The sequence below is a fragment of the Danio aesculapii genome, chromosome 13 (genome assembly GCF_903798145.1).
Source record: "Danio aesculapii chromosome 13, fDanAes4.1, whole genome shotgun sequence".
NCBI classification, from domain to species: Eukaryota; Metazoa; Chordata; class Actinopteri; order Cypriniformes; family Danionidae; genus Danio; species Danio aesculapii.
In genome coordinates this window covers 37477973-37550061 of record NC_079447.1, presented here as the reverse complement: position 1 = coordinate 37550061, position 72089 = coordinate 37477973, and the positions used below count along the sequence as shown (strand labels likewise).

The 72089-nt window shown below is 36.6% G+C and overlaps 1 protein-coding gene across 1 annotated transcript; it reads left to right on the top strand.

Moving 5' to 3' along the window:
* Nucleotides 1-17137: 17137 nt before the first annotated feature.
* vwc2 (von Willebrand factor C domain containing 2) lies at nt 17138-69686 on the top strand. The gene is made up of 4 exons (XM_056470297.1): nt 17138-17376; nt 22008-22758; nt 29288-29417; nt 68739-69686. Exons 2-4 carry the CDS (start codon nt 22111-22113, stop codon nt 68888-68890), a joined length of 930 nt encoding a protein of 309 aa, XP_056326272.1. The 5' UTR covers nt 17138-17376; nt 22008-22110; the 3' UTR covers nt 68891-69686.
* Nucleotides 69687-72089: the final 2403 nt, after the last annotated feature.

Here is a 72089-nt window from a genome sequence, read left to right as displayed (position 1 = left end):
GCTGTGCCATCAGTGTTTATGCACAAACCAGGGGTGTCCAAACTCAGTCCTGGAGGGCCTAGTTTAGCTCCAACTTCCTACAACACACCTTCCTGCAAGTTTCTAGTATACCTAGAAAGAGCTTCATCAGCTTGTTCAGGTGTGTTTAATTGGGGTTGGAACTAAAATATGCAGGACACCGGCCCTTCAGGACCGAGTTTGGACACCCCTGGTTTGTGCATAAACACTGATGGCACTGAGTGTCCAGAAAAGTGCTATATAAATGTATGGAATTATTATTATTATCAAAATTTTTCAAGGAGATACCTGTGTTTAAGTGTTTTAGCAGACTTGCTAATTCTCAACCCCTGTCCACAGGAGGCTTGACAAAATGAAAATTAAAATAGATACATATACTGTACACAACATTGTAATTCTTTATATAAAATTACTGTAGGGCAAAAGCAAACGTGGCATGATCAATCAAACTAATAGTAAACTATTTGTGCAAACACTGTTGTTTTGTTTTTAACCACTTTTTAAGAACACCACTAAAAATGTTTATACTACTTTCTTCAGATTGACCAAAAGAGGTCTTACACTTTGGCACTAGATAGTCACCATTAGCAGTTGCTCGTGTGACTCTGTGAGAGATTTGATGACTACTGATTAGACCTGAAAGAACCATTGGAACATGATTATTTAAACATTTAAAAAACAATTTAAGATAATTAAATTTGATAAAACTATCAAAACTAAAAAGGTTATGCTTACATAAAACTTCACAATGATGTCATCGCATAGGCTTTAAATCCATAATTTTAACTGCTTGTTTATATATCGAGTCAATAGGCTTCAATGTAGTTAAAGAAGTGTGTGACCATGATGTAATGCAATATGTCAGGTGAAAGAATATTAACGTGCATGTATAATTTTTCAGTTTGATATGTTGAAAAAATTCTAATAAAACAAAAAAACAGTTTAGACTTGGCTTAACCTTATATTTTTAACATGACTATCAAATTTTAAATTAATGTCTAGAGTTATGCTCAGTTACAATTCATTCACTTCTTTAATAACTTTATTTTAAATCAGCACCACAAATGTATCCCTTACAGGCCCATTTCTTATGGAGAAGCACATAGAAACCTGAGACAGCTCAAACCATCTTGAAAAATGTTGTAAAGCTTGGGTCAGTTGCTCATCTACCCGGCAAGGTGTTTTAGCAGACAGACAGTTTAACAGACCCTTGAGGTACTCCCATGTTCTTTTCTCAATTTCACTCAATATTCTGAAGCATTTAATGTTCTAAATGTTTGATAAGTCCAACAGCCCTCTGATTGAAAAATGAAAGCAAAAGCAGCACAATCTGGCATTATGTTAGTATTTTACTCTCCAAATTGTTAAAATAGCTGGAGGTAACACCTTTGGCTCACCGAGTACATTTCCATTTGACATCACTCACTGAACACTTAAAATAACGCAGCATTCATTTAGTCCATAATAAATGTTACACTTCAAAAATACTACTTTGTATTTCAATAAGATACATTATTTATGTTCTATCAAGCCATGCAATTCTTGTTACCAGAGGTACCCTTTAGGGATATTTCATGAGTTGCATATATTCTAAAGCGCAGTATTAAAATATCAAGGCCCAGCATGGTGCTCAATGGTTAGCACTTTTCAATAATAAATGTATTATGGCCTAATACTAGCTTTAGCTTATCTAAACCTGGGATCACTAATCTTGGTGTTGGAGGGCCGGTGTCCCTGAAGAGTTTAGCTCTAACTTGCCTAAACACACAGAAGTTTCAAGCGTAGGTGTTTGAATAGAGTTGGAGCTAATCATTGCAGGACACCGGTGCTCCTGGTTTATATCTTGTCTGTGTGCCAGGCCTCAGATTTCTCCCAGTTATTGCTATAAATCTGGCACCTGTTGATGTACTTAATTATCTAACAAACCCTATTTAACTGGGAGCCTAAATTGTGACTGGATTTCCAGTGACAGTTTTCACTGAATTTGCAACATGGTGAGCCATTCTAAAGTGACTGAAACTCTCCAGCTGCAAATTGCCCAGATGAAGGCCATTTAGTCATAGCAAGAGAATTTGGTCATTTCAAATCTGGGATTTCTAGTTTCATCGTTACAGTGTCACATAATAATTTAAGTCTCACAGAGAGGCTGGTCCCTATGCCTAAATCCCCATGAAAGACAAATGCACAAAGGACAAGATAATGTGAAAAATCTTGATAGGCAATCAGTTTAGCTCTGCAGATGGAATTAATCACTAGTTCATCTGAGCACGTTAAAGATCTGGATCTCAGCGCAGTGACCAGACCAAAAATCAAAAGGCTACACTACTTTTTGCTGATGAGCATGTTGTGTGGGAAGAAAACTTGTCCTAAAATAACTTTTGTTCAAAAGGAAATATTGGAAATATGATGTTCATCATATTGGAACAAATGGAAATATGATGTTCATCATCAAACTGAAAAAGTGCGTAAGTATTATTTATATAGCATATTTATCACAACACAGCTGGCCAAAGTGCTAAATATAGACAAGATTGACACAAAGGTAAGAGCATTAAAACAAAAATAAAACAAACTGATAAAAACATAAAAAAAAAAAAATAAAAAAAAAAACTGAACACAAAATGTCCAGTAAAAAGATCAGTGAAAGGTGAGGGTGAAATGTCATGGATTGCGAAACGTTTTCTTTAAGGGCGTAGGTTTGCACTTGACATTGAATCAAAGAACCCCCAGTCCCCACCCCCCGAGAACGAATATCGTTTTATATATATATATATATATATATATATATATATATATGGGTGGTTCTAAAGACCAAAAGTTGGATTATTATTAATATTATGTTTGAAATTTTCTTCTTATTCAAATGACCATATTCTGACTTAGGAAAGTTTTACTGGCCAGTTTGCTATTTGCCTGTAGGCTTCAGTTTTTAATTTAAAACAAGTTTTAATAGATTTCTAAAAACAATTTTATAAAATTTATGATAGATGATAATAAATTTGTATTGTAAAATTAAGACACTTTTATATAATTTTTATTGTATTTTTTTTAATCATTTTTAGAAAACTGTAATTTAAAACGTACAGTTTAAATGCACATTTGTAAATACACACTTAAAGAGCCTCTATTTAGCATTAAAAAGGTCATATTTTGGTTTTAGGGGTTTCCAGCAACATGCTGATGCGTGCAAGGTCAAAAAACTATTTTGTCTATAATTGTCTTATAATATGCATTTATTTTTACCTAATTATCCCAGCGACTCCCATATGAATCGTTCAGCGATTTATTTGTTCCCAAACCCCTTCTTAGCTTGAAGCTAATCTGCGCTGATTGCATAGATGACCCTGTCTATTGTGATTGGTCGACTGTGTTCAGAACGAGACAGAGTTAAATGCCCAGCATGGCTACAGTATGTAGCAGCAGAAAGTATGTGAGAGCCCAATGCAGGAATGCAATAAAGCAATACAGTTAAACACCAGCATATTACTCTACTCTTAACCCTAACCCCAAGTAAAAACAACACGTGTTCAGTATTAATCCACACAGTGGCAAAAGTTGAACTATTTAGAAAATTGACCGCGCCATGTGTGTGAGGAACAGCTGATAGGGGCCATAGCAAAGGCAAACAGCAGAGGATCGCCAGTTCAGAAACGTGTTTAAGTTAGTAAAGGAAGAAGCACGCGTCACATTTTCAACGTAGTTTTGGACGCGATGTGTGAATAGTCCCATACAGATTTAACTTGAGAGATACAGTACAAGCACTGATCTATAATCGATACGTGATTACAAGCCGCACTGTGTGATTACAACTTATAACACACAATTAAACACATATTTTGCAAACTTTACAAAATGAGGCAACAATTTTAATGACACTTACATGTTATGATCCAGAGGAAGAAGAAACTGGTCCATATGAACTGTAAATGTTACTGACAAAGTCCCTGTCAAAGACTGACAAAGTCCCATAGTCTCTGCTGCTCCTTTTATAGTAAACGCCCGGCAAATCCTATGTTGCAGCATAGGTTATTGTATCAATCGTCAGATAAATTATAGGAGCAAACACAGCACGTGGTTGGCTATACTGTGGTGTTGTTGTGAAAATGAACTTTAACCCTTTATTCCCTGCAGGCGAGAATCTCCATCTGTCAGTGATCATCATCTTCGCATCATGATCAGTTATGTGATCCCCTGTGCCTCAGCGTCTGAAGTGAAAGCATGTGCATATTTTACTGGAACTGGAAATACATATTTGGTGATGTACCGTATCGACATCGATGTGATCAAACAAAATATCCGAACCCAACTCAATTCATTTATTCAACTCTGAGTCAAATATTGCGCTAAAGAATCAATAGTTTTAAACAAGGTGCACTTTCAGATTTAACCCTCAGCTGGATGTTTTCATTCACTTTGTGCTGTGTTACACACTGCATGGAAGTTTATTTTCAAAAACCCATAATAGGGGTTCTTTAAAATAGTATGGTATGCAATATGACAAATTGGTTAGAAATATTTTTTGGAACATCAAAAAGTGTGGTTATGATAACCATCCGACAAGATAATCCAGAATTTTTTTTTTCTTAAAATGTCACTAAAATGCAATATTTATACCTCATAATCAAATAGAAAACCAGGCGAATAACTTCAAAAAGTGTTAACACAATACAGTATGTGTGTGTGTGCTGTGTTTATAGTCTATCTGATTAGTCCTGAACAGGGATTTATAGTGCAGTTGAATGTGAGTGATGTCCAGCAGCCTGCAAGAGCAACACTGCTGGTGATCATAACATATGGTTCCATTAAAAATCAGCAACTAGAGGTCTGCATTCCCGACCAGATTTTTTTGCGGCAGGGGAATAAATTTCTGAATAAAATTTAGTAGCGGTTGGTAACTGGTGTAATTTGAACGGGAGCGGGTGATCTAACAATATAGTGCTTCCGTGTCCCGGAGTTATTTCGGAACCGTACATGCAATTTCCTCATTCTTATTGAACACCAATACAGCCAGTGCACATGACTGTTACACATGCTGAATGTGCATCATATGCATAGTGGTCCTTTATGCATAGTGGCTTTACCATGGCAGAGTAAAGTGAAGATTAGGTGTCCTTGAAGGACGTTCAGCTTGCATCAGCAAACAGTCAGTTTATTGTTAGGAAACCCACATCAGGCAAGTCTGAGTCTTTTAAATGTGATAATACCTCAAAGTTTTACCCTTTAGCAGTCAAAGGGGTCACACACCGAATGCGGCGGATTTTAGGATTTTAAATATAGATTTCCTAAGGGTACGCACACCAGTGCTGCAAGTCGGCAGCTGTTCACGGCACCCATCTACGACTCAGGACACAGCGCCATCTGAATAGTTTTATTTGAAATAACATGCAAATGTCTGATGAATGTTACTTTCAACTGTCATGAGCAGTGCATCCGGTGTGCGACCAGTTTTAGAAGATTGGAAACTCATATTTAAGGTGGCACTCATGTCTCATCACGTTTCCATCCGCCTATTTTTATGCACAGTTTGGATATGAGCATAAAAACATATGTGCATAACTGAGTAGAATAAACTTTTTACCCAATAGGAAAAGATGTGCATACACTACAATGCGAACACTTTTACTGAACAAATTCCCGTATGCGCATTAAAAAAGGTCATGTGATTTTGATTTCATGTGATGATAAAAATGTGTGTGAATAGACAAACCAGCAGTCTGAGCACATTTTAAAACATCTGAAATGCTGTTTTGAAGTACATTGAATATACAGAGAGAACGATCATGTGCAGAATAAAACCTGGTGGGAGCCTAAAAAAATCTGTCCGGCGCAGACCTCTACTAGCAATGTTAATAAAATAGTTTCAATTGCACCGTTTCTTAAAAACATTACATAAAACTTTGAAGTTATTTTTAAATAAAAATAAAAAGTAATTTTTTTTAAAGCTATTCTCTGAAATGTTATTTGTGGAATCAAAAAACATCACTCTAATCCCTGAGAAAACACCCTTTTGGAACTTTATTTTCAGACATTGTTAAAATTAATTAAAAAGTTACATATCCTCGTCATTGGATTCCCTTGCACTGAGAATTTTAGGCCCTGAATATGCCTTATGCTTCACCTTTATCATGGATGTTTCACTTTCTAGGGGTCCTCTGACACTTTTTCTTACCCTCGAAGAAAGGCCTTCATGAATATTAATAGTTTGTCTGAACTTTTTTACCCTTTAGCAGAAATGTCCACGGAGACATGAGTTGCTTCTAGACAGCAAACTTTGTCTGGGCAAAATCGGAATGAACTTTTCGTCACACTTGTTTTAGAAAGCGGCTTTTCACAGGTACTTCAGAGACAGGTTTCCCTGCAGGTTGCTCAATCATGCATGTGGTCTGAGTGAACCATTACCACACTGTCACTCACTGCACACAGAGCCCTTGTCCTGTTCTCAGGGAGTCGAAGCCCCATTCAACTTTAATAAAATAACCTCTGCTTTTAGAAAAACACTCTCACACTAAGATATTTTGCAAGGCCTAAAAAATTTGACCTCAATCTCACTGGCTTGAAACACATCTGCATGCTAAATACAGGTTCAGAGTAGGACTGGACTGGATCAATTCTTAATGGGCATGGAAATGTAGAGTCAGAAGTGGACCTCGTCTCTTCTGTATGGAGGGGGTCTGTTGTGAAATGTAGTGTTGTGGACATCTATCCCTGCCTTTTCGTTAATGTTGAATTAATGATTTTCCCCTCTCACCCCATCAAAAGAAGATGATGGAAATGGCTTCGACCCACCCTGAATAATCAATTATATTAATGCAGGCTTGTGCTGGATATGAAGAGCATTTCTTTAAAAGGACGTAATCATCTGGCCTCAAGCACCACTGTCATTCTGTGTGTGTGTGTTTACAAAAGTGTCCCTAGAAACTGGTTAAATCTGGCAGTGAGCTTTTGGAAACATCCAGGGATGTTTCATTTGGATAAAATAAAAAGCAATTTGTAGATAAAATTGTATTTACCAAGAATGTCAAGCGATTTCTCAGGTTAAAGGGTTTGTGGTTATTATTATTACTTTTTTATTAGGGTTGATAATAGATTAAATGTTTTGTGTCCTTTTTGTATGATTACAGTATGTGCATTTAGAAAAAGTAAAGTTAGCCAAATACAGATTCATTTTTATTTCTATAGCGCTTTTACAATGTGATTATGCCAAAGCAGCTTAACATAGAAGACTATAGTAGATTGAAACAGTGTCAGTCCAGTATTCAGAGTTGAAGTTTAGTTTAGTTCAGTGTGGTTTAATTTTCATTGCTGAAAGTCCAAACACTGAAAAGTAAATCCATCAATGCGCACCTCCACAAGTCCCGAACCAAGCAAGCCAGTGGTGACAGCAGCGAGGAACAACTTCACCAATTGACGAAAGTGAAGGAAAAAAAAAAAAAACCTATAGAGAAACCAGGCTCAGTTGAGCACGGCCATTTCTCCCTAGGATAAACTTCCTGTGAGGAGCTGCAGTCTAGGCACCGGAGGCTGGAGAACACTGGACATCCATCATGGAGAAGCTGCAGGTGGTTAGTTGTTAGTTTCTCCAGGCAGCATTTACACTGCATGTCTTAAAGGAATAGTTTGCTTTAAAATTCAAATTGAATTACTATTTACTACACAAGTTTCTTTCTTTATAATATAAACATAGTTTGAAGAAAGCTGGAAACTGGTAGCCATTGACAGGAATAGTAAGCAAAACAAATATGTGGCAGTCAATAATTACCGGTTTTCAGGGGTGAACTTACTCAGTAAGCGAGGTAAGCAGCATTTAGCTTCTTAACCAGTGGTACATTTTTGCAAATTTTTAACATGTATTAGAACCAATGATAATGAAGTCTATTTAAGGAAACCACATTATAATGTTCACAATCAGTATAACAATACTCAGCAACAATGTGTGCGCGTGTGCTGTCTTTATAGTCTTTGTAATTAGTCTTTGAGCAGCTCCTAGCTGTGTGAGTGTAATCAATCATGATTCGGAACAGGTGTGTGTGTGGTGCATGACTGGATCTACAGTCCATGTAACAGAGAATCTGTAGTTCTTTAGCAATCTGCAAGGATTAGATCGCTGGTGATTGTGACAGGAATGTTCCTTACGTTCTGCAAATGCAAATATTAAAATCTAATCACACATATGGCTTAACTGTACACATAGTTTGTGAACTTGTTTTATTTTTATTTGTGAATTTATTGTATTTAATTTTTACATTAAGAAAATAAAGGATCCACTTAAAATATATATTTAACATGTAGTTTATTTAGAAAAAAAGACAAATCTACAGAGAAAAATATATATTAATAGAGTAAGAGAATGTTTCGAGTTTCAGTGCTTGAGCCCCATACATGAAATTGCTTATGGTCCCCAAAGCACTAAGCTTGCCCCTGCTGGTTTTCAACCTGTTTTTAGAATATCATCTTTTGTATTCAAAAGAAGAAAGATTCCCAAGCTGGTTTGTGACATGTGAAAGGTCAGCAATGATCACTGAATTTTTAGTTTTGGGTGAACTTTCCCTTTAACAGACATTGATTTTTATCTTTAGACCAATATGGTTTTTGTCTCACCTGTTTATTGTACATTCACTTCAGACTTCACTGGTAATTGATACATGTGTTTACCTTAACACTGTAATATTATTCTGTTGGTGATTGCTCAAATATCGGCAAAGGTTCACTTGAATTTTTACTTTGTGTGGTTTATTTGATAAGTATAAACTACTTTTGAGAGGATCGTGTGCTTATGATTGAACATGGCTGGTCCAGCATTAGCTAATACACGATCCAACAATCACTCAATTCCTAGCTCACCATAAATTATCAGAATTTCTCACCTCAGTATCTTCCTTTTGAAGACTCCCCCCTTCCACCCCTATTCCTCCTTATTTCTAAAAAGGGCGGCACGACGACCCAGTGGTTAGCACTGTTGCCTTACATCAAGAACATCTCCAGTTCAAGTCCTTACCAGGCCAGCCAACGTTCCTGTGTAGAGTTTACATGTTCTCCCCATGCTTCCCTGATTTCCTCCCACAGTCCAAAGACATGCGACATAGGTGAACTGACCAAAACAAACTGGCACTATAGATGAGCTTTAATCAGCAGTATATTTCCATAGTAATCCATATTTTGTCATTTATAGCAGGAGAGTTCTCAAGATCCACATGAACTCAAACTCCCCTCTCACCCTTCAAATGGGAGGGAGTCCTGGGATCAAGGATCTTTTGAGCTCAGAGCTCTCTTCCGGAACAGCATGCCAAATACTCTTTATTATCAATCATCAGCTAAAGGTGAATTCTTGAGTATACACCAACAAAAAAATAAATAAATAAAAAATGTAGTTTTTATTTTTACAATTAGTACAGATCTATATTCAGGAATTAAATAAATTAGTGTGGTGTTATTATTCTGTTATTTTGGATGAACTGAATTAAATGAATCATTGAGAAAGAGAGAGAGTGAGAGAGATTTTGTGAATTACCTGTGCATGTACAGTACAATATCTCTGTCAAGTAAAGCTGAGTTTAATTAGTAAAACAGTACAGTTATTGCCTTACTGCTGAGAAGTAGCATTTAGTACTCACAGGGCTAAGGTTAAAAGTATGTTTCTATTGCTTTACAATCTCTATCAATATACAAGTGTCCACAGTTTTTCCACTTAATTTTTTCAAGTTTGCTCATACGGACACATCTGCTTCATAACACAACTTCCTTTCTTTTTGTGCCAACTTGTCAACCTTGCACTGTGGTGGCTTGGAATTTCAGGCGGAAATAATTATGCTAAGACACAGGTCAGATTTCCAGATATATCTGATTCAAAATGATAGTTCACCCAAAGATGAAAGTGACCTTATCATTTACACTCCCTCATGGTTTTAAACCTTTATGAGATTCATTCATCTGTTACAAAAGAAGATTTTTTTGAAGATTTCTGGTACCCATTGACCTCTAGTAAGAAAAATACTATGCAACTATTATTTATTTATATGTCACCTTTCACAGACAAGAAGTCACATACAGTAGTACTTTACAGTAAAATAAAACAATGCTTTCCTGCTATCAGCATTTTCTCAGAATTTTTTTTTGTTTTCAACCGAATAAAAAAACTCAAATATGTTGAAACAAGCAAAGGGTGAGTAAATAATGGCAGAATTTTTATCTTTTGGGTTTTTCATGCCAGTGCAAAAAATGAACATTGCAAATTTCACAAACTACAGCTTTTAACCTGTTGCTAGAGGCTTTCTTCTTAATATGACATTTATTCATTCATTTGCCCTTATTTAATAGGGGTCACAGTGGAATGAACCGCCAACTAATCCAGCATATGTTTTACGCAACGGATGCTCTTCCAGCCGCAACCCAGTACTGGAAAACACCCACACACGCTCACATTCACACACACGCTCACATTCACACACACACTCATACACTACGGCCAATTTAGTTCATCCAATTCACCTATACTGCATGTCTTTGGACTAAAGACTATGGGATGCAACAATTACAAAGATTTCACTATTAATCGCACTTTAATTCATCATGGTTAAATAATCGTGAAGGTTTCTCAACACCGCATTTCTGCACAGAACAAAACTGCTTCAACTAAACAAAGTTATGCCGACTTTGCACTAGTTTGAAGCTTGTACAGCGAGGCTAATACACACACACACTGGATTAACTATGGCTCAGGCTATTAACTAAGGGCTGTTCACATGTTGCATTGCGCAAGTTTGTTAATTGTTTTTGTGCGCATATTGAGAGTGTGCGGACACATCCTTTGACTACATTTGTCCTCTTTAAAAGAGAAATACTAAGCTAATTTGCAGCTTAATTTTACATTAGACAAATACTATTGTTTTATTTATTCTTATTTTTATTTATTTATATATTAATTGTTCTGGGCGACACAGTGGTGCAGTAGGTAGTGCTGTCGCCTCACAGCAAGAAAGTCGCCGGTTCGAGCCTCGGCTGGGTCGGTTGGCGTTTCTGTGTGGAGTTTGCATGTTCTCCCTGTGTTCGCGTGGGTTTCCTCCGGGTGCTCCGGTTTCCCATTCCAAAGACATGTGGTACAGGTGAATTGGGTAGGCTAAATTGTCCGTAGTGTATGAGTGTGAGTAAGTGTGTGGATGTTTCCCAGAGATGGGTTGCGGCTGGAAAGGCATCTGCTGCGTAAAACATGTGCTGGATAAGTTGGCAGTTCATTCTGCTGTGGCAACCCCAGATTAATAAAGGGACTAAGCCAAAAAGAAAATGAATAAATGAATGAATGAATTGTTTTGTCGTTTATTTTCAGTGTAAATTATTACTTGTGTTTAAATGCCAAAAACTTTTATTCACTTATTTTTAAGTCCAAAGAGAGAAATGGAGTATTGTTTGTTTTTTATTCTTATTCTGTACTGTATTAATTGGTTACTGAGCCGCAATAAATAACACTTTAAAATATAAGGAGTTTTCATGTGATTTTCTAAACTAGTAGTGTTTTGAAATTAATGAATGCATAGTAATCATGATAACCGTGAAACCGTGATTTTTTCGCAAACTATAATTGTCCAACCAAAATCTATAATTGTTGCAGTCCTACTATAGACAGAATGACAACATTTCATCCAATTTACCTTATTAATATTTGCTAATTGACATTTGGATAAGATTTAGAATTTTTTTGATTGCATTGATTGTGTGAAGTGCTGGAGAGGCTCGTCTTAAAGTAAAATTTGAAATATTGATTAAATTGTTATACTGCACTTTAGAAGGAGATCACCATTTCATATATAATGCAGTATGAGTGTTAATAGAAGAAAAGAGTCATGTGGCAAGCACAGAGAGGATCTGTGTAAGCACGGCTTATCTGTATCCAACAAATACCTGTATTCACAGCTTGAGTACAGCATAAGGAAAAAAACAGGTCATGGTGATTCAGTGACATTACTGCATTAAATGACTATACAGTATATACAAAAACATCGAAAGGAATCTGAAAGTGCAGAATGTCTGCACCATGCCGTTAAAATTACTTATTTAATTGCAATCACTAGGGTGTCATTCTTTTATCATCATTGCCATGTAGTTTCTGGATCAGAATTAAGTGGCAAATCAATATCTAATTTAGCTTCTTAACCAGTAGTAATTTTTTGCAAATTTTTAACATGTATTAGAACCAATAATAATGAAACAAGTCTATTTATTTTGTCATAATACGCAACTCTCTGGAATACTTGATTCCAACCCAGGATTATTGGAAATATTGGAAATATAGGCCTCAGCCTATATTTTTCCAAAACAAAAATGTGTTGCTTTGGGTGCATTTTGTTTCACATTCTAGATTATTAATCCACTAGAGGGACTGTCTACATTATTGTGAATCTGAAATACATTTTGCATTAGCAATTTGTGAATTTAATATCTCTAGACTAGAGCCAAGTAAAGGGCCATGAAACCTGGACTTGGACGTCTTTCTTATGAATTAATGCCGATAACTCAAAGACGTCACGTTGTAAAGGCCGGTACAGACATCCAGTCTCCACACTGGAATTTACACAATGATCGCATCGCTGTGGCGCAGCATAAAAAATTGCTTTTCAAAGCGGAAAAATTAATTTGCTTGAAAACAACCAATTTTCACTTTTTTTGTTAAATATATGTGTCCTAATAGCGTTTTTGGACAGCGTTGGACATGAACTATGTTTACATGGACATCAGTAATCTAATTATTTGCTTCAATCAATATGATTAAGGTGTTCATATAAATTGCTTTTTGAATGCTCCTTTCATGTTCCCATTTTACATGTTACAATACATACACTACCTGACAAACGTTTTAGGAACAACAAATAATAACTTGATTTCTAGTTGATCATTTTGTATCAGAAGTGGCTTATATTATACGCTTATTTTACGAAAAATAAAATATGATCATGTCTTGATTTTTAATGATTTAATTAGGACAGTAAGGTCTGAATTTTCTTATGCCAAAGGCTGGTCACTTAACAGAAATAATGTACAGTATAGAATATAAAGTAATGGTGCAGTGGGAAAAAAATTAATATTGTGTATGGCTTCCATGAGCTTGGAGGATTGCATCCATACATCTCTGCAATGACTCAATTTAATAATTAAGTTACCTGGAATGGCAAAGAAAGTGTTTTTGCAGGACTACCAGAGTTCATCAAGATTCTTTGGATTCATCTTCAATGCCTCCTCCTTTATCTTACCCCAGACATGCTCAATAATGTTCATGTCTGGTGACTGAGCTGGCCAATCCTGGAGCACCTGGACCTTTTTTGCTTTAAGGAACTTTGATGTGGAAGCTGAAGTATGAGACTGAGTGCTATGCTGCTGAATAATTTGCCCTCTCCTGTTGTTTGTAATGTAATAGACAGCACAAATGTCCTGATACCATCCACTCTGCAGATCTCTCGTGTGCCCCCATACTAAATGTAACCCCAAACCATTAGTTTTCCTTCACCAAACTTGGTGGATTTCTCTGAGAATCTTGGATCCATACAGATTCTAATAGGTCTTCTGCAGTATTTGTGATGATTGGGCTGCAGTTCAACAGAAGATTAATCAAAAATGAAATCCCTTCTGCCCCTTTCCCTAATGATCAACTAGAAGTCAAGTTATTATTTTTTGCTCTTACAACTCGGATCAACGACAAGACTTTTGTTAGGTAGTGTAGTTTGATTCCCATCATTACATTGTCATTCAATGGTAGTTTCCTTCAGCATTTTACGCAACAACAGTTCGTGTTCACCATGGCACTATATATGATTTTGGGCATGTTGTTTTTAATTTAACAACAAATTCAACTGCAGTTCATTTCTCACACTGTGCATGCAAACAGACAATGGCATGCAAATTCTCAGGCAACAGGCCACATCAGCCATTTTATTCATTAATTTTTCATCCATGTCCGCACGGAAAACTTGAAGGTACTGGATGAGAGTACGCAGTAAGGACTGGTGGGAGAATTCTCAGCATAGTCATCATTTCCCGCTCACACCAAAATGTGCTCTCTTGTTTGAAGCCATTGTTACTTTTTTGTCATCAAATGTCTGACAACTGCTGTGTATGCATCCTATCGCAAAATAAGTGAGTGAGCTTAAAATATTGTGAGAATATTGTATAGGGCTGAGTATTGTAATTTACGTCAAATCATATCATGTATCATAATAAACCCTATTTCTCTTCTTGATAAAGCAAAACATTGTTTCGCTAGTAAAGTTGTTAATGGGTGAGGATTGCAATAAAAGTAAATTACAGTGACAGATCATAGAGTAAGCATGTGTGAGTCTGATATACTGACACAAACCATGTACTGCTCTTGCAAAACATGTGTGCTCTTGATGCACTGTTTGCACATGCTTATGCATATCTGTATTTGTCACATTTCAGTAAATTCACTTTTCCACATACATTCAGAATATTGAAAGAAATTGTCAAGAGTCTGCAGCTTCATTTAGTTGTACTGAAATGATATGTGCACAATCTGGTGGGATACGTTGACATTCCTTTCAATCGGTATTTCAAAAAGAGCAATGTGTGAGGGCTCAAGCGCAATCACAAAACATGACAGATCCTGTGCATTACAGCTAAATCACAGAAAATTGACCACAAGTCAATGTTGCCTCTGATGAAATCCACCTGGTTTTCAGCAGTTTAGCAGCTTAAAATTATTTGATCACAGACATGAAATCGGGTTAGGTGGTTTGAATAAAAAAATTCCATCTACCAGTGGGTGCTGTTATGATCGATAACGGGACTCCTAGGATTATCTAAATACATGAAGTAATCTATGTTAATGACACAATTTCACATGCTTCAGTAATTTATGTTAATTGATTTTTTTAATATATTATTGTGAAAGTGGGGCAGCACGGTGGCCTAGTGGGTAGTGCTGTTGCCTCACAGCAAGAAGGTCACTGGTTTGATCTTTGGCTGGGTCAGTTGGCATTTCTGTATGGAGTTTGCATGTTCTTTCCATGTTCGCATGGGTTTCCTCTGGGTGCTCTGGTTTCCCTCACAGTCCAAACCCATGCGGTATAGGTTGAATTGGGTAAGCTAAATTGGCCGTAGTGTATGTGTGTGAATGAGAATGTATGGGTGTTTCCCAGTGATGGGTTGCAGCTGGAAGGGCATCCGCTGTGTAAAACATATGCTGAATAAGTTGGCAGTTCATTCCGCTGTAGCGACCCCTGATTAATAAAGGGACTAAGCCGAAAAGAAAATGAATGAATGAATGAATGAATGAATGTGCGAGCAAGGGTTCTGTCTTATGTGCTTGCTTAAAGTTAACTATACTGTCATTTTATTTTTATGAGATTGCTACAAAATGTATTTTAAATGATTTTGAAAGTTGATTTCTTGGGCCAAAAATACAATACAAAAATTAAAATGTTTCAGTTTAAAATGAGAGTTTTCTCACTTTGTTTTTTTTAAAATGTTATAGTGCAATCCCAATGTTTTATTCCTTTCAGAAATGATTTTAATATGCTGATCTGGTGTTATAATTTTTTTTTGTATTTTTGTGAAAACTGTAGTACATTTCCAGCAGCTTTTAGATTTTTTCAATGACCAAACAATTTAGCCTCGCAAACTTTACATTATTTGTCACTTAGAGTCAAGCCAAAACAGTCATAAAATCTTTATTAAACTGCTTATACAGTATGTGACATTTGTGTGTGTGTGTGTGTGTGTGTGTGTGTGTGTGTGTTCTGTTTCTGTTTCTTTAATTAGTTTCCCCTATTGTTAATTAGTTTCAACACCAGTTCAGCTTCAAATTCATTATGCTTGTATTTCAGCCTTGAATTTCCTTCTGTTTCATTCTCTGTTTCGTCATTACTAGAGTAGATGTGTCATGTCTTCTCCTGCAGTCTCTTAAGTATTCTGTCATAGATTTATTAAAAACTGTTTTGTTTACTGTCTCTTTTGATATGTGCTCATTGCAGGCACAGTGCATGACAATATATTAATATGTTTGCTATATTAAGCTTCTCATCCAGTGTGCAAACTTTTTTATGCGTTGCTTTGCTTTTACTAATGTTGAAAGCTGCTATTTTAGGGACTTTTAAAATCAAACTCACCTAATTGAGCATGCTCATTCCAGAGCCCAATCTTCAGATTTTTTTTGATGAATAGAATTTATTTATTTATTATAGAAAAACTGCAATTTGTATCACAATATTAGCTGTTGAACACTATTGATATTTTTAATGTGTACTTGCTGAATGAAAGTCTCCATGGGAACATATTTGAACATACATGACAAGAAATGTTTGTAAAAAATAAATCAGAAAAAAAAAATGCTTAAATATATAAGCCATATGGTTTTCTTTGTAAGTTAATATCAGATTTATACTAAAACTAGTCTAAGCCTAAGAGTTATCTCAAAGTCAACTTTAAGTACAGCTCTACATATATCAACAATGGGTCACACTTTATTTTGATGGTCTGTTTGCTGAATTTAAGTTACATTGCAACTATATGCAACTAATTGTCATTAGATTATAAGTAGACTGTTAGGTTGGGTTAGTGTAAGTGTAGGGTTACATGTACTTGCATAGGGTTACATGTACTTTACATGTACACTTACCTGTACTAATGTCTGTTAAAGGAGCAGTATCAACAGATATTAGGCAGACAGTCTACTAATACTCAAATGGACCATCAAAATAAAGTGGTACCCAACAATGTTGTGTGAAAACTATGATGAAGGTTTAACAAATATCTAAAACCCAAGTGTGTATGTGTGTTGTGATTTCCCTGTTTATGGCAGCAAACAGATACAATCGATACAAAGCATGGCAGAAAAGTTCAATCCTCGCGTGCACTTTCATCAGTTTTATACCTGCACATCCAAATGTTTCTCTGTCCTCAGAATCACACGACGAAGGCAAACGCAGCAATCTGGAGAGCAGACACGCTCATTGCACATCTTACGAACGACCTGAGAATGGATAGTCTGTCAAAACAATGTGAACAAATGATTAATCACAGTGGATTTTTGCTAGTCAAGTAAGAAAATGTGCCACCTGGCGGTCGGAAAGGTGACGCGTTGTTTTCATTAAAGTCCTCAGCATCCATGTGACGTAAGTCTGCCGGTTTTCGCTTTTTTTATCACTGGTGCTGAAGAGTCCACTCCTTTCTTTCAGTTCTCCGGCAAGAGCTGACGAGACATTAGCAGCCTTAGTCGTTAGTGGCTGTATTTCAACTCAATTTCCAATTTCCTGAGCGCAGTTGTAGGGTGATGTGGAGACTGATGAGCGATCCTCGGGATAAACTGTGTGACAACTATCTACACAAAACATCAACCACACCGACGGAAAGATGCAGGTATGAACGTCTGGTCAGCGTTAAAGCCTCTAAATAGCATTATAAAGTTACTGTTAAACGATTATGATTGGTCAGTACAGCTGCATGAGCGGTGCCAAAAACGCACAGAACTGATATTTACGGGCGGGGAGTGAAGTATGATATGGATGAAATAAACTACACTTTTCTGTCCATTAAAAAGGTTTATGCTACGTCAATTAACTTATGTGGGTGGATATTAATAATAGGGCTATAGGTTCACTGATACAGCACAGGCACTGTATTTATCTGCTTTGTGTCGCATCGTTATCAAGCCTCTTTTTCCTCATTCCCAGCTTCCAATCGATTGCATTAGTTCTCAAAGTGATTTGACTCTTTTGATGTGACACTTTCTAACGTTTAACGAGAGGGTGCAGATGTGATTTTGGAGAGGATGTGAATGATGCTGTGAAGCACCTGTGTATTGCATCAACAGGCTCCACAGCCCAGAGAGACTGGAGTTCTGATAAATGCACGTCTTTATTATGCAGTAACGCGAGATTAACAATTATTTGCCATTTTAGTCCGAATTTTTAGTTTGACATTTAAGATTTATTTATTTAATTTTAACATTGGCAGCTTGCCGGCTTAATTTCTTTTTCCATAACTATGCACTTCGTTGTAATACACAGTCAGCTTTTCAACGATTCCTTCCAGTCGTTTGATCGAACGAGCTATGTAAAATAGCGACTGGGACGTTTGACTTTTTGTATCACTCCGCTAGCCTGTCTCCACGGCCTGTCGGACTAATATTAGGCTATGTGTTCTCAAAAGTGGGACAAGAAGCAAATCGTTTGAGACTAAAAGAATTGTATTTTCTTTGTGTTGTTGAACCTGTTGATGGTTTAACCCCAAGGTAAAGGAACGTTTCACTTTTTTTTTTTTTTTTTACTCAGGGTGGACTTTTTACCCTGCTCTTGAACAATAGCCTATATAGCACTGTTTTTGTTCGACTTTGAGTTTCCAGTTTTTTACATTTTCCATTCAAAAGCGTAAAAATGTCACGACTTTGTTTAGCACTAGTCACATGAAAAAGCCTAGTAGTCATTAATATAATAGTTTATTTGAAGAACAAAATGACCATCCAACCACATTTCCATAGTAAAGACAGAACCTGTGCCACTATGAAATCTGGTCACCCTAAACATTGTTTTAAACGTAAAAGTGTTTTTGTGCATTTTTGATGATTACTTGCACAACAACGGTAGATTGGGGACCTGAAAATTCTGTGGATTTAACTGTACTTTTATCGTCCCAGTATAAACTACCAAAATGCGATTTTTGTAAAACCGTGACAGCATAAGTTTTACGTGTTCAGTTTGTAGGCATCTACAGAGCAAGTACTTGACTTTCAGAACATCAATAACAGACTACAAGTAGTATTTATTTGTATTATTACAAAGTGATGTGCTTTCAGGCAGTCTACTGGCCTGACATGTGTAATGCAGGGTTTTTAGTCATTTTCACAGATCAGAGTTAACAGGGATCATTTTTGTATAAGCATTTAAAATATGCAAAGAAAAACCTTTCTCTTGTCAGTACATAGTTTTTCTGTGTTAGCTGTGAGAGAAGGAATAAATGAATTTACAAATTATAGTATTTTTTCTATAATTGTATAATTATGTTTTATAATGATGACAAACATCCCTGGACTAATCTGGTTTAGTTATTGAAGTTGTCACAACATGAATTGTCACCCTAGCTGTTGTTCTACACATCAAGATGGTCTTGATGTATAAAGTATGAAGTTTAATCCATATATTAACAGGTTTTCTTTGGTGACATGCAGAAGTTTTTCAGTCATTTAAGACTCTAAATACACAGAAAAAAATATTCAAAGATGATTCCTTGGATTTACTTTTTTAAAGTTAAGTGGTTGTAAACAATTTATTTGGGTTCAATTGAAACAAATACATTCAGTTGAACATTACTAAATTTAATTAGTTTGTTTAAATTCAACACATATAAATTGTTTGCAACAATTTTGCAATCATCTTTTTTCAGTGTACCAGCCTCTGCAAGCTCACATTCATCTCTCTGTACATTTGAGTGCAGTGCCCAGATCTCAAAATCCAATCAACAACTAATTGATTTAACCAAGTTCCTGTCTCACATTTAGTCTTTTTGATAAGCTCATAGACTATGGAATGTCTATCAGAAAATTTCTGTTGCCACATAATTTTCATGGAATACAAGCACAACTGTGATTTACCTGCAGCCTTGTGATATTCAGCACAACAGCAATCTTACGTGCTATTGCTTAAATATTTTTCCCACCAAGCCCTTCAATCCCTTCTAAAATCTATTTCTCGATTAACCTCTTCATGTCGTTTAACAGATTCAGTTGAAGCGAACTGATTGGGCTTAGGTGGATGGAGAACAGAGGAGTTATTAAAGTGCTTGTGACTCACGTTCCCTTAACGCAATTTTCTTTCGTGTCCATCACCTCTGTGAAAAAGTGCGATTGGATGATTGCTGTCGCTATGTGTGATTACACCCAAAGCAGTCAGCCTTCACACATTTGCAACATAGGATAGTTGTATATCTCTTTAAAAAAGCAGTTTAATTAATTATATATTTACTTTGGTTATCATCTGTTTAAGTGGCAAGGTGATATTCTGTACAATGTAAAATTATAATTGGTTCACCTTGTCAAATTTTATAACAATATTAGAATTCAAATAGGATCATCTTAGGGCTGGGCAATTAATTGAAAAGCAATCGAAATCGACATTCAGACCCTATAATCGATTTAATTTTTCCAGGTCAATTTCTTCAATAACTTTACATACTTTTCCTTACTTCCCGTGTAGAGTCACTGTTAAGGCTAATTTATACTTGAATTAAGGCTAATTTATAATTTATACTTGAGTTGAACGCTGGCACAGCCTTCATTAAAATGTAACTACCTGTACATGTCACATGTTTGCACTACATCAGAGATGTCCAAAGTAAGGCCTGCGGGCCAAAGTTGGCCCATTGTAACTTTTGATTTGGCCCACTATCCCATCTGAGAAGACAGTGAAAAGGTTGGGACGAATGCCTTTAAAAGAGAACTCCATTTCTGATGTAAATGAGATTGTTTTTGTATTTACTGTAATAGGTTCATTATTAAATGTTAAAGAATTATGCTGTATTAGTTCATATAATGCAATATTTTCTAGTTATTTTTAAATATTATTAAATAAATTAGAAAATTATAGAAAATTTAAAATATTTACCTTCTGCCCACTAGCCTCAATCAAGGTTGTTTTTGGAAAATGTTTTGGCACCCCTGCACTACATTAACAATGATTGGAAGCTGTGCCAGAGATGCCTTGAGACGGCATATTTTCCATTACAACAAAATTATTATTTACATTAACATATTAAATTCTGCTTGTTTTGTACTTTTATTATGAAAAACAAAGAAAATAATTTATTTTGTGTCAGAAAGTGCAAGTTATTTATTTCCACTTTTTATAAGAATAAAAGTGTCTGTTGGTTTTAGGCAAAGTGTATTTTAATTTTAGTGGTTCAACGTTGATGTTTAATAAATAATCATAGATAGTAGAAAGTGTGTGTTTCCATCAATCATTTTAAAATCAATAATGCACCCCTCATTCAAACATCTCACAGAATATTTACTGTACAAAACTTGAAAGTGAACTCTTAGGCCAAAAAATACAATAAATAAATAAAATAATCGTTCATTAATCGTAATCGAGTTAGAATGTTCAATTAATCGAGATTTAGATTTTAGGTCAAATCGTCCAGACCTATATCATCTATTTAAAAGTGATTTAGTTGGAACTAAGCCAATCATGCAAAAAAATAGTGCTAAATGACAATTTGTAACTTCAACAATTATTTTATTAGGTTAAGCAGGTTAACAGATTTTGCTTCATGCTCTGCATTTATACTGTTTTTGTTGTCTGCTGGCTACATTATAAGAGCACCACACAAACACCTATGAAATAAAAAGCATTAATTTAATACTTTAGAATAGTCAAAGACCTCAACAGGCATGTGAAACATGGCAGGGCTAAGAATCAGCTAATTGTTCATAATGGAACAAGTCCATCTTGGCAATAAGTTATTAAACATGATAGTAAAATCAACATCAACAGAAAAAGACACACAATGCAATTATAATTATCCATGCTTCAGTGCAGCAAATGCATTTGAACTGCAAAACTATTGCTGGAAACATGAGTGAGAGCAAAAGGAACATTTAAACATGCTTGTAAACCAAGACATTTTCATGTCAGATTTAGTCATCTTTAATCCCCAAATCACTCAGTAGTTGTAAATATTTGAAGATTTTATTTCAGAGATGCTTAAATAGTTCAATAAATAAAAAAAAAAACAAGTGGAAGATTCTGTAAAATATAGCTTGCGTATAAAATTTTCATGAAACACAGGATCCATTTCACAGCCTGAACGATTCACTCGACTGAAGAATCAGTAAAAGGTTTTTAAACGAGCATTGTAGATCACTGTTTCTGGTGTTACACTCCTTAAGAGAATTGATTTTAGGTCAGCTGTTTGCTATCTGCTGTAGGCAGCTTTTTGACTGGCATAATATGGTCCCTGTTCATGGTGCTGAACCCTGCAGTTTGTTTCTCTTACAGATGTGACAACGCTTTTGCTGCAATAGTCTCTACCTGCGATTTGAGGATTGTAATGTGAGTCCAGGTGCAGTCCCATCATTTTATCCTGGAGGCGAGGAGGGAGATGCTTCACTCGGCTGCCATGACAACAGGACTTATCTTTGTTACCTGGCTCTTGTACACGAGTGCACGGGGCAATCCCATTGTGTCGGTGCCAGAAGGTGGGGAGAAAGAGCGTTTGGAGCGTGTTTTGACCCAAACCAAGGAGGGTGCATTGAGTCTAAGTGCAAAGCAGCGCTTGGAAGAGTTAAGTAATCTTGAACTGGAGGGAATTAAGGGTGGGAACAGATCCACTTCTGGTAGGACCAGACCCAACTTGAGCTCCTTGAGAAAAGGGTCCAAACTACAAGGAAAGACCCTTGAAGCATGGAGTGAGCAAGAATCACTTAAGCAAACTGAAGGAGCTCCTACGGAAGAAGCCAACATTTCTCTGGATGCAATTGATGAATATGCTTACCCTGATTATAGGGGTAAGGGCTGCATGGATGAAACAGGCTTTGTGTTCGCCATTGGTGAAAAATTCACCCCAGGACCATCCACCTGCCCATGCTTGTGCACAGATGAAGGTCCTTTGTGTGCACAACCTGAGTGTCCAAAACTTCATCCACGATGCCTGCGTGTCGACACCAGCCAGTGCTGCCCACAGTGCAAAGAGAAGAAAAACTACTGTGAATTTCGAGGAAAAATATACTCATCTCTGGAGGAGTTTAAGGTTAGAGCAGCACAATCGAGTGCTTCATTATCCATATGCCAGCTTTAACTAAGTTTATTTTTCTATTTTATCTGTGTTCAAAATTGTCAGGAGTGCTTAAGTGACCTTTATTTTTACATCAGACTTTGCCATTTAAATCTTTACTCTTATGAATCCCTGCTCATTATTGAGTGGAACTGAATTGCTGTGGTCCAGTGGACTTTTCTGTCCAGTTGAAGAAATATAATGTGTGCGCATCATATCTTGATTATGTATTGATTCCAGCAGACCAAAAAAAAAACAACAACATTTGAAACATTTCATTTTTAATCCTCAGCCCCATCCTTTCCACAGGGAAAAGGTTTGTCACAAGATACATTTGTTTTCTGCATTTTGTGCTCTGAAAGTGTGAAGAGCTCAATTGTTATGCGAAACTAATGGCAACTTATCTTGCTTAGGCTGTTATGTAAGAGAAGAAGACAGCTTTTTTTTTAATTTGAGGCCATATTATAATGCTCCCTAATGTTCGCCTTTAGTGAAAAACGCGTGTCATCAGTTTCAGAGTAAGCAGCAGGTGCACAAATTATTCTTTTTGAACCGCGTCTCTCACCCTTCAGTGCAGCCAGATCCATTAGCTGTTTCTACAGCTTATGCTCTTGATTTAATTTTCATTGGTTCCTTCTGTGTCATTGGAATCCTTATACAAAACACCTGAGCTTTATGGCAAGCACTGAGATTTATTAATGCAGAAGTCAGCATAAGAGCTTTTCACAAAGTGTGCTAATGACCAAGTGCTGAATTTATTGGTTTTGCTCATTCGCACCTAATGCATATTCAAGAGCGCAAAGGTAACAATTAAACCTTTGGCAGAATGAAAAGAGTCCAGTATCATATCTGTTTGGTCCCACAATGCAGGCCTCTCAGGGGGTGAAGGTGCTGAACGAGTTCACCTCAGATGAACTTTTCAATTTTAGAACCCCCTGTGAATTTTTATTTTATTTTCCATTACAATTGGAGGTGACACATTGTCCTCTGTTTTAGTTGTTGAAGATTGTCTCAGGAGATAGTGTGTGCAGAAGGTTCTTTTTTCACTGAAATGCTAATGCAAAAAAGTCTTTTGTATTTTTCGCTTGGAAGCAGAGAAGAAGCAGTGAGCAAAACTGAACAGTTTGTTCATATATACACAGTATGTGATTTCTGGGACATCTGTAGAGTCACATGAATGCTTCAGAAATCCAGCGTGTGACAGTAAGACTCTGAATTTGTCACATGAATACGGTTCGCTTCACATTTTTTGAACGCACATTTCTTCAACTACATAGATTGAAAACCAGTGATTTTTGAAAAAAAAAACGCATTTAATTCAGTTGTCTTTCAACTAGGAATTTACATAAAACACAGCAAAATTATTATTTTTTAAATTTCCGTTAACCATAATGCTGACTACATCTGAACATGCCATCCTTCATTTTGTGATGGAAATAATGGTGAAATAGACATTTGAAACATTTTGGAAGCACAATAACAGATTCTATCTCTTGCTAATATATTGTAAAAAATAGACATGAAAATTCCACCAACCTGAGTGAATATACCAACCTGCATGTGATATTTTCCTGGGTTTGAGAGATTTATTTTACTCATTTATTTCATCCCATTAAAAACAAGATTATATATAAGGCGCCATGGTGGCGCAGTGGGTAGCATGATCGCCTCACAGCAAGAAGGTCGCTGGTTTGAACCCCAGCTGGGTCAGTTGGCAGTTCTGTGTGGAGTTTGCATGTTCTCCCCGTGGGTTTCCCTCCGGGTGCTCTGGTTTCCCTCACAGTCCAAAGACATGCGGTATAGGTGAATTGAATAAGTTAAAATTACTATAGTGTACAGTATGTGTGTGAATGCTCGAGTGTATGGGTGTTTCCCATTGTTGGTTTGCGGCTGGAAGGGCATCCGCTGCGTAAAACATATGCTGGATAAGTTGGCGGTTCATTCCGCTATGGCGACCCCTGATTAATAGAGGGACTAAGCCGAAAAAAAAATGAATGAATATATATATATATATATATATATATATATATATATATATATATATATATATATATATATATATATATATATCATATAAAATGAATTGTTTCTTCGGTGCACCGCGATGCAGATGCGGACAATTCGGTATCGGTTCAGTAATAATCATAACCGGTTATTCTGTACTGATCTCATATGCAATATGTCGCTGCAACTTACTACGGCGAGGGAAACGAGCGCGAGTATTTAAAAACTCAAAAACTGTGAACAATTTCACTGCGTGTGTGTTTGCTGGATAGTCTTTCACTGACACTTACAGTACAAGCCCCTATTTCACTGCGATTGAGAGAATGAAAGTAAACTCCATTTCTCTCACTGTGGCCCATTTGACTGGCTGCGTGATGTTTCCTCTCCTTTTGACTGTTACAGCGATACTTCTGGATACAGACACAAATGCACAAGTTTTCTCCACTGCGTCTATCATGGATCAGCTGTGATTACTGCTGCAGTGTTGCCAGATGTAGCTGACCAATTCCAGCCCAAAAACTATCCAAAACCCGCTGAAATGCCTGTCCAAAACTGCCCAATCTGGCAACTCTGTGCCGCTGCAGTTTATCTGTATCACTCATCGGTGAACAGCGCCTGTAAAGTAAAATATAAAATTGTGTATGGAAAGCATTATCAATGCACCGTAATGCACCGAGATATCCCGAGATATCGAATTGAACCGAATCGATGGTATGATAATCGTAACCGAACCGTGAGACCAGTGTAGGTTCACACCTCTAATATATATTTATATATATAATTTCAAAACAGAGAGAGAGAGAGAGAGAGAGAGAGACAGCTTTTTATTTGAGGCCCTATTGTGATTCTCCCCAATGTTTGCCTTTAGTGTAAAATGCATATATGCAAACACATATATAACACTTAAAAGCAATAGCAATAACACTTATAAGCATATCACAAATTTGACATGAACTCACAATGCATATGTTACAGATTTTATTATTATTATTATTATTATTATTCGGAGCACCTGTAGGAAACCCACACGAACACGAGGAGAACATGCAAACTCCACACAGAAATGCCAACTGACTGCAGGGAGTCGACCTTCTTGCTGTGAGGTGACATTGCTAACCACTGAGCCACAGTATCCCTCCATATTATTATATTATGATTAGTATTATTATTAATATTATTATTATTATAGTTAATTCTGATTCACTGATGGACATTCCGAGTTGTACAATTACTTTCATTGAAACTTACAGCTAAAGTAATTCTGGGCAGGTCTTGATGACATCAATGTATGTATCAATGTATATGTCTTTGCCAAATTATTTAAGTTATTTCAGTGGTTCTTCAGGTGGTAGCCTTTAACAGCAAACGAACCAAAACCCACCAAGACATTGCCAATGCAAATTTAAGATGCAATATTTCTTAGTTTTTTATTACTATTTCGTATAAAATACAGAAAATAGAAAAATGCAGAAACATACAGTACAGTACAGTTCAATGTCACTTGAATTAAAATTGATTTCATTCTAATTTGATTTGTAAATGAGCACATTTTAAAACTTTTAAAACCTTTAACTAACACCTAACCATAAAGAATTAGAAATTAGAATTAGAATTAGAAATCTTTATTGTCCACACGTGTGGAAATTCATTTTTGGCCTCTCAAATATCACAAATACAAAACACAAACACAGCACAAACACAAAGCTTCCTGCACCACAGATTACCAACACACAAACCCTAACTATGAAACCATAAAATAACATACAAACTACTTCATGGTCATTTATTCAATCTGGCAATAGCAGACGGTATAAAAGATTTCTTAAAATATTTGTTTTTGCTGTGGGTACTCTGTAGCATCTACCAGAAGGAAGCGTACGAAAACAAAGAGTTTATTTGTTTATTTTGTTAATATGTTCCTGAAAACAATCTGTAACAAAATAGTTTATGTGATATTTAAGCTATATTGCTTTAAATAAAGGGGTGGCACGGTGGCTCAGTAGTTAGCACTGTCACATCACAGCAAGAAAGTCATTAATTCAAGTTAGAGTATGTGGATTTTGCGTCATCTCCCAGTGTTCGTGTGGGTTTCCTCTGGGTGCTCCGGTTTCCCCCACAGTCCAAAGACATGTGATGAATAAGCTAAATTGGCCTTAGTGTATGGGTATTTCCCAGTACTGGGTTGTGGCTGGACGGGCATATGCTGCGTTAAAACTTATGCTGAATAAGTTAGTGGTTCATTCTGCTGTGGCGAGCCTTGAAATATCAAGGGGCTAAGCCGAAGGAAAAATGATTGCTTTAAAAAAATGCAAATTGAAAATATCAGTTTTACTACTCTACTACAATTAGGTAGATGACTAAAGTATTTTGAGATGAGTTGCTACAAATGTTTTCGTATTCTATAGTATTCTGTATTTTACATCATAAAGGATTCTTGAAATGTTTATTTTTTTAATATGATTTAATTAAAATTGATTTAAAAGCAAATAATCACCAGTTATGTAATCCATGGGAAATCAATGAGAGGTGTTAATTTTCCAAAAAAAAAAGATAAGTACAAAGGTTGAACAATGAAACTGAAACATCTGGTTTTAGACAATAATAATTTATTAGTATAATGTAGGGCATCCTTTTGCTGCCAATACAGCATCAACTCATCTTGGGAATGACAGATACAAGTCCTGTACAGTGGCCAGAGGGATTTTGAGCCATTCTTCTTAGACTAGTGGCCAGGTCACATCGTGAGGCTGGTGGATGAAAACATTTCCTGATTTTCCATACTCCTCCAAACCACGCTAAAGTGGCTCAATGATATTAAGATCTGGTGACTGTGCAGGTCATGGGAGAAGTTCAACTTCACTCTCATGTTCTTTAAAGCACTCTGTCATCAGTCTTGTTGTATGTATTTGTGCATTATTATCCTGATACACGGCACCACCTTTAGAATAAAAGTTTGAAGTATCGGGTGCACATCATCTTTTAGAGTGATTCAGTAGTTCTTGGCAGTGATGTGCCCATCTAGCAAAAGTATTTGGCCTAGGGAATGCCATGATATTGCAGCCTAAATCATCCCTGATGCGCTCTGTGCTTCACTTTAGACTTGCAACAGTCTCTGTGGTATGCTTCTTTGGGGCTTCTCCACACCATAACTCTCCTGGATGTGGGTGAGACAGTGATGGTCAACTCAACAGAGACCAATACATGTTTAACCTTGTCCACAGCCCAAGATTTTTTCTGGCATCACCATTGAAACTGACATTTCGTCACCTTGGAATTATAAGGTTTTATCTGCATTCTGAAAGATTTTGAGATATTAAGCTTCGAAGTTTTTGCATTCCATATAGCAAACAGTATGTGTGTAACATTTGTTTTGTAAATAAAAAGTCTTAAAATGTAAACAACTTTTAAAAAAACATCCCATAATGTAAATAAGTTGTCATTTAATAAGAATAAGTCAATAACTCAATTTTGACAAAAATGTCAGATAGAACCTTCTAATTCTAAGGTGACGATTTGGCATTAGCATGAATGGCTATAGCAGCCCGGCAATGAATATTGACCCTGTGGCACTCCCGATGAACAATTTTGGTGGAAACAGGAGAGTTGAAGTGCACATTTAATTCCGCAATGAGTTGGGCAGATGTGGTTTTATGTTTTTTCAATACAATCCGGGTTAGCACGCAGAGATCTTTTTCAGACAGCTTCCTTATGTGTTCACAGTGGTATGCTGACATTACCCTGTATACCGTGACTCTTGAAACTGTACATCACAACGGCTCGCTGTCTTGGTCACAGATGCACCAGTGAGACATGCACCAACAATTTGTCCTCTTTTTATCTCTGAAATGTCACCCATAATGTCTGCATTGCAATGTTTTAAGCAAAACTGTGGTATTATTCTGCTAATTAAACCTTCACGTTCTTCTTTTACTAGTGGAATGTGAAATCAACAGGCTGGTAAAATTGAATCATGAAACCTCCAACACTAAATTGGCAAGTGTTTTTTTTTCATTGTCCAACCCCTCTACATACAGTACCATGCAGTAATTGTGTCTTTGCACAAATAAATGAAGGCCTTCTAATACTTTAAGTTTTATGATCTTCATTTAACAAATAGGGGTTGGGGGAGTTTGAATAAAAATAGTTCATTGAGACGGAGAAGTCTCTTTAGTTAAAGAATCACAACAAAAGTGGAAAGGTATTGATATTCATCCATAATGAATGGGCTAGAGTGTAAGGCACAACTCAAGAGTTCCCCGTAGACATAAATATGGAAAGAAAGGAAGGGAGATGAGGGATGCCAGAGGAAGTGACAAAAGGAATTAGGTGAGCATTGTTAATAAACTTTAAGTGCTGTGACTGGCAGGCTTATTTGAGCATGTTCATCAATTAAATCGAACACTCATCAGTTTCCTCAAAGCTCTTGTTCTTGTGCTGATGATTACATCACATATTAATCCTAATAATACAATCAATACATGCTATTGGTTTGTATTTCTAGGTGTCTCCGTGTGAGAAGTGCCGTTGTGAGCCCAGTGGGGAGGTGCTATGTTCAGTGTCAGCTTGCCCACAGACAGAGTGTGTTGATCCGGAGTATGAGCCTGACCAGTGCTGCCCAGTGTGTAAGAGCGGTAAGTGTTCATGTTCCTCCAGACTTTCTGTCAAACTGCAGAACCCCTGCTATGTCCCCTAGGAGGGAAAGAGGTGGGTTAGAATTACTTGTGTAAAATGACCACTGAGACTTCAGTCCACTACACCCAATTACCAAACCGCGGAGAACATTCACAGAAAGCGTGCACAGAGCTGTCCGCCTCTCCTATGCCTTGCGTGTGCATCCATCTCATTGTTCTATAATAGCCCGTTTACCATCAGTAAGATGATGCAAACCCAAGGAGAGTGCATTTGTCTGCAGGCCTTTGTTTAAGATGCATTATTCAGACAGCAATAGCATTAATGAACCTGCAAAGTTGCTCTGCTTGTTTCCAGGAGGTGAGGTGATTAGCACAGGCAGGTGTTTCAACTGCAGTCTGCTTTCTCCAGCCCTAGGGCACAGATGATTAAACTTTTACACATGTTTTTTTTTCTCCATTTGGCTGGAAATACAGAAGTATAAGGTACATAAATGTAGTCTCTCGTCAAAGCTCCCACTGCAGAGAAGGAAGTATTTTCAAAGCCACTCAACATGAAAAGCACCCTTGCACTGCAGACTTTTTTGCCTTTTTACAAAACCTTAGCGAGCAGCTTACCGAAGCAGCATTTTAAGAGATACCTGACGCACACTTGAAAAAAAGGCTTTTTCTGCAAAGAATCTTTATATAATTTCTTTTTTGGCATATTTTTAGCAAGTGTGTTTTGTGTGTCTTTTGAAGAAGGCAATCCTACAGTGCAATGCGATAAAACTAAATTAATCTAAGATGAAACTTCAACTCTTAATGTTACTCTTTGCTACTGATCATATTCTTTCATTATTCAATGGGTATTGTTAATTTAGCTACATGTTACATTTGGGAAAACATATTCACAATAAATTAGTCATGTATATGTATATATATATATATATATATATATATATATATATATATATATATATATATATATATATATATATATATATAGTTTTACTGAACAATTTGCCAACATTGTTTGGTGATTTGTCTACAGTATAATTTGTAAAGTTAGTGTCTTACCATTGCTGTCTTACCACTGCTGACTCTGACACAGCTGAAACTCATCTTTATTGATTACCTCGTCCTTATATATATATATATATATATATATATATATATATATATATATATATATATATATATATATATATATATATATATATATATATATATATATATATATATATATATATATATATATATATATATATATATATATACACATACATCACACTTTCACACAAACTTGTTTTCTGTTTTCTTGCCTTCCTGTGTTTTTGGACCCTTGCCTTGTTTCTTTGTTTTTGTTGTTTGCTGCCTGTATCAACCTTTTGCCTGTGACTCTGCTGACTACGGATCTGAATTTACCTTTATGTACCCGTTTGCTCCTGTTACTGACCATTGCCTGTTTGATGTTTCTGAATAAAATAGATGGATCCTCATCTCTGTTGTACCCTGACTGTCTTGTAACACTAAGAGCTTTCTCTCAGTAAACGTCTAATTATCTCTTATTAACTATAAGCAGGGTCAGACAAAATCTGGCTTTCTTTGTTATTCCTGCACACAATTTATGCAGAATGATTTTAAAATTATAGGAGGTGAAAACCTAACAAATAAATAAATAACTTCTTAACTTTTATTTAAGGTTTATAGTGCAAATCCAACAAGAACTAATGATAACAAATGCATGTTTATTGAAAAGTGTTCACAGTAGCAAAAGCAGCTTCACCGTAGCAGATAGACTAAACTTTAGTGAAATAAATAATTATTAAATTATTGTATTGTGCTGTTAGCAAAGAAACTTTAAATTATGAAAAAGAGTTGCAATTTTGCTTTTAAATAATAATATTATATATGAATAATATTTTTGAAAATATGTATTAGAATGAATTATTGACTCATAAAAAATTCACAGGGCTGCACAATGGAAAATCTGATATTGTGATACATATATTTAAAATGTCAAATATACGGTCAAAAGTTTGGGGCCAGTAGGATTTTTAAATGTTTTAAAATAAGCTTATCCTGCTTACCATGACGAAATTTTTCATCAAAATTGTGAAATGTTATTGCACTATGATATAACTGTTGAAAAGTAGTTTATAATTAATTTTATAATTTATTCCAGGGATTTAAAGATGAATTTTCAGCTGCATTACTCCAGTCTTAAGAGTCACATGATACATGTTAGTACCTAAAAAGTACAAAAGTGTTCCTCTTAAAATTTGTAGGTACTAATATATACTTTTGAGGTACCAATATGGACCCTTCAAGTACAAATGTCTACCTTTTGAAAAGGTAACACCCCAGTGACAGCTCGCATACCTTTATTTCTGAGAGTATATATATATATATATATATATATATATTATATACCGTAAAGTTAAATATTGTAATATGAATACAATTTCACCAGATTGCTTAAATAGCACACATTTGGAAAGATTATAATTCATAATTTTAGATCAGTTTTGGTGAATGTGTTGTGGAGTGAATCAAGCATAAAATAGACAAAATAATAAACAAATTTTAAGGATAGATTAATACAATAGAGCTAAGAAAAAAAGTGGAATAATCAGTACTCTATGATTTTCTGGGGAGTAAAGCAGTATTCCAGTACAGAAATTGAATAATCAAATTTAAAATAACACTGCATAGTCTTTATTGAATCAATAATTGTTAAAAATATATTTTTATTAAAGTTACAAACGTTATATAATGTCTTGATTTATATTCCCTTGAAATAAGACAGCCAAGGCCTTAAAAACAATTTTAGCCCATTACGGTTAAACTTTTCAGTGACTCCACATATTTCATGTGTTCTAAACTGGTCAACTATAATCCCAAGTCAACATTGCACATCAAGCTGTTTAACTATTGCAGATGCGCACATTGCAGTGTTAATGCTGAAATGATTATTGTGCAGCCCTACTTCACATGTTTTATTACTGGATGAAACAGCATTTTTGATGAATATATTGAATTAATCATCCAGTGACAAATACATTTTTAATGTATGCTTGTCACCACCGATTGTGATCACTGTTGTTGTTAAAGGTTTAATAAGCATACACAAATAATTAAGGTTGCATGGGTGTTTAAATCAATGTTGTGGTATTTATACAATTTATTGTGCAGCTGTAATAAAGATAAGTAAATGTCAAGTGAGAAATGCTATATGTGTGATGTGTTGCATTAAGGTTTGGGATGCTACCTTCAAAAGCTGTTGCCTATGTAGAAGACAGTGAGTCAACTCAGTAGGTTTGTGAACAGCCCTTTTGTCTGCCTTGTGCATGTTGTTGTTCTCTTTTTGGCCAGAGGAGTGTTTTTCTGGAGGGGGAGGGAAGAAATCTGTGACCTCGGGTTAGTGTGTGAGTGTTCTGTGATTGGAACACATTACAATGTCTTGGGAGAAGTTTTCTGAATCAGTGTGGGTTATATAGAGCTGTTTGAGATGCTTTTAGACAGCATGTCCAAGACTGTTGCTTCTTGTGTACGCCTGGATCCTGATCTAATATGGCACCGGCAGCCACGCTGCCTCCTTCAGCAGAAAAGAAATGATGACTTGGTAAATGGATCTCTGACTCGGCAGCTAAACTCTCAGCGTAGTGTGGACAGTGGGGGAAGGGGTGATGTGGGCCAATTATTTTAAAGAGCACACATGTTTAAATGAATCATCTTGGCATTTGCTGAGATGATGCCAAGACTTCCTAATCAGATCTCTCAGTTGGGGTTTGGGTGTGAGATAGAGGCCAAGGAACAAAAGCGAGCCAGTTTCATCAAGTCGTGCCATGGTGAATTCAAACAGCTTTACAGATGTATCTGCACCCTCAAAGTACGCCTGTATGGTTTTATGATGGATTGGAAGCATTTTCGCTCCACGCACAAGATTACAGCCGCCGAGTGATTTCACGGCATGCTGTAATACCACTGCTTGGCTTGGCGCCGTTGTGCTTGCCAGGTAGTCTGCAATTTGATTTCATCTTGGAATTGTTGCGATAGATAAAATCACTTTAATACTCTGTTTGTGTTTCCTGTGATTCTTGTGGGGGTGGATCACAGAGAGACGCGATGAGAGTGTGATGGGTGGCACCTCTGAGGCTTTTTCTGCAAATGTTTGTGGTACAAAGACTCTAGCACAGATGAACTGCAAGAAGCAGCCAGATGCTCTGACCCCATGAGATTTCCACTCTTCAAAAGTAAGACTTCAAAGCTTTGTGTGGTGACACCGTAGAATGGGTGCTGGCTGCAACAGCTACAGCAGTTGTATCTTGGCCTCATTTCATTCATTCATTTTCTTTTCGGCTTAGTCCCTTTATTAATCCACAGTGGAATGAACCGCCAACTTATCCAGCATATGTTTTATGCAGCGGATGCCCTTCTAGCTGCAACCCATCTCTGGAAACATCCATACACACTCATTCACACTCATACACTACGGCCAATTTAGCCTACCTAATTCACCTGTACCGCATGCCTTTGGACTGTGGGGGAAACACACGCGAACGCAGGGAGAACATGACCCAGCCGAGGCTCGAACCAGCAACCTTCTTGCTGTGAGCGACAGCACTACCTACTGCACCACTGCGTCACCCTATCTTGGCCTCTTATAAGGACAATAATCACATACACAAACTTAACATTTGACGAGACAACATCAAGGATGTTCATTTGTTGACAGCTGATCCTGGACCCCCCAGAAGTACATCATTTCAAATAGATTATAGAGTCACTTTTAGCCAAACACTTGGGGCCTAAACGCCATGACTGATCAATTTGATGTCTTTCTGATTTAACTCATGAATACGTTAAAAAATCTATCAAGGTTAATTCAACATTATCAAATACATCTGTGACCTGAATTGAACTAGATGACACAAAAAAGTCCATGTGTGTAGGGTCAATTTTGATAGATTGAACAGAACATTCATAAGCTGGGGTCAGCAGGATTTTTAATTTTGCAACATATAGAGCTCTATTTTAACAATCTCGGCGCAGAGTCTAAAGCGCATGGCGCAAAAGCAATAAGGGCGTGTCCGAATCCTTTTTTGCTATTTTAAGTATGAAAAAATACGGTTTGCATCAAGGCGCATGGTCTAACAGAGTTGTGCTTATTTTCTTAATGAGTTATGGGTGTGTTTTGAGCATAGCATGTATTAAACCAATCAGAGTTACCCATTCCCTTTAAGAGTCAGTTGCGTTGGGCAATAGCGCATTTGCTATTTATATGATGGACTTTGTAAGTGGAAAAATGCTTTACTTGAGAGAAACAGTTAAACCATCTGCAGCACGTGGATAAAGAATGAGCCTCCATTTTGCCTTTTTTACTTTTTCTTTACTTTACTTTTACTCTTTACTCCTTTACTTTTGTGGATAAGGAAACAGTGTTGTACGCACTCCACTAGACATTCATTAGCTTATATATTTAATTTTGTTTGTTAAGCGCAAAGATTCATTTCAAATTTATTTTTAAATTCAGTTCTAATTTCCAGCAAATGAACTAAATGAAACAGTAACAGTAAAATGAATAAATGAACAATAATAACGAAGTGTGGTCAAAAAACTAATTTCTGTCCAGACACATCCTATTCTTGTGCCCCATATAGTGACGCATACGTCTTCAAAACCCATACAGGTGAACAAATCTAAAACAGTTTTTATTAAAGCAAATATAAATATGCATATAATAATAATACTTCACGTATTACCTTCACAGGAACCCGCAAAATGAGGGATAAGGGTAAGGGCTAAGTTGTTTAATTTGGAATTGAGTCTAGGAGTCTATTATGTAAACAGCAATTTTTTTATGACCTTAATCTGACTAAAGACAAAATCGATCTAAATAGAAAATGAAATAAGATGTGTGAAGTATGCCTATTTTAGTTGCATAATTGAAGTTCTGTACAGACATGTAAACACCTTAATCAAACTATATTCTGGACTACTGACAAGGTATTCCATACACACACAGCTGTTTGACACTATTCTCTGCACCTACCGAGTCAGTAAATGACCACAAATGCGAAATGTGGAGAGCTTTTTTCCATTGGTATTCAATTCCGTTAAAATAACACTCTTCCATCAGTCATATTCTTTCATACTCTGTTAAGGTTTGTGTAGAGGAAAGGAGCGAGGACTCAGGTGCAGAACTAAATGGGTTTTTATTAATTGTAAAGATAAAATAAACAGCAAAATAAACTACCCAGAGGGGTAAAACATTAATGAAATAAATAAACAAACAAGACTGGGCAGGCTGGCAGGGATCAAAGCTGGAACACACAGGACTGGAACACTTAAGACAAGGCAACATATGACGACATACGATGACGAACGGCCCAGGATAGCAGACATGAGGAGGTTATAAGCAGAAATAAATGGACACATAAACCGGTAAACATGAAAAACTAATAATGGGTTAACAAGGAGGGTGGGACTAGACAATAGACGGGAAAGCACATGACACAAAGACACAACACAAGCCATGTGCTCACATAAAACAAGAACACGCAGCCAATGAGAGAACTCATTAACCGCGTGTTTGTAACACAACACTGAAGCACACAACAAAAGCACGCGACCACAATGTAAACTTAGAGCCACGTGCTTTGACAGACGCAAGACATGAGCACACGATAGATGAACACCTCACCGTGCGCTCACACATATGCAACGCGCATGTTTTATCTCAGCGCCAAACAAAACCGAAACCAACTAGACGGAGACGCTGAGAATGAAACACAAACACAAGTACAAGCGCGCGCGTCCCAAGGATGCACAGACCCTGCATCAAGCGGGAGCGTGCATGGTCCACACGCACCTATGACGACGCACACCCAGAGACACACACAATGACAAAACAAGTGCTCGACCCAAGAAAACTTGAGCCGAGCACAACAGGACAGGACAAGACAGAGCTAGTGTCCGGACTCTGCCACCAAAACAACAATTTACTAAACCAGAGTGGCAGAACCCTGACATACTCGCTTCTAGTAGCTCAGTTCGTCACGGGGGCATGGATGAAATGTTCCTGAATGAAAGTGAAACTGCCAAACTGCTGTTAAAGTCGAAAATTTTTTAAATTAAACACGAAATTACAGGAAAAGTCTGGAGGAAACGTGAATAGCAAGCATGGTGACACAATGACATTAATTAATCTATGTACTATAACATGTAAAACAGGATCATGAAAAGAACATTCAATAAGCAACTCATGTAAACACCTTAATTATATCTTATTCATATAGTCTTGTTCAGATTAAGGCAAATAATTTGATTAATGGTGTCCATGTAAACATTGTCAATGCGGTTACCTGATTATTACAATAATCAAATCATCTTACTGACCACAGTTTTAGATTGCTAAAGCTAAAACTTGCTAACCAGCTAAAACTTGACCGCTTGCTCAACACAGAAACTTTTCAACTTTCCATGCGAGTTACTTGTCCAATAAATCAGAAGGAGAATGATTATTTAATTGGTGCCATTAAGAGTCAATTACCATCTGATTGACTGCATCTTTGTATGAGAGACCAGCCCTTTGAGAAAAATGTGGTGTCTGAGGGATGAAATGATAATAGCTGCAGAAGAAATGGGGGCTGTCGTCTTCATTTTGGTTGGCAGACTTGACACTGAATGGGGAAGCAGTGAGGAGAATCGATTTCTAAATGGGTTGCAAGCATTTCTCTCATAATCATAATCTTGTGCTCGGTTCACTCTCACCACGTTACGCCCAGCAGGGGTGACAGAAGCGTCCCCCCGACTGTTTTTGCTCAGGTCACAGAAACCACGCAATTCAAAGGATGTAAACGCTTGTAATTTGTTCGGTCATTAGAACGGCTCATCATCGAGCTGATTCATCCATGGTCAGCGTCAGCAGCTCGAAGAAAGTGCAGTAAACAAAGTGCAAGGCCACCTACACCAAGACAGTGGAGCACATTTTATCCTATTAGCCACAGTTTCATTAATTTTAAGTGGTTGTTAACACGTGGAAAGCACAAAGGGTTTATAAAGCAGTCATGAGGGCTGATATCTCTATTTGTTGCTCGCGAAGAGCCGAGGTAAGCAGCTCTTTCTTGGCTCCTGAATGAAGTATTATGTTCCTGTGCAGCGGGTCTGTTGTTGGAAGAGTATGCTGGGAGACACTTGAGGAAGTGCCATGGGGGGAGATGAAAGTGAACGCTATTGCTAATATCCACCCCAGGCAGTTGTTCATGAATATCAAAGAACATCTGCGAGCAGCAGCAATGTTGGGACTCAAAAAGAACCGAGAAGAAAAAAAAAACATTCGGATTCAGTCATAGCACTCCTTCGTTCTTTTCACTCACCAAGGGACTGTCAGTAAATAATAAACTTGGCATTGAGTGATTTTCTTAGTGCTTTAAAATTCAAAGAGAAAGCGGCATCATATATCAAATATGCTGAAACATCCAAAACACTCTTTTAGGAAAAGATTCATGTGCTATAATCAAGAATACTAATTGCCGTAAATTGGTCATATAATCATTATAATTGTTAATAATAATTTAATAATAATTGTTGCTGTTTCCTTTGATTATGAATCAGTGCTTTTGAACCATATTTTAGGTGAACAGATTTTTTAAATTTAATGAATCGTTCTCATTTGCTGTGATGTCAAATGACTATTTTTTGTTTTCTGAAGTATCTCATTTGGAAGCAGATTGGCTCTGAATGAGTCATCACAGGTGTATTCCATTCAACTTTAAGTGTCCCGTGAAGTAGACAATATAAAGTAAGATTCCAATCGGAATGAAGCTTACATGTTTAGTTACAAGTGCACTGCACACAGCATAGGCAATAAAGCTGCACGATGATTTGAAAAAAGATTGTGATCTCGATTCGACCCCCTAGACGATCTTAATCCAGCATTTCTACGATTCTGTCAATCATATTTTTAAGTTCAGGAGAGAAGCAAAGGCGGCAGCTCAAGTCTTCTCATTGTTTCACATACATTGCTCATCAACATGGACACCTCCAAATGGTGTTTAAAGTGTCACATACTGTATTTAAAAGATATAATTTACCCAAAAATGTCATTTTTGTCTTCATGTAATGATGTATTCGCGGCCGCGAAATCATACATGACGTGAGCTGCTAACCATGAACTGTGACCACAAAGAGGGCGCGAGCGTCTACTTTAGTGAATAGAACCTGCATAGGCTGTGAATAACAGGTAATAAAGTTGTAAATAACATGCAGTTTGTGGCACAGAGTGATTGTTTTGGAGCTGCACGGGAAATATGAACAGCACTTAACAGTGAAAATGAAACCGAAATCACGCACATCATTTAAAAAACCATATCGCATTTTAGAGTTATGATTATGACAAGCATTTAATATGTTTTTCTTTCATAGCGAACAGTTGTGCTTGCGAATAAATGTTTACAGTGTCAGTATAACTACTCTGTGCTATATAATGTTAAAAATAATGCAAGAGGGAATCTGATAATGACAAATGTCTGATTATACAAGTGAATAAATGATCTAATAATGATGTCAATGACAGATTGCAAGCCTATGTCTCAAACATAATAATTTAACATCAGAATTATGAACGGTTGTATTTGGATGTCATCACTTAACTGTGCATTATTGACCAAGACAAATTTAAAGGGCACCTATGGTAAAAAATCTACTTTTCAAGTTGTTTGGACAGACATATGTGCATGTATGGTGTATAGACCATCATATTGGGGTGATATAAGCACACCCAGTGCTTTTTTTTCAATTTAACAACATAAAAAAATGGTGGACCAATTGGAGCGGTTTTGAGATCGACCGCAACTTTACGTAGGAGTGCGGTCCCCCCACCCACCAATATTGATTGACAGACGCGTCATCATATCCTCAGTTTGTTGATTCACGTTCGCCATTTTCAGCATGAGTCGAAGTGATATCACTAAAGGAACACCCTTGCTCTATTTTTAGATGCAAGGCTCATTGGGCTCAACACAAGATCAATATTCTCCACATTATCGCTCTAATCGGAATTATTGGTTGTATCTTTAAGTAGGTTTGCAAACATGTGTACTTCTCATTGAGTCTACCTTATACTTCAGCCGTTTGCATTTCTCGCGATCGCAGAAGCTCCCTGTGATCTTAACTAGGTGCTGCTGTACCTGACGCTGTGTCATGCGTTTTAGAATTCTAAACATAGGTTTCTATCAGGGTACACACAACAGCGCGACGATTCGGGACACTTCATGTTTCTGCCGCGCCACAGAGAGTGTCTGGTGTGTCGTGTCGCGGCTTCGAGCGACGCATCCCATGCCTCAGTCAAAGTTAATTTGTGGTTATTAGTCTCTGTGTACAAGCTCGGTACTTGAAACTAGCACACAGTTGGCTGTAAAACTATACAAAGACACAAAGGATTTTGTACTCTCTGCTTGGTCTGTGTCCGAGTCTGCCCTAACACAGAGCAGGTGAGCTCATGGCTCCGCCCCCTTGTTACGTTGGGCGGGAAGCCAAAACTAATCTACATGTGAAGCAACACATCCCTAAATCAGCGAGCTGTGGACACGCCCCCAACATGACACTTTTTAACACATTATAATAAAAAAATCTGAATTGTGTTTTGAACTGAACCTAAACTGGCACACTCAGAAGAACCATAATATTAATATTAAATCATAAAAAAGAGGTAAACTATGTGCCCCTTAAAGTCTGTTTAAGTCCACCATTCAAAGTCTATTCAAAATTAAGCATTTTAACCAACAGTAGACCTACACATAATGTTATTGTTGTTGTTTTACCATATGTTTGGGAAAACCAATAATAATAGCTGCCTCATATTAACCTTTATTTTACATTTACAGAATCATGAGAAAATCGTGATCATTACTTTAAGCAAAAAATTGCGATTCTCATTTTAGCCAGAATTGTGCAGCTCTAATAGGCAATAAGAGATTGTCAATTTACCCATGAGCCACTGTGGATTATTGTAAAGCTGCGGTCACTTTTCTCCCAATAGTCTTCCATTCATGCGCACGTGAATCCGTCAGACCGGAAGCACAAGCTCGTGTGCAAGTTTTGCAGTTCGCTGCGTTGGAAAGTTCAAGCTTGGTGAACTCTGACCTGCGAAATCGCATCACATGATTGCGTGAGACCAATTGAAGATCAGAACATGACTTCTCTGGACATAAATTTAAAACATGCACCAATCGCTCGCTTTTTTAAATGTCTAATCAGCTTGTTTAATCCCACCCCTTTTTGTAGTGCCGTTCAACAGAATTTCGCATGCACAAACTTTAGTGTGACCACAGCATTAATCGTAGAAACCCTCTATGGCATGACTTTTTGTTTTAGGTGAAAATGTTTTTGTGGTGGGAGCTTGGGGGTCCCTCATAATATATCAATAATAAAATGTGCTCTCACTGGATTTTGGTTTGTTGCCTCAGGGCAACAACATGCTTTTAGGGCACTAATATGCCAAGATTTTTAGTATTTAATTATCTGTGAAATATCTGTTACCTCACAGCAAGAAGGTCACTGGGTATGTTGGCATTTCTGTGTGGAGTTTGCATGTTCTCTCCATGTTCGTTTGGGTTTCCTCCAGGTGCTCTGCTTTTTTTTTTTGTCAAAAGACATGCGCTATAGGTGAATTGGGTAGGCTAAATTGTCTGTGGTGTATGAGTGTGAATGGGAGTGTATGGTGTTTTCCAGTGATAGGTTGCGGCTAGAAGGACATCCGCTGCATAAAACATATGCTGGATAAGTTGGTGGTTCATTCCGCCCTGCGACCCCAGATTAATAAAGGGACTAAGCCGAAATGAAAATCAGTGAATGAATGAATGAATGAGAAACAAACAAGCAATACATACATTACTAAATGTTTTAATTGTTTAATTAATTTTAATTTAACAATATATTTTATTTAATATAAATGTTCATTCATTCATTAATTTTCCTTCGGCTTTGTCTCTTTATTCATCAGGGGTCACCACAGCGGAATGAACCGCCAACTTATACAGAATATGTTTTACGCAGCGGATGCCCTTCCAGCCACAAAACCAGTACTACGAATCACCCATACACTCTCACATTCACACACATACACTACGGCCAATTTAGCTTATTCAATTCACCTACAGAACATGCCTTTGGACTGGGGGGAAAACCGGAGTACCCAGAGTAAACCCACATGAACACATGGAGAAAGTGCAAACTCCACACACAAATGCCAACTGGCCCAACCAGGACTTGAACCAGCGACCTTCTTGCTCTGAGGCGACAGTGGTAACCACTGAGCCACTGTGCCACCCAATATACATGTTATATTATTGTAATATAATATTACATTATATTTAAGTTATATTTTATCTAACACCAGCCATAAGTGGTGTGTTGTGTGTTACTATGGGATACTGTAGATGTGAAGCAGAGGTGAGTGTCACATTTATGTCACTTGGCTTTAGGTGAACCTACTCTATATCTCCCTTTCTTTGTATCCATGACCATCAAGTGGGCTGTATCCAAATGCGCATCAGGGACTACATAGCGCACCGATATCAAACTAGTAAATGAATTAGTTAAATAGTTAATTAGGCTTAAAGCTAAACTGTAAGCAGAAGTTTTAGCAGAGCTTAAGTTGGCTATGGTGCCAAAAAGTGCTCTTCTGCCCCCAAAAGAAAAGTCACACATACCTAAAATGTCATTGGTCACCAACTTATTAGACTTTTAAATCTGTAATGATGCAGGCATGGCCACAGAGATGGAGTTCCACATGCAGCTTTATTTAGTAAATGGTCAGGTAAATAGAGCTTAAGCTGCCTATGGTGCCAAAAAGGGCTCTTCTGCCCCCAGAAGAAAGGTCACACCCACCTCAAATGTCATTGGTTACCAACTTATTATTAGACCTTTAATTCTGTAATGATGCAGGCGTGGCCACAGAGATGGAGTTCTACGTGCAGCTTTATTTAGTGAATGGTCAGGCAGGCAGGGGTCAAAACAGGAACAAAACATAAATAGCAATGACAATCCAAAAAGAGTAGTCCAAGAAACAGGCAAAGGTCAGGGCAGGCAGAAAACTATCACAATCCAAAAAAAGACCAAGAATCAAAAACCAGACAGAGCAAAACATGGGAGCAAGGAACACAGAACAATACTGAGCAAGGAATTAATGTCTCTGGAGTGCTTAAATAGTCCAAGAAATCAGTGAGGATGAGCTGCAGCTGTGTGAGTGAAATCAAGGGGGATCTAGAACTGGTGTGGGAGTGTCAGGCATGATGGGATATGTAGTTCGGTAAAGTGGCAGATTTGTAGTTTTCCAGCAATCTCCAACTGCTAGATCGCTGGTCATCATAACAACTGTGATGTTTAACTTCAAAAAATTAAAAGGGAGTTGTATAAGCCAAAAAAATTGGTTTGTTGCCTGAGAGCAACACCATAGAGCCCCGGCTGGGCATTTCTGTGTAATGTTTGTATGTTCTCCCCATGTTCACATGGGTTTTCCCTGAGTGATCCGGTTTCACCTACAGTCCAAAGACAACATGGTGTATAAGTGAATTAGATTAACAAAATTGGCCATGGTGTATGAGTGTATGTGTGAATGTGAGAGTGTATGAGTGTTTCCCAGTACTGGGTTGCAGCTGGAAGAGCATCCACTGTGTAAAACATATGCTGGGATAATAGTTTTTTTCCTCTGTGGCGACCTCTGATAAATTAGGGACTAAGCCAAAGGAAAAATGAATGAATGAATGAATGCATGAATGATTAAATAAATTAATGAATTGTAACAATGATACCAGCATCATAACCTTTTAGTGAAAAGTTCTTCAAAGAAACATTTTTCATAGTGTGAAATATTTATGATCTAAAAAACCTTTCTCCACTTAAAAAAAAAACGTTTTGTAGTTTGAAAAGGTTCCATATATGTTAAAGGTCCTTTATGGAATCATCAATGCCAATAAAGAACGTTTATTAAGAGTGGGCACTTTACAGCCAGAGTTGTTTCCCATTACTTTTAACTCACTGCCAATCTACCATAATACTACAGTGCATCCAGAAAGTATTCATAGCGTTTCACTTTTTCCTCATTTTTTTATGTTACAGCCTTATTCCAACATGGATTAAATTAAGTTATTTCCTCAAAATTCTACACACAATACCCCATAATGACAATGTGAAAAAAAATTTAATTGTTGCAAATTTATTAAAAATAAAACCTGAAAAAAAGTATTCACAGCCTTTGCTCAATTTTTTTATACACTTTGGCAACAGTTACATTCCTCATTTGCAGCACCTCTCAGGCTCTATCAGGTTGGATGGGAAACGATTTTTAGCTGTTTTCAGATCTCTCAAGATATGTTCAATATGATTTAGGTCTGAGCTCTGGCTGGGCCACTCAAGGACATTCACCTAGTTGTTGTAAAGCCACTGTACATGTGATTTTTCATTTTTTTCATAAATTTTTTTGCAACATTTTCAAAAAACCTTTTTTCACATTGTCATTATGGGGTATTGTGTGTACACTGTAAACCCTAATGGTGTCTTTACTTAAACAATTAAGTAAAGTTGACTGAACATAACTTAAAACTTTGCATTTTGGTCCTATCACTTAAAAATATTAGTTAATTTAACTTACGTACCATGAAATTGCATAAACTTAAGATTTCAAGTGTAGTGAGCTCAAAATCATAATTAATCCTTAATCCTTAAAAAATGTGTCATTTTTAAGTGCAAGGTCTTTTTTAAATCAGAAAACAAATGGCTTCAGCTATAATTATTCATCATAATGTGAATAAGTGGCTACTTCTTTTTTGTTTAAAATTTATAGTTAACTTAGTATAAAGTTTGGTGAACTGAACAATTTAAGTATAATCTACTTAAGTACTAAGTTTGGTGAACTGAACAATTTAAGTATAATCTACTTAAGTACCAAGTTAAATAAACTTAAATATCCAAGTTTTGGGAGACTCCATTACTCAATTAAATTGAGGCAACGGGTTTACTCAATTAATTTAGTTCTTAATAGGGTTTTCAGTGTAGAATTGTGAAAAAAATAAATGAATTGAATCCATTTTGGAAAAAGACTGTAACATTAAAAAAATGTAAAAAAAAGTGAAGCGCTATGTATAATTTCCGGATGCACTGTATACGCATTGTTGGTGAAACAAACTAGTCGAAACACCAACTCGCTAAAATGTGTTGGTAATGAAGTTACTTGCAGACTAACAGTGTTAACACATGACATGTCTTATTTGTTAACATTACTAATCCAATATTTCATTAACCTTTTTGTATGTAACCTTTCTGTAACACAAGAAGTGCTAAACACTTGATATGTGTTTGTTCACTGTGGATTAACTGTGGATTACCGTGATAATACATGACTGGTCAATCACAATATTTCAAATTATGTTATTCCTATGTTATTCTGCATAAACAACCACATAGATTTACATGATCCCTTTCTTAACATATACTGTACAACTTTTGATTTTAAATTAAATTAAATTTTAGAATTAAGCATATAACACAGAATGCAATATATCTATGAGAATGTCTGTCACATTCCTTGTCAACAGCCCTTTTGCCAGCCCACTCACCCATTTTCTCACCAGCTCAGTGACCAACTTAAATTCAATTGACTCCATCCCCCAGCATTTTCCTGCACCCATTCCTCTAATCAGCACACCTGCCAGAGACCACCTCATTCCCCAGACTATAAAATCAGCCAGCACAAACAGAGTATAGAGATCGGAGTGGTGTGGGAGAAATTCAGGTGCATTTAAAATCTCACAAGCAGTGCCACGTGAAATAGAACAATTATTATGTCAATTATTTGAGTGCTTTCAGAGCTCAAAAACAAGATAAGTGTGATTTCGTTAGCTGTTGATCACTTCTTTGTTCATTGTAAGTAATGAATTATAATTATATGTTTATATACAGAAACATTACTATATGGTAATGCACTTAGTAGCTACTTAGCTACTTAGTGCTTATAGTTATTCAGCCAGAATGCACCATTGCACAATTGCTTGAAATAGAAATCGTTATTTTACTTTTTTCCTTGTTGTTTCAAGGGTTAAAAGGATCACTTTCCCAAATATTCTACAGTAAGGTGGAATTGCTAAAATGTGGGATTTTAATAATGGTAGCATTTTGACACTTTTAAGGGTGCTTTCACACTTGGTTCAGCTGCCTGGACTGTACCCAAGTTCGATTGTCCCCCCTTACCACCTTCTCAGTTGGTTTGTGTTCACATTGCCTTTTTTCCTTCTGAAACCCGGTACGCTTGCGTCATCAAGCTGCTATTGCATGTACGGCTGTTGCTAGGTGACAGACATGAAAACAAAGTGCCAAAATGGAAAGACGTCCGCACATTGCAATTGTTCTGCTTTTACTGGATCTGGATCTGGTTTTGGACAAATAGAAAGCGACTTGGTCTATCTGCCGCAAAAATATTTTAAACGTTCAGAACATAATGCGATGTCTGCAGAAGCTGTTTTTGGAGGAGACAAGCAGACATTATTACTGTGCTTGCCTTGGCTCAGTCCCACTTGTCACCAAGGTACAGTACATGATACACACACTTACACACACACAAATGACCGTTATGATAACGATAGTTTGTTGTACTGTTGGCGGTTCACTTCCGATATTTGGTACGATTGCATTCATACCAGAAATAAACTGGACCAGAGTTCGCGCGAACCATACATTAAACCACTCGGTACTGTTCGTTGGTGCGCACCCAAGTTCAGAAGACACGTTCACACTAGCTAAAAATATCGTACTCTGACGTCAAACGAACTCGCGTGCGAACCAAAAGTGCTAGTGTGAAAGCACCCGAAGATGTAGAATAGTAAACATAGTTTTTACTATGTTATAAGTACAAGTTTTTGTGCAGTAGCCTTATATATATATATATATATATATATATATATATATATATGTTTTTTATTTTTTGTTTGCAAATCCAAGAACATCTTCAAATTTAAATTATTTTGTTTTATTTAGCGCAAAAATCATTTGATGCATTACAATATTCTATATAAGGATCACAGTGCAGTTCCAAAATACTAATTAATTAACCTATTTGCCATTTTAACCATTTAGCTAGTTCATGTTAACTCATGTTAAACAGAAAATAAAGTATTTAACTTTATTGTAAAGCATTACCATATTTATGTAGCAGTATGTTTTATTGTAGCAACAAACCATAAACTCCTGTAATATGCATCTGTGTTTGATGACAGGGTGTTCTGAATGAGCTGTCAACAGAAATACAGATTTCTGTTCTCAGTGAATAGGGAGCAGTAAACACTACGTAGAGTCCATGTCAATCAAAGCACAGCTCTTCATAATGAATTGATTTGTTAATGAAGATCAGCTAATGAACTGAACAAAGCCCCAGTCCCACTTTATATTAAGTGGTCTTGAACACTAGACACTGCATAAAAAATAAATACAATGTACTTGTTGTATTCATATTGAATTACACAACACTTATGATGCTATTGATGTTGGACACAGGTAGGAATAGATACAGGTTTAATTGATACAGTATGTGTATGTTTAAGTGTGTTAAGTTGTAAGGGGTGGGTCAGTAGGGTAATTATGAATTTAATTACAGTTGAAATAACATGCAGGTACACTGTAAAACCCAATAGTCAACCTTATCAAATAAAATGAGTGTAGTTAACTCAGAATTGACTGAAAGTTAATTCTACTAATTTAAAAAGAGTTTTGAACTCAGTGTTGAAGGTAATGAGTTAATTAAATACCTCATTACTTCAACTTAAATGGAGTAAGTTCACAGTACTCATATAGATTAGATTTTTAACTCAAATGGTTTCAATCGGTTTCTTCAAACGGTTTGAGTTGCCTTAACTTATTGGGTTTTTATAGTACTCAGTTTGTGTAGGGTCTCTTCATTTATTGGGATTTACTGTTCTCAAATTGCTTCATTCACTCAAACTGATTAAGTTCACAGTACTCATTAGGATTAGTTTTTAGACTTAAATGGTTTGTTGTAATCAGTTTCCTCAAATGGTTTGAGTTACCTTAACTTTTTGGGTTTTGCATTGTAGTTTTTAAAATAGAAGTAAAGTGCAAAAACATGTATATAATGAGTACATAATATAATGTACATAATGAGTGCATTGTACTAAATGATTATCTATATAGCAGGTACATGGTAATTAATGCCACATAATATAAAATCAGACCAAAGATTCTTTATTTCAGCCCATGATCATTGAAAAGACTTGCTTAAGCCTACAGTGTTTTGCAAAACCTGAAAAAACATAGCTTCAGATATGTTTCGTTGCACATTTCTGATGATTAATCCACTTAACATTATTAACTTATTAACGATTAATTTTATTGAGTTACTGTACTTGTATAATGTTAGACATGGAAAACGATAAAACAGTATTTTTTTCAATTGTAACTTTTTCTTTATTTATTATTCTGTATTTATCTATGCTTTTAATACGTTTATTAGATTTTATGCAGATACCTTCCCTTACAGAATTTACCTAATCATTTAAAATGATAAATTCTTTGAAAAAAGAGATGTTCAAGTCAATTGTATTTACATTGCAATATATATCGCAGAATAACAAAATATTGCAATGCTAGATTTTTCCAATATCGTGCAGCCCTACTTTGAGCACTCATATCTTACTTTGATTTGACATTGTTTTTATCTCTTTTGTGGAATCATACCTCACCAGACTCAAATCTGAGCATTCTGCATCACAAGTACAACTCTGTAAAGTCTTCCATATGGAGATAGATAAGTGAGGAAAACATATTTGATTTACAAATCATGAACACAGTTATGTTGTTTTGTAGTGTTTATTTGGTGTTGTGCAAAGAACTGCACAAAACATAATCTTTTGTTTGATGACAATATGTCCCAGTACATATCATACTCAAGTAAAAGTACTATTACTTGCCCAAAAATTTAGTGCAAGTGGAGTAAACGTACCTTTTGTAAATATTACTCAAAGTATGAGTAAAAAGTTGCCCTTTTAAAAGTACTCAAGAGTAGTGAGTAGTGAGTATTACACTGTAAAAGGTTAATGCATCTACACATTTAAAGAAATATTTTTTTTTTACCTGCTCAAACTACTTATTTAAAATGAGCTGAAACAACACAATTCTTGAGATTTCATTGGGACAACTTAATTTTTTTTATGTTCAATCCACATAAATTTGTTAAAAGTGTTAAGTTAACTTAATCGATTTGTGTTTGGGACAACATGAATGAATTGTGTGGGACCCTGCATTTTTTACATTGTACATACAGTTTGTGAAGGGATGCGTAAACGTAACATTCTTTAGTGCATTCATTTATTTTAATATATTCGTTCCTTCCTTCCTTCCTTCCTTCCTTCCTTCCTTCCTTCCTTCCTTCCTTCCTTCCTTTCTTCCTTCCTTCCTTCCTTCCTTCCTTCCTTCCTTCCTTCCTTCCTTCCATTGTTTGTTCGTTCTGTCCTTCCTTCATTTGTTTGTTCATTTTTTCCTTCATTTATTTGTTCTTTCCTTCGTTCCTCCATTCATTCATTCACTCATTCGTTTATTTGTTCGTTCATTCCTTCCTTGAATCCTTCCTTCATTCATTTGGTCCTTCCTTCCTTCCTTCATTAGTTCGGTTCTTCCTTCCTTCATTCGGTCCTTACTTCAATTGCTTGTTCGGCCCTTGCTTCATTCGACCCTTCCTTTCATTCTTTTTCGTTTCATTTATTGGTTGTTTAAGGCTGTTTGGTGATTTCAGTCATCATGCAATCCACATCTTTAATTTTCTCATCAGTGACATGGAGTCTATAAACACTCTGGGTCATTGCGTGTGAAGATTTTGGACATCTTCTTGGACATTTTTAATGCTTCCAAATGTTTGGTGCGTTAATAAAGTGCCCATGTCTTGAGGTTGTTCAGTATGATGCGATTTACTTTCTATGTGCAATTTGATTGGACAGGAATCGAAGGTCTGATTTTTCTACTTTAGCCAATCACCATAGACAAGAAAGGAATAAAGTAGTGACTGCAGGTAGAAGGAAAATAGTGGAGTGAAAGTACTAAAATACAGCACTTAAAATGTGCTCAAGGGAAAGTAAAAGTACAAATTTTTAAAACTACTTAGCAAATTACAATTCCTGAGAAAAACTTCTTAATTACAGTAGTTTGAGTATTTGTAATTTGTTACTTTACACCACTGTTGACATCATATTGCTCAGTCAAACATACACTACATCCCTGTGTAACCTTTCCTTTGAACAAAAAGTTCTTTATGGTGGGAAAAAGTTCTTTATCTTTTTTAAATGTTCTTTACACTAATGAAAAAGGTCATTTAAAATTGCTTATGAGTGTGTCTGAGTCATGTTTCTTTAGTTCAGTGGTTATCAATTCTGGTCATTGGAACCCACTTCTCAGCAGATTTTGCATGTCTCTCTTATTTAACACACCTGATTCAGATAACCAGCTTGTTAAAAGACAATAAGACAAATAAGAGAAATGCAGTGATGTTTTTAGTATATAATCATTATAAGTACAGTTATGTCCATAAATATTTGGACATCAACACAATTCTAACATTTTGGCTCTATACACCAGCGTAATGGATTTGAAATGTTTGAAATGAAATCCAAATCCAAATTGAACTCTGAAATGAACTTGAAATTAACTCTGGACCTTTTATCTGCTTAGAAATGCAGTGATGTTTTTAGTATATAATCATTATAAGTACAGTTAGTTTTTTTCAATTCAATTCAATTCACCTTTATTTGTATAGCGCTTATACAATGTAGATTGTGTCAAAGCAGCTTCACATAAAAGGTCACAGTAAATAGGAACAGTGTAGTTCAGTTTGTAGTGTTTAAGTTCAGTTCAGTTTAGCTCAGTTCAGTGTGGTTTAATAATCACTACTGAGAGTCCAAATATTGAAGAGCAAATCCAACGATGCGCAGCTCTACAGATCCTGAACCATGCAAGCCAGTGGCGACAGCGGAGAGGGAAAAAAAACTTCACCAAAGGCGGAAGTGAAGAAAAAAAACCTTGAGAGAAACCAGGCTCAGTTGGGCACGACCATTTTAATTTCTCCGCTGGCCAAACGTTTGTGCAGAGCTGTAGTCTCAGTGGCGGAGGCTGGAAGCTGGCCTCAGCGAAGACTCGTCTGTCTCTGGAGCGTCACAGGAATCAGTCTCATGTTCTCCACTCCTCCATGACCATCACAGTAGCTGCTCAGGATGGCCAGGTCCAGGATATAAAAAACCTTGGGATCATCTCGTCGTTGGTCTTGGATCGAGTCAGTGACTCTGCATAGTCTGAGGGCCTCGGGAAGAGTATCTCCAGGTGGAAATGGAGAATAAAGAAAATAATTAGCGTAGCTGATGTTCACAGTGTATATCAACAAGATGCATAACCTGTGTGGAAGCCCCCAAGTGGTGCACTAAGTGTATGCTTTACTGAACAGATAGGTCTTTAATCTAGTTTTGAATTGGGAGAGTGTGTCTGAGCCTCGGACGTTATCAGGAAGGCTATTCCAGAGTTTAGGAGCTATAAATGAGAAGGCTCGACCTCCTTTACTCGACTTTGCTATTCTAGGTACTACCAGAAGCCCTGAGTTTTGAGACCTTAAAGAGCAAGTTGGATTGTAGCGAGACAGAAGATTGGTTAGATAAACAGGAGCTAGATTATTTAAAGCTTTATATGTAAGAAGCAATATTTTAAATTCAATACGAAACTTAACAGGCAGCCAGTGTAAGGAGGATAAAATTGGGGTGATGTGATCAAATTTTCTAGACCTGGTTAGAACTCTGGCAGCTGCATTTTGTACTAGCTGAAGTTTGTTAATAGAGGATGCTGGGCAGCCAGCAAACAGTGCATTACAGTAGTCCAGCCTAGAAGTCATAAAAGCATGGACTAGCTTTTCTGCATCTGAGATGGATAGCATACTTCGTAACTTAGCGATATTTCTCAGATGAAAGAAAGCAGTTTTTGTGACATGGGATATATGATTTTTAAAAGTTAAATTACTGTCTAATATGACACCCAGATCTTTTATAGTAGAGCTAACGCTAACTTTGTATCCCTCTAATTGTAGGTCGAGTTGTGAGATTTGCTGTGTACAGGATTTAGGCCCAATAAGTAATAATTCTGTTTTGTCTGAGTTTAAGAGAAGATAATTGTTGGTCATCCAGTCTTTAACATCTTTAATACGCTCAGTTAGCTTGGACAGATTAGACGTCTCGTCAGGTTTAGTTGAAATATATAATTGAGTATCATCTGCATAGCAGTGAAAGCTGATCCCATGTCTTCTAATAATGTCTCCCAGGGGTAGCATGTATATTGTAAACAGCAAAGGGCCTAAAACTGATCCTTGAGGCACCCCGTATTTTACTGGGCTGATTTGTGAAGGCTGTCCATTAATATTCACAAACTGGTAACGGTCAGATAAGTATGACTTAAACCATTGTAGGGCATGTCCCTGGACACCTGTAGACTTTAAGCGATTAATAAGGATACCATGGTCAATGGTGTCAAATGCCGCACTAAGATCGAGTAGAACTAATAGCGAGATGCACCCTTGGTCAGCAGCTAAGAGTAAATCGTACAGTTAGGTCCATAAATATTTGGACATCAACACAATTCTAACATTTTGGCTCTATACACCAGCGTAATGGATTTGAAATGTTTGAAATGAAATCCAAATCCAAATTGAACTCTGAAATGAACTTGAAGTTAACTCTGGACCTTTTATCTGCTTATTGTAAAGCTGCGGTCACACTAGAGTTTGTGCGTGCGAAACTCTGTAGTACTGCGAGAAGGGGCGGGATTAAACAAGATTATTAGACTTTTAAAAAAAGCGAGCGATTGGTCCATATTTAAAATTTCTGTCCAGAGAGGTCATGTTTTGATCCTCGATAGGTCTCATGCAATCATGTGATGTGATTTCGCAGGCCAGAGTTCACCAAGCTTGAACTTTCCAATGCAGCGAAATGCGAAACTTGCCGCACGACCTTGCGTTTCCGGTCTAACGCATTCGCGTGTGTATGAATGGAAGTCTATAGGGAGAAAAGTTCAGTGTGAAAGCGTTCAGTGTTCAGTGTTTATTGGGATAACGAGGGAATAATACACACCTGCCACAGAACATCTTAGGCCGCATTTGCACTGTACTGTTCAAGTGACTCAATTCTGATTTTTTTCTCCCATGTGGCACAGATCAGATATGATCCATGTACGTGTAAGCAGGAACAAATCACATAGATTCCGATTTACTCAAATCAGATTTAGGCCTTGTTCATATGTGTAAATTTATCCGATATGAATCGGATCTGTGCCCTCGGGTCTGCAGTGTAAGCAGGTAGATCGGATTTTCACCTGTCAATGCGAGTCGCGCGTCATCAAAAACCATAGCGAATGACATTAAGTCTGACACTTTCTTTTCAGAACAGACTTCAGCAGAGTCCCAAACCTTCAATCTCATACACAAGGACTTAAACAGCTTTTATATTGTCATATAGCACAGGTATTTAAGCATGGTAACGAGAGCGAGAGAGCACAGTCCGCCACGTAACCAATATCAACTAATATAAAACTAGTGCATACATCACGTGCATAAATCATGCCATGGACATTACATTAAAATGCCTAAAGGTTTAAAAAAGCCTATATATCAAAAGAAGATGGACAAATGAGAACCTTTCTGTCATAAACTATAGTAAAACAGCTTGTCAAAAGCTGCGAACAGATTACTTACAGGAATAGAGAAAAGAGCACTCTTTAATTATCAGCTGTTAGTCAGTGCCCGCTTTTTTTTTTCCTGGTCATTGCACCTGTGCCATGTGCTGTGTAAATGCAGACGATCGGATACTAGTCACTTTTAAAAGATGATGTAAGTAGGTCATCAAAAAAATCTGAGACAGTCACAAAATCGGAATTGACCATCAAGATCTGCAGTGTAAATACAGCCTTAGAAGCTAATTGTTCAATTACTTTTGAACCCTTAACAGGTGGGAGGCACATATGCAAACTGTTGTAATTCCTACAGCGTTCACCTGATTTGGATGTATTTCCATTGTGTTGGTGTATAGAGCCAAAAATGTTAAAATTGTGTCAATGTCCAAATATTTATGGACCTAACTGTATATGATCATTAATCAATGAATCACTCTTTAATGCTCTTTAATCTCTACGTACTTTAATTATGATATAACCAGCTGAAAGAGTCTGTGAAAAAATTAGTCGGTGAGTCTGAAAAATCTTTTCATAACAGATTCAAAAGAGAGTCACCGAAATGAATCAAAATCCCAGCTAATAACCTACATGTGTTACAAACAGGAAGAGATGCTATTCATTTCCCTGCAGCCCTTTCCTTTTTGTCGACCTCCTCTCATGCGGGCCATTGCCTTGGCAACGTTCAGGCAAACAAGCCCTCTTCTCGAAGTGCTCCGACACAGAGGTCGCTAATAATCTGAGGAGGTTGCAATAAACATTTTGAGCATGAGCCCAAAGCCCTGAAAATACACATTACTGGGGGCAGAAAGGAATCACTTGCATTTCAAAAAAGAAAAAAGAAAAAGAAAAAAATGGAGGGGAAATATTCATGGGGGCTTAAGAGAGGCCCCAGAAATCACTTTTAGGCCTCAGCTCATCTTAAATACTGCTTCTTTTTCTTTCGTCCTCCGGAGAAATATGTTCAGCCGGATTTGTTGCGCTGATGGTTTTATCCGTTTGTAATGGGGCTTGATTCTCTGTGATACTGAAGGAGAGAAGTAGAGGACAGTGATTTTATATGCACAGCACCTCCAGCTCTCTTTACATTCTCTTGAAACACTATTTTCCCAGTCTTTTATGCCTAGTAGAGGGCTGAAAATAGGAGTACAGGATTTGAAAAGCAAACCTCACATATAGGAGTATGTTTTAACAGATGTCGTAAATCAAAAGCAATATAAACATATATTTGTATTGAATATGTGCGAAAGCTTATTTTATAAAACATTTTTGTATAATTAAATATTGAAAAGCACTCTGCTTTGAGCCCAATCAATGAAAACAACATACTTTCCTGAAGAGTATGAGCAATGATTTGGTATCATTTAAAAAAGTAGACACTCTGAAGTTCAAGTAGTTCCAGACCTTTATGAATTTCTCTCTTCTGTAGGACACAATTGAAGCTATTTTGAAAAAGCTGAAAACTTGTAACCATTCACATCCAAAGCAAGTTTCCTTCATCCATCTTGTGGTTTGTGCCCAGTTTTAGCAATCATTAAAATGTTTCTTAAATAACATATCAGAGATGTAGCAGGTACAGAAACAGTAACGTCCACCATGTTTGTGTAATGAATTGCTTTAATGTGTGAATAAACAGTGGTCATAAATGATTATGTATTCTGTACACCACAGCTAAACAAGTTGATATTTTGGCCTTTTAATCCTAAAAACCCAAACAATACTGAATCCTACTTGTGGGAAAGAATCGTGGTATACAGTATGCAGCACACAGTGTCTGACTCATTATGAAAATGTTGAAGTCATTCATTAATGTTTTATTGTTCATCCACCGGCACTTCCAGAATAAAATATATCCCTGCAAATCTGCATACGCCTTCCCCATCCATCCTGTCCCAGTCATCATTTCCACAAAAGTAAGTAAATTTAGTGGCATTTATTATGCATACATACTAAAGAAGTGCATTAGAGGGCTTTCCTTTTACTGATACTCAGAGCAGTGTGAGCTGTGATCCCGGCTCTTTCAGAGAGCATCAGCTCTAATGAGCTTTAAAAGATCATGTCATTTTCAGGATCCAAGCTTTTCTTTCCTCCTCCTTTGCTTTTTATCTCAATTACCACTGTACCATAGGGAATGCAATTCATCTCTGAATGGACCAAAGTCTTTAATGGTGCTCTCTCTTGAATTTAGCCTCCACAGCAGTGCTTTGATAAGCGGTGAGGATAAGAGTCTGCTCAGCGTGATTAAACACTGCTCTGCACTGACAAAAATGCAGCAAGCATACTGCTTTGTTTTCTTCTGTGTTTATTTTCTGTCATATACTTTTCTATACCCTTTTTCAACTTTCTGTGCTCCCATTTGTGTTGATGTGAAGCACCTGTCTTGATTTGTGATGCACCAGTCTTGATGTTTCTTGGCTGATTTTGATTGGTGACTTTTTTTAAGCTAGTCAGCTAAATCAGTTTCCAACTGCAGATTTTGTTTCATTATTATTATTTTAGCTACTTTTAGCTATTTTAAGATACAAGAGCAAATGAACAATGCACTTCAGTTTAAAATTAGAGTCAACCACTGCATTTTAATTATGACTAATACATTAAAGCAATGAATAATGTACATCTAGCTGGTTGTTCTCACAGAATATAGCCTTCCTAGGACATTCATAGAGAACTGTTGTTCAAGACTGAGGTTTTATTCAATTAAACATTGATCTTAGCTGTAATAATTGGTTAACTCTTTTATTAACCAGAAAGGGCTTTATTTTAACGATCTAAGCGCAAAGTCTAAAGTACATGGCGCAAAAGCATTAGGGCGCATCTGAATCCACTTTTGCTATTTCAAGGACAGAAAAAAATGGTCTGCACCCTGGTCCATGGTCTAACAGGGTTGTGCTTATTCTCTTAATGAGTTATGGGTTTGTTTTAAGCATAATTTGCATTAAACCAAATAGAGTGTCATCTACCATCCACTTTAAAAGACAGTTGCATCGCACCATGGCACATTTTCTATTTACATGGTGGAAAAACTGAACGCTTCACTAGCGAGGATATAGAACTAGCCTCCTCCATTCTGCCTTTTTACTTTCTTTTTACTTTTACTCTTTACTTTATTCCTTTATTTTGTGGAGTCATGAACGGTGGAAACTCACTCCAATCAAGACATCCATTAGCCTACATATTTGATTTTGTTTGTTAAGCACAAATATTTGTTTCAAAACTATTTCTAAATTCAATTCTAATTTCTAGCAAATTAAGAAAAAAACAAACAATAATAACGAAGTGTGGTCAAAAAATTTTATATCCAAACACATGTCATATTATTATGCCCTACATGGTCCAAAACTCTGCGGCTGTGCAAATCTAAAAATCTAAAAATAAATAGTTAATAGTTAATAGTTAATAAAATAATATGCATATAGTAAATACTACTACTAATAAAATTAACATTGTACAAATGCAAATTGTCATGAATAAACTGAAAAAGCCCAGACGTGAATAAGGCTTGGAGGTAGTGGTTTTCATATTTATGTAGAAAATAATAATTTTGTAACACTTTAATCCTTAAAATTTTCAATATGTAAAGATATTTATTTATTGCTGTACATCCTGTGTGTATTAAGCAATGTTTAAGCATTTTGACCCACATAGGCACATAACTAATGCACTCTGCACTGGACTTTAGACCAGCTTTTAATTGGTCAGTGGCGCGCCATACAATGCGCCTTGTCTCACCTCTTTTTTAGACCAGCACATCCATGAGTCCACAAAGTGGTGCAAATAGACAACGTGAGAATGTAAATAATGACTTGTGGTACCCAGCTGTGTTAATCAGCACTTGTTATCTTGGAATATCATACCTTGGAATGTCATGATTGACCAATTAGAATCAAAAATTCTAAAGATATAAAACTATTAAAAGATAATATTTACATTTAAGATTTGTGAAATGATGCTACATAAAGATTACAAAACAAGCAAACAGTAGACATACAATACTAAATGAAAATGCTAATTAATTTTTTCAGATGGCACTTATGGATATAACATAGCATTTCATGCAATAGAGCTCTAAACAAATAATTAGTGAGCTCCCCACAATTTTGACACCTCAAAAAAATCAGCGTTTAGCTTTTCATTCCAGTATGACAATTTATGTTTCTGCCTATTGCACTTTACACAATGCAAATTGTATCCAAGCAGAAAGGAAACTTAGGAAAATAGGCAAAAGTGAAAAGTAAAAATTTTCTGTATTTTTTTTATTAAGAAAAGCATGTTTTTTGTGGGGTTGTCTATGACAAAAACTGTTATTTAAATGAAACTACAGATAACAGTACTTATATTGGCGGGTACCAAAAATTAGGTGGCCAGTTTATTATTTTGGCTCTGTGTTGTTTCTGGTTCCTTTCATTTTGTTTAGTATTATTTTGTTTTTTATAGCCATTTGATCTTAACATTGTGTAATTTTACTGCTATAAATGGTTGAAAGGACAATAAAAACTCATTGAACCTTTAAAAGGACCATTATAGAAAAGTGGTATTGGGACATTATTCATTAAAAGCAGAAATTCCAGAAATTGCAATGCATGCTGAGAAAGACAAATAAACCTCCATAAACTGAACACTGTAAAGAAGCGTTTGTATATATTACAACCTGCAAGGAGCTTATGTGAGACCCATCCATAAGAGAGATTCCAGAATCTCAACTAATATTTGACTTATTGAAATTAATCCAGAATATTTTGTGTTTTTCCATGGTACCCAAGCATTCCCGCGGCACCTACAGTATTCTGCCTGGTTCAGCATTTTGTCTGTTGGTACACCTGTGCTCTATCTTCAGCACTGATAATATTTTGTTGACTTTATGATATAAAATGATTGCAGTGCAGTTTGTGTATAAAACAGAGCTCGACCCAAATAAAACAAAACTACTAATCGCATATTACAACAGAAACTGTCCCGTTTTGATTTAATGCTAGCTGATTGGTGCATCTCTACTTTTTTAAGGAACGTGCAATGCCACAATCCATAATCATGTTTTTTTAGGCAATAGTTAAACATGTCAGATATATTAACAGACATGGAGTACAAAGCCATAAGGGGATCTGAGACGTAAAAGCTAAGGGTGAATCAGCTGTGCCAGCTGCTTTTGCTTCCATTTGTGGATAGAAATGTGAAGTGTTTGCTCTGAAATTATTATAAATATGGATTGGGTGACGTCTTGACAGCACCGGCCAAATATTCAAGATGATTGATGTGCCTGCATGCTTTTTATGTAGTCTTCCATCTTCTATGATAATGTCTTTTAGAGGCTGAATACCAATTTTTTGTTGCTTGGATAATGTAAAAAGGAGAATTGCAAGCTGTGCGGAGGTAGCTTTATGTTTTTTCTTCTTTCCTGAAACTATACTTTTACCAGTTTGTAAAGTACTGTAACTTCTCCTGCAGGTTTCAAGCTATATTCTCCAAATTTGCCACAGTCTTGCAGCCTGTTCTGGCCATTTCCATAGCTAATAAGTAACTTCCATTGAAATTTTCAATTTATAAATGTGATTTTACATGGCACATGAATTTCAGGTTTATTTCTGTGAGATGAAAGCAGCAAGAGCTTTCCAAACTCATTCTTCCTGCTGGTAGATACGCTCTACATGACCATACTTTTTAATGTTTTTTGAGGCTGCTGCATACTAATAAAGCATTTATGTTTAGTTCCCTGCCGAGCAGCCATATATGCTCAAAATTGATTTCCTGATTTCCTGTGTAGTGGCATTCACTGTCCAGGGAGTATAAGTGATTTAGCTAATTTTGCTTTGCAGTTTATTTAGTTTGTCTTCTATTTTGCAGAGAAAAAAACACCTTTTATAGAACATTATTTTCACTTTCATGCACAATAGGATACACTACATTCTAAAAATGCTCAGTTGCTGTAACCCAATGTTGGGCCAAATATGTTCAAACCCAACATTGAGGTAAAATTACTCAATTAAATTTAAAAGACACTTTTTAACCCAGTGATTGATACCTGACCCAACATTGGGTTACAACAAGCCAGCACTTTTAGAGTGTATTTATGTACTACAATGGGAGGAATAATGGGAAAAGATTGCAAAATAGTTTGTAAAAGATTGTAGAAAAAAAGATTGTAAAAAACGTGTAAATTGCTACCCTAATCCTAACCCTTTCCCTACTAACTATAGAAACTATGATACATCTAACAGAACATTTCATATAATGTTACAGTACAATATCAAAAATCATATTGTACAACCTCAAATCACAAATAAAAAAGAAAGTAGTGATTTCTAAATTTACTTTGAAATACAACAAACATAAATGTCTTGGCATTCATAAATGCCACATATTCTCTATTGGAGACAGGTCAGGACTGCAGGCAGTCCAGTCAATTACCTGTATCCTCTTCCTCCACAGCCAAGACTTTGTAATGTGTGCAGAAGGTGGTTTTGCATTGTTTTGTTGAAATATGTGTAGGCGCCCCTGGAAAAAAAGGCAGCATATTGTGCTCCAAAATCTCTATGTACATTTTAGCATAAATGGTACAATCACAGAAGTGCAAGTTATCTTTGCCAAGGGTACTGACACAACCCCATACCATGACAGACCTGGCTTTTGAACTTGTTGCTGGTAGCAGTCTGGATCATCCTTTTCTTCTATGACTGGGACAACGCGGCATCCATTTCTCACAAAAAAAAAAAAACAACAACGTGAAATGCTGATTCATCTTACCACAGTACACGTTTTTACTGTGATAGTTCATCCCAAATGCGTTCGAACCCAGAGAAGTTGATGGCGTTTCTGGACACTGTTAACATAGGGCTTCCTTTTGGCACAGTACAGTTTTAACTGGCATCTGTGGATGTAATTATATATTGTGGTACTTGAAAAAGGTTTGCCAAAGTATTCCTGAGCCCATGTGGGGATATTGCTTATAGGCTAAATGATGATTCTTGATGCAGTGCCACATGAGGGATCAGCGATCACAGCAGTTCAGCTTAGGCTTGCGCCCTTGTCCTTTACACCCTGAAATTCCCCCAGATTCCTTGAATCTTTTAATTATGTTATGCACTGTTGAAGGTGAAATTCAATTCACCTTTATTTGTATAGCACTTTTACAATGTAGATTGTGTCAAAGCAGCTTCACATAAAAGGTCATAGTAAATTGGAACAGTATAGTTCAGTTTTTAGTGTTTAAGTTCAGTTCAGTTTAGCTCCAAACACTGAAGAGCAAATCCAACGATGCGCAGCTCTACAGATCCCGAGCCATGCAAGCCAGTGGCGACAGCGGAGAGGGAAAAAAACTTCACTAATTGGCGAAAGTGAAGAAAAAAAACCTTGAGAGAACCCAAACTCAGTTGGGCACGACCATTTTAATTTCTCCGCTGGCCAAACGTCTTGTGCAGAGCTGCAGTCTCAGCGGCAGAGGCTGGAAGCTGGCCTCAGCGAAGACTCGTCTGTCCCTGGAGCGTCACAGGAATCAGTCTCATGTTATCCACTCCTCCATGACCATCACAGTAGCTGCTCAGGATACGGCCTGGTCCAGGATATGGAAACCTTGGGATCATCTCGTCGTTGGTCTTGGATCGAATCAGTGACTCTGCATTGTCTGAGGGCCTCGGGAAGAGTATCCCCAGGTGGAAATGGAGAATAAAGAGAATAATTAGCGTAGCTGCTGTTCATAGTGTATATAAACAAGGTGCAGAAACCTGTGTGGAAGCCCACTAAGTGGTGCACAGAGTGTATGCTTTACTAAACAGATAGGTCTTTAATCTAGTTTTGAATCGGGAGAGTGTGTCTGAGCCTCGGACGTTATCAGGAAGGCTATTCCCGAGTTTAGGAGCTATAAATGAGAAGGCTCGACCTCCTTTACTCGACTTTGCTATTCTAGGTACTACCAGAAGCCCTGAGCCCTTCTTAAAGAGCGAGTTGGATTGTAGCGAGACAGAAGGTTGGTTAGATAAACAGGAGCTAGATTATTTAAAGCTTTATATGTAAGAAGCAATATTTTAAATTCAATATGAAACTTAACAGGCAGCCAGTGTAAGGAGGATAAAATTGGGGTGATATGATCATATTTTCTAGACCTGGTAAGAACTCTGGCAGCTGCATTTTGTACTAATTGAAGTTTGTTAATAGAGGATGCTGGGCAGCCAGCAAACAGTGCATTACAGTAGTCCAGCCTAGAAGTCATAAAAGCATGGACTAGTTTTTCTGCATCTGAGATGGATAGCATACTTCGTAACTTAGCAATATTTCTCAGATGAAAGAAAGCAGTTTTTGTGACATGCTGTCTAATATGACACCCAGATCTTTTATAGTAGAGCTAACGTTAACTTTGTATCCCTGTAATTGTAGGTCGAGTTGTGAGACATGCTGTGTACAGGATATAGACCCAATAAGTAATAATTCTGTTCTGTCTGAGTTTAAGAGAGGATGATTGTTGGTCATCTTTAATACACTCAGTTAGCTTGGACAGTTTATACATTTCGTCAGGTTTAGTTGAAATATATAATTGAGTATCATCTGCATAGCAGTGAAAGCTGATCCCATGTCTTCTAATAATGTCTCCCAGGGGTAGCATGTATATTGTAAACAGCAAAGGACCTAAAACTGATCCTTGAGGCTCCCCGTACTTTACTGGGCTGACTTGTGAAGGCTGTCCATTAATATTCACAAACTGGTAACGGTCAGCTAAGTACTGTATGACTTAAACCATTGCAGAGCCTGTCTCTGGACACCTGTAGACTTTAAGCGATTTATGAGGATACTGTGGTCAATGGTGTCAAATGCCGCACTAAGATCAAGTAAAACTAATAGCGAGATGCACCCTTGGTCAGCAGCTAAGAGTAAATCGTTGGTTATTTTCACTAGTTTCTGTACTGTGATGAGCTCTGAAACCTGACTGAAACAAATAAATAACCAAATATCCAAATGTCTTCCTATCTCTCTTTGAGGAACATTGTTTAAACATTCCAATAATTTTCTCATGTATATGTTGGCAAAATGGTGATCCTCGGCCCATCTTTGTTCCTTAAAACTAGATCTTTCTTAAATGCGGCTTTTGTACCAAATCATAATTACAAAATGATTCCACAATCAGTCACAACATAAAACTACACCTTGTTTTGTTTTGATAATGTGTCCTCTAATGGCAAAAATTATATATACTGTGCATTTAAAGGTCCCATAATGCAAATAAAAAATATAAATAAATGGTAAACATTAGCTATAAGTTGTTACAATTATTGATTACTACATTTATTTACAACATTATTTTACTGCATATTACTGTTCACCTCATTGTAAACTAATGTTATGTGTAATGAACTTTGATCCATCATGTGGTTTTTTTCTGTATCATCAGAGATTTTTTCCCCCAGTTTTGAGTATAATAAAAAACATACAATATACCACAACACTACAACAGTTGGTTGGTATGTTAACATTAAATCAGTTTTGACTGTAAATATCAGTAAAAGTCAATCAGTAAAGACCAATAAATTGCTAGCAAATCTCTACAGCCAAGTTCTTTCAATGACAGATGCATTTTTTTACCATAAATTTCATGGATTTGTTTTTACGGTGTAGCAAGAAGCTGAAGCGGTTTCATACCCCCTCTCATTTATATGACAAATGCATGCAAAGCTTGCTGCCGATCGTGTACTGTGTAAAATGCCCCTAATTCCAGTCAGAGCTTTCAAGCTGTGTTCACCAAACTCAGCACAGTACTTCAGCCTGTTCTGACTTAGTGGGCTTTATTTTTCTGAACTGATCAGGCTTGATTGTCCTGCAGTGAAAAGCCATTCATCCAATCATTCAAGCTTCAAAGTATTTTAAAAATATCAGGTTATATGCAAGTTAGTCTTGAATTTTCTTCTTCCAGTTAACACATTTCTCAGAATGTGACAAGCCATTTATTTTTCATGATGTAGCATAGCAGTACCCAAAGTGCACTAAAAGTGACCATATATATATATATATTGTTCATTGCCTTTAAAGTTATATTAGCACAGTAAAGAGCAGACTGAAACATGAAAAGAGGTAGCTGGCAAGTGGGTATCACTCCCTATAAACTCAACTGCTAATTATATGTAAGAAGCACTCCCACAATCCACTTTACCACAGCTCTAAATACTGTTGCAGGATGTTTGCTTATAGTACCTACATATATAGTCCATGTCTGTATTTAGTTTTCTGTTTGCGACTGTCAGTTTCCTCAGTTCCAGAGATCAGCTTTTCTCTAGCAAGTCTTCAAAGGCATTTTGGACTTGAGTTTTAAATGCATAACTTTGTATAAATTTTTTACGTTTTGAGAAAGCTCTTGCAGAAGAGTAGTTAAAAATGTATGTAATGGAAGAGCTTTATAGATTAGCACACTAAAGGTTTGACTCTGCACTTGGGGCTTGATAAATGTTTATGGTGCAGAAGAAGCTGAGCAATTACACTACCTCTTCTCTAAAATTATGATACAGTCATGTTTTATGGAAGTCCTGATACTGAACCGTGCGCTATAGTGTGAAGATGTAGAGAAACTATTAATATTTGGATTCTAACACTGCTGGGAGGAAGACTGATTGTCATCTGTGGGTTCAGTAAAGAATGCTGTCAAGATAAATGATGAAGTGAGTTGCATTAGAGCTCCAGACTGCAACCTAAATCCCTAATGCAACAAAAAAATCTAGTTACAACTAGTGTCATTTGGGAATGTCTTGTTTGTGTGTAAATTCTGTTTCATTTGATACTATCTTGTGGACACCAGAGTTGAATGCCAATGAAAAATGACTCTCATGAACTGGTTGTTTGCAATGAATCATTTAAAATGATGCACAAGACGAGCTCACCGAGCAATTCCAATCAGATTTAATAAGTGAATCATTTAGATGTACCTGACATCCTTACTTAACAGAGTGAATTTTCATGTCTGATTCAAAATGAAACATGAAGCCTTTTTTTAATTAATCAAATGCCATCTTGTGCATACCAACATTGACTGCCAATGAAAACTGACTCTGATGAACTGATTGTTTGTGAAGAGTCATTTGAAATGATTAATGAAAACCAAAGGCATTCTTGTAGGAATCAGACTAATTTATACTTGGTAAATGCTTGTCAACAGCTACTGGCAATTGAGAGTAGGAATTAAACGAAATACATAAAGATGTGATTTATTTAGACATTTCTACTAACCGGCCACTTTATTTGGAACACCTGTGCAACTGCTCATTGACACAAATTTCTAATCAGCCAATCACATGGCAGCAACTCAATGCATTTAGGCATGTAGACATGGTCAAGACGATCTGCTGCAGTTCAAACCGAGCATCAGAATAGAGAAGAAAGGTGATTTAAGTGACTTTAAATGTGGCATGGTTGTTGGTGCCAGACGGGCTGTTCTGAGTATTTCAGAAACTGCTGATCTACTGGCATTTTCACACACAACCATCTCTAGGGTCTGAAAAAGAAAAAAATTTGTGGGCGCAAATGTCTTGTTGGTGACAGAGGTCAGAGGAGTATGGCCAGATTGGTAGAATGACCTTGAGCTGATAGAAAGGCAACAGTAGCTCAAATAATCACTTACAATAGAAGAGCATCTCTGAACGCACAACACGTTGAACCTTGAGGCGGATGGGCTACAGCAGCAGAAGCCACACTGGGTGCCACCCCTATCAGCTAAGAACAGGAAACTGAGGCTACAATTCGCACACGCTCATTAAAATTGGACAATAGAAGATTGGAAAAAACGTTGCCTGGTCTGATGAGTCTCGATTTCTGCTGTGACATTCGAATGGTAGGGTCAGAATTTGGCATCAACAACATGAAATCATCTTGCCTTGTATCAATAGTTCAGGCTGGTAGTCGTGGTGTAATGGTGTGGTGGATATTTTCTTGGCACACTTTGGGCCCATTATTACCAATTGAGCCTCATGTCAATGCCACAGCCTACCTGAGTATTTTTGCTGACCATGTCCATCTCTTTATGGCCACAATGTACCCATCTTTTGATGGCTACTTCCAGCAGCATAACGCACCATGTCATAAAGTGCGAATCATCTCAGACTGGTTTTTTAAACATGACAATGAGTTCACTGAACTCAAATGGCCTCCACAGTCACCGGTGCTCAATCCAATAGAGCACTTTCGGGATGTGATGGAACAGGAGATTTGCATCATGGATGTGCAGCCAACAAATCTGCATGCTATGTCAAAATGGACCAAAATCTCTGAGGAATATTCCCAGTACCGTGTTGAATCTATGCCACAATGGATTAAGGCAGTTCTGAAGACAAAAAGGGGGTCAAGCCCGGTACTAGTAAGGTGTACCTAATAAAGTGGTCGGTGAGTGTATAATAGAGTTATTTATCACTAACTCCACTTTATGGTTTTCTTTGTTTGGTGGAAATTGTTGGCATGGTCAGATCACTTGTTAGTCTCCCTAAGAAAGGGCAATAGAGTGGTGCAGGAATGACATCAAAGCCCAAAGAACAGTCCACCATGGGATCCCTTGAGATTTGAGATTTCCAACGGGTTTTGTAATTGTTATTTTTGGGGGGATTTAATAAAAATAATGTCAGTGGTAAACATAACTAATTGATAATTGAATGTTTTTTTTTAAACATAGGGTGCATAGACTCCCAAATATTAATAATTGGCGGCTTCTTTGAAACTACACATCATAACAAAATGTTTTGTACGTTAAACATGCACTTTCGTTGTTATAGCAGTAACCACATAAAAAACTGAATCACTTCAGATATCCCATTTTGTGACACTTCTGTCATTCATTATCTTTCTTTTCAACTTAGTACCTTTATTAATCCGGGGTCGCCACAGCGGAATGAACCGCCAACTTATCCAGCACATGTTTCACGCAGCGGATGCCCTTCCAGCCACAACCCATCTCTGGGAAACATCCATACTCACTCATTCACTGCGAACAATTTAGCATACCCAATTTGTCTTTGGACTGTGGGGGAAACCGGAGCACCCAGAGAAAACCCATTTGAACGCTGTAAGAACACGCAAACTCCACACAGAAATGCCAACTGACCCAGCCGAGGCTCGAACCAGCGACCTTCTTGCTGTGAGGCGACAACACTACCTACTGTGCTAGTGCATCGCCCCTTTGTAACATTTAAGTTTAATCAATAATTCTCACTATTAACAAGTGACTTATTACCTGCCTATTATTGACCCCTTCTACAAGATAGTGATGATGCATTAAATCAGCATTAGCATATAAAACCCTAAAAAAAAAAATTAGATAAAAAATTTACATTTATAAAGCTATTTTCATTATATAATAATTGCATTAATTTACAAAAAACTAATTAACACTTACAGTGGCTTGCAAAAGTATTCATACCACTTGAACCTTTTCACATTTTCTCACATCATGACCACAAACATAGATATATTTTATTGGAATGTTATGTGAAAGACCAACACAATGTGGCATACAATTATGAAGTAAAAAAGAAAATTATACATGAGTTAAATTTTTTTTACAAATAAAAAACTGAAAAGTGCAATGTGCAAAAGTATTCAGCAAAAGTATACCAGCTTTGCACATCTAGACTAAAATATTTGCCTATTCTTCCTATTCTTCCTTGCAAAACAATTTAAGCTAAGTCAGATTAGATAGAGAGCGCTTATGAACAGCAGTTTTCAGATCTTGCCACAGATTCTCGATTGGATTTAGGTCTGTACTTTGACCCGGCCATTCCAACACATGAATATGTTTTATTTTAAACCATTCCATTGTAGCCTTGGCTTAATGTTTAGGTTTGTTGTCTTGTTGCAAGGTGAATCTTCGCCCTACTCTGAAGTGTTTTGCAGGCTCCAACAGGTTTTCTTCCAAGATTGCCCTGTATTTGGCTCCATCCATCTTCTCATCAACTCTAACCAGCTTCCCTGTCCCTGCTGAAGGGAAGTATCCTCAGATCATGATGCTGCCACTGCCATGTTTGAGTGTCTATGGCGTGTTCAGAGTGATGTGCAATGTTAGGTTTCCACCACACATAGGTTTTGCATTTAGGCCAAAAAGTTCAATTTTGGTCTCATTTGACCTGAGCACCTTCTTCCACATATTTGCTGGGTCACTCACATAGCTTCTGGCAAACTGCAAACAGGATTTCTTGTGGTTTTACTTTAACAAAGGCTATCTTCTTGCCATTTTTCTATAAAGCCCAGATTTGTGCAGTGCACGGCTGATAGTTGTTCTATGGAGTGATTCCCAACCTGAGCTGTAGATCTCTGCAGTTCATCCTTAGTCACCGTGGGCCGTAGGTTTGCAGTTGTGCCATACTCTTTCCATCTGCGGATGATGGACTGAAAAGTGGTCCGTGAGATGCTCAAAGCTAGGGAAATCTTTTTATAGCCTAACCCTGGTTTAAATTTCTCTGCAACTTTATCCTTTACCTGTATAGTGTGTTCCTTGGACTTCATGATGCTGTCTGCTCCCTAATATTCTCTTAACAAACCACAGATGTACAGAACATGTACAGAACAGCTGTATTTGTTCTGGGATTAAATTACACAGAGGTGGACTCTATTTAGTCATTAGGTCAACATTCGATCAATCAGCAACCATCAGGCAACTTCTAAAGGCAATTGGATGCAGAGAAAAGGGGGCTGAATACTTTTGCACACTGCACTTTTCAGTTTTTTTTATTTGTAAAAAAAATGAACTCATGTATAATTTTCTTTCTACTTCACAATTGTCTTTCACATTACATTCCAAATAAAAATATCTATGTATGTGGTCATAATGTGAGAAAATGTGGAAAAGGGGCATGAATACTTTTGCAAGCCACTGTATGTGAGTTGTTTCTAATGCATAGTACTGTATAGGAGTGGCGGGAGAGTAAATTTGCCATTGTGAAGTTCTGTTCTTAATTAATTTTTGTTCTGTTATTCATTACTCACTCTCATGTTATTTCATACCACTGAGACCTTCATTAGTCTTCAAAACACAAATTAAGACATTTTGGATGAAATCCGGGTGCTCTCTTATCCTCCATAGACTCATTCGATGTCCAGAAAGGTACCAAAAATACATCCTCAAATCTGTTTAAATATTGTTGTTGTTTTTTTTTTTTTTTTGTTTTGTTTTATCTGGTCTCAAAAGTATTCTCTTATCTTGATAATATTTTGTTTAAACCGTAGAATTCATGTAGTTTGTTTTGAGGATGCTTTTTTTTGGACTTTGAAGGAGTCAGGAACCTTGCGGTGAGTGAAGGATGAGGGAGTTCTCAGATTTCATTTAAAATATCTAAATTTGTGTGGAAGAACAGAAAGGTGAGTATTTAATGACAAAATTCTCATTATTATTTGAGCTAACCCTTTGAATTTAGTACTTTCCTTGTTTATTTTTCATCCTGGAAGCCTTTACATGCAGGTGAAGAACTGATATATTGTGTTTTGATTGACTGCTAACTTGAGAACATCATACATTTTACATGAGGTCGTTCGACACATGTTTTCAGCTTGATCCCTGCCACTCAAAACCACAGAATGCATTCTTGTTGGCAGGCTTTTTTCTCAGTTTGATGCAGCCTCTCTCATTTGTGTGTGCAGGGCCAAACTGTTACGCGGACACATCGGTGATCCCGGCTGGGCGAGAGGTGAAGATCGACGAATGCACCATCTGCTACTGCACGTACGAGGAGGGTACCTGGCGTATCGAGCGGCAGGCCACCTGCAGCAAGAACGAGTGCCAGCCGAGCTAAAGTGGTCATGGGGGCTCAAGACCCTCAGCCTTCACCCGGACAGCTGTGGATCTGGATCACCCGTCCCAGCTGTGGTCTGTATGGGCTCAGCATGGCGGCCCTGAGACTCACACGCAGCCAAAATACCAGCACCGCGTGGCGTTTACATCAGTCATGGCCATTTATGACTATGAACTCAGATTGTCCCGTAGCATGTAGCGAACGGCCCGATTAGCCTGGAAACAAGGCCAAGGTTCAAAGTGCCAAATTCTACATTCCTCCTGCTACGATGGAGCCTCTGAGTTAGCATAGCATAGTCATGACGAGTGATGAGATTCATATGTTAGAGTTAGGTATATAGTTTTAGGAGGCATGGCATTGAATTCAACTACTATATTAATACTTCGAGTTTGTATTGAGATTTATAACCCATATAAATGATATTTATTTATGTATGTGCTGGTTTAATGATTCCGATTGGAGTGTCTGATTTACAGTGAAATGATATTTTTTATAGCCACTGTATTTTGATATGCCGTATCGTTTAATACCGGATTGACTTTAATCCGTCTTATTAGAATGTATAACGCACCTACAGCTGTCAATGTGTCTGGAGGATTGGCCCATCAGAGATGAGATGATGCCGCTGTCAGGAGTGACACATAACATCCAACACAACGTCAGGATAGTCAACAGAGCAGAATGGATTTGAGGAAATCAAAAAAGGGGAGAAACGTTGCTTGCAGATGTTTGCATTTATGTTCTGTCTCTATCGTACTCTTATATGAGGTCCGTTTTGCTAAGATGTGTTTCTATGTGTATGTGTTTTCATGTTCCAAATAAATCGTTACACTGTGCACGCTTGTTTGCGAGTAGATACTGATGTGAGGTCAGCTGAGGTTAGTTACCATTTTAAACCCAGGGCCATGCTTGAAATGTCAAGTAAAAAAGATGAAAAATGGCACAGATTTCAGTGGGGATATTGAACCAGGAGACTCCAAGTGGAGTATTCCAATAACCAGATGGGTTAATTTTAGCTGTGTCAATAAAAGCCCCCCTGTATTAGCATTTTGCACACAAACCACTTAACCCCAGGTTTTCTGTTCCAGCGGTTGGTGAACTAAATTGAAGTGCAAATTGCACTGTTTGAAAAGCTTCTGAGAAAAAGCAAGCACAATATTTGCAGTGGTTATTAGAATATAAAACTGGAGCAAAGGGAGATGTGAAACTATAGCTTTTACTGTATGTAGTTTTTTTAACAGTGTTTACACAATTTGATCCTAAAGTAGACCTAGATTCATTCTGTAACAGTTGGGTGGGAGTGTGAATATTAATCAAGTTAAAGTGTTCAAGATTATGCAAGCTTTGAAAGTGAAAATCAGAAATTTGTACTCATGATATTTAACAGAAGGCCAATGTAAAGCAGGAAATATGTTGTCAGTCGAAGTGATTTTTAGTAATTAGATTGAAAGCAATTGTGTGTATTACAGAATTAGACTTAGTACTGAAAAGATTTTCAAATTTTTATTAATATTTAACTTAAGAATATTGCTTGAGAAGGAAATATGAACCAGAGGTAATTGAAAGAGGGCCCATGACATAGCCTTGAGGGATGCCATTAGTAACAGACGAGGAAAATTATTACGATTTTTGGCAAATTAAGTTTAACCAGAGAAATACATATAAAACAAATGAGAAAAACACTAGTAATGCCAACAGAAATTAATTATCTAAAGTATTATGAGAAATGGTATTGATAGCTGCACTTAAATCTAACTTAACAAGCATCACTGCAAGTGTCCAGAGTCAGCCAATTAAAACAGATAATTGGTAACTTTTTTCCAGAGCAGGCTGTACTTTTTTAACACTTTCCCTGCTATTGAGAAGCTTGTGCCCAGAATGATTGTGCCCAGCTTGTGCCCAGATGAGACTTCTGGGTCTTCCCCATATAAAATACAAAGATAGTCAAGGAAAGTGTAGATCAGATCATATGTAAAAATGAAAATACTGCTCTGAAATAATAAAAAAAGATTTTCTTGTAATTGTACTTTGTATCCTGATGGGGTGATAAAACATGATCACATAAACATAGGGAAACACTTTATAATAACTACATGCTATAAATCATTTATTAAGCATTAGCATCTAGTGAATTCATTATTTGTTAAGCATTAACTCTACATTAATAAACGTTAGTAAGCAGTTTATAACTGCAGCTACAAATGCTGTATTCTTGACTTACAACCACATTTATAATGTGCTTAATAATTGTACTTTCATATTTTGTTAATGATTTATTTTTCATTACTAAATTAAGTATTGCATTATTTACAAACCATTTGTATTTAAGAGTAGTTGGAGGTTTTTAAGATAATTTAGAATGAGTTAGTAAATGATTAATAAACTATTGAAATTAACATTTATATATCTTATTATTTAGTCATTTACTAATAGTTAATTTGCATGTTAATAAATACTTTATTAACTCAATTTCAAGCAGTTTTGTGACCCAGTCTAAAGTGAGGACTATTTATGCTTTATCAATCCCTTATAAATTACAATTAAAGGCTTGTTGTCAAATGAACAATACATCTTTGCAATCCAATATAAAAAATAAAATTACTGTTTAAACATTTCTGAATTACAGGAATGTCAAAATATGACATAAAATGATATAAAACAACAACAATATAATGATTTAATAATATAATAGGATGCAATGTTTAAAATGAACAGTAATGTTTTTTTAGATAAGGTTGCAAAGATTTATTTTTTATTTGATACAATTTCATTTGTGTATCTTCAGATGAATAGAAATTAATAAAGTCATTTATTTTCTTTTTTCCTGTTTAGAATTTAACTGACCCTTTAATTGCCATTGATTAGGGATTTATAAAGCATAAACAGTCTCACTTTAGATTAGGTCACAAAACTGGATGAAGTTGAGTTAATAAAGCATTTATTAACATACAAATTAACTTTTAGTATATGACTGAATAATAAGAATTATAAATGTTAATTTTAATAGTTTATCAATCATTTACTAACTCATTCTGAATGATCTTAAAAAAAACACCAACTATGCTTAAATAACTGGTTTGTAAATAATGCAATACTTCATTTAGTAATGAAAAAAAATCATTAAGAAATTATGAAAGTACAATTATTAAGCACATTATAAATGTGGTTATAAGTCAAGAATACAGCATTTGTAGCTGCA

Bases quoted from the DNA above. Each gene is read 5' to 3' on its own strand.
- vwc2 (XM_056470297.1), top strand. From the start codon at position 22,111: ATGCTTCACTCGGCTGCCATGACAACAGGACTTATCTTTGTTACCTGG. The intron at 22,759-29,287 runs GTTAGAGCAGCA...TTGTATTTCTAG, and splicing joins CATCTCTGGAGGAGTTTAAG to GTGTCTCCGTGTGAGAAGTG. The intron at 29,418-68,738 runs GTAAGTGTTCAT...TTGTGTGTGCAG, and splicing joins CTGCCCAGTGTGTAAGAGCG to GGCCAAACTGTTACGCGGAC.